Consider the following 72089-nt stretch of genomic DNA (forward strand, 5'->3'; position numbering starts at 1 on the left):
TAATATTAGAATTCTCTCTCTTCTATTTTTACTAACTAGAAATTATATATATATAAAGCTAGAAGTAAGAAGTACCTAAACTTATATATAGAAAATAAAGCTCGGAATAGATAAAGCTAGAAATAGACTTTATGTATAAGGCACGTAATAGCAGGGTAATGCACAAGTAGTTAAGGTAAGTAAGCTACGGAGTGACGCTTGCAAGTGTAACTGATTCCAAGAATTGATTCTAATAAGAGACTAATTAATGCCCCTTCCAAAGCTAGGAGCGTCTCCCTATATATTCCCTAGTGCTTAGCCAGGTATGCGAAGCCCTTTACTTAATTAGGAAATCCTATACGATCTATACGATTCCGATTATAAGCTATACCCAAAATAGGAAACTAGATCTACGATATCTAATACCTGTCTATATACCATTACGTATACCTATTACATTAATCCCCCCTCTGGGCCCTTGTCCCCAAGAGGCCTGGGAAAACTGCGAATAGCTTTACAAATGTTTCCCTAAAACTTTCCTGGCCGCTAGCTTTCCCCAAAGACTCCCTATAATTACCCTATTATTATGCCAGGTAATGGAGTTAAGGATATAGTTTACTAACCCTTCCCAGCTAGTTCGCAAATCGCCTCTGGCGATTTTCCCTTATAAAGATAATATGAATATAGTATATACTATTAGATATAAAGCTTATCTGATCTCCTAATTAGTTCATAAATCCCAACTTAGCCTCTATTCGCAAATAAATTATTACTCTATAGGCCCAAGAGCTTGGAAAAGTTAATCCGATCTTCTGATTCGTTCGTAAATCCCTTTTTTGGAATTTTCTGGATATTTCTAATATAGAGCCGGTTCCGAATTCGTAATTACTATTCGGGAAGAGGATATTATAAAAAGGCCTCCCTTTTCCTACTAACTAACCTTCCTTTTCCTTAACTATAATACCGTACCCAGCTCCTTCTTATCTCTTGCCTTCCTTCTTTAAGCCTTCTTTAAGCTCCTTTAAGCTCCTTTAAGCCTTATTCAAGCTTTATTCAAGTCTCCTTCTAATTCCCTCTTCTATTTCTTTATCTATTAAGATAAATACTTCTCTTAGTACTTATTAGCCTATTGCTACCTGTTTAGCTAATGCTCCTATATTCTTAATTTACTCTTACTATCTTTAATATTCCAAGAATATTACCAAGTTTCCCGATCTTACTTATATTAAAAATAATAATTACTTGGTATATAATTACTATTACTTTAAGAATAAGAAGTATAATCCTATAAGTTATAAATTTCTTCTTTTATTTCTTATTCTAATACTATTCAAGGTTCCTTAAATATATATAATATAATTAAACCGCCTTTTTTAAGCTATTAATATATATAAGCATCTTTCCTATTCTTTACCCGAAAAAAAGAAGGCTATTACTATTCTTTTTCTATACTAAACTATATATACTTCTTATATTAAAGCTATTATTTGAGGCTAACGGATTTCCCTAATAATCTAAGGAATAGGTTAAGTAATTCTTACTAGTTTAGTATAAGTATAAAGTACTCTTAATAATATAGTTAATATTCTTTAGTATTAAGTAAGCTTATTTCTTTCTTATTTCTTACTAATAGCTAATAGCTTTATAGGCTAATTTACTATTTATTTCTCGAGAGAATCCTAATAAGAATAATAATAAGGATAATAGAAAGTAGTTATAAGAATAGGATATTTATAAGATATAGAAATTAGAGTTTTTAATAATTTTCGTATAGTTTTTCTAAGAATAAATATATAGTTTTTTAATAGTTTCCTAATAAAAGTATTTATTTTTTATATCTTTATTTAGCTAATAATATTATAATATTACTTTTTTCCAAGTATTCTTATAATTTTTAAGCTATATTCTCTAGATTACTTAGTAATTCTTATATATTATTTACTAGTAAGTAGCTCTTTTAATAAATAAGATATTTCTTTTCTTTTCTATTCTCTCTATAGGCTATAATAGATTTTACTTCGAATTCCTTTTTGCCCTTAATCTCGACCGGCTCTAGTTCTATTATAGTATTAGCTTGCGGGTACTATAGTTCTAAGAGAGAAATATAGAAAATATTATAAATCTAATATAATAGTAATAATTTCAAGTAATATACCTATTTATATATTCCTATAATTTCCAGAACTTTAAAGAAGCCAAGATATCTATTTACTAGCTTTATATTAGGTTATAGCTATTAAATATTCTTTATATAAAATATAACTTTATTATATATTTTAAACTTCTTATTAATATATTTCTTATTATAGTACTTTTTTTATATATTTACTATTTCTTACTATTATTTCTCTAGTACCTCTTGTTTTATTTAAATTCTTTATATTCTTTCCTATATTACTAGTATTTTTTTTTCTGGAATATTATTCTTAATATATAGTTTAATACTAGAATAGAATTCATATAAGATATAAAATAGAAATATTCCTATTATTAAATATATAAAGTTATTATATATGAATTCTATAAGAATAAGCTTTACTATTTAGTTATTTTACTAATAGCTAGTATAATACCTTAAGTATTATTCTAGAGTTTGATTTAGATTCTCTATTTATCTATTAGTTTATAAATAGAATACTATATTTAGCTATTATTAAACCTTTAAATAGAAGTATAAACTTAACTAAAACTTACTTATAAAAACAGATCCTTTATTAGAGGTTATACCCGCAGATATACTAAAGTCTTTAATAATATAGTATATAAATAGCTCTACTAGCTCAGGAGCCAAGACTTCCTTAGTAATTGGAATATATTATACTATTTTCATATACTTATTAATAATAATAAGTATAAAATTATATATTTTATTATAAAACCTAGAAGAAGGCAGTCCCGTAATAAAGTCTATAGTAATTTCTTGCTATAGCTTAAAAGAGAGAGGAAATGAACTAAGTATATTATATAATAGATATTTCTTTACCTTAGTTTATTAATATATAGGATAAGTTCTAATATAGTCTTTTATATTTTTTCTTATACTTTACTAGAAGTACTTTCTCTAGAAAATTTCTAGTATTTTACTAGTATTAAAATACCTATTTATAGAATTATTATAATTAGCTTATAATAATTCTTTTTTAAAAGCCGGCTTATTTAGTATATAAATAGTACCCTAATATCTTAATAATTCAGATATATTAAGTTCTCAAGTTTTAATAGCTCTAGTAAAGATTTCCTTTAAGAACTATTTATACTACCGGTATTATATTAATAAATTAAGCCTTTAGTACTATAATAATAGTTTAAGTAATATCTCTCTGCTTTCCTTATATACTATTTCGGACCCAGCTACTCATATAACTAGAATCCGTAGTATATACTATTTATAACTAGCTATACTAGTAATAAGTTCAAGTAGTAATATCTTTAGTATTATTCTATTACTAAAATAGATTTCCTTTTCGGAATTCCTTAGTATTTTACTAATTAAGGAATACCTATTTCCTTTCTCCTAGGCCTTATATTATAGTATTATAGGAATAGTATAGTATTCTATTATTACTACTTATAGGATTCTCTATTCTATATTCTATAGCTTATTATAAAGTATAGGTAGTAAAGTATCTTTATTTATATTTACTATAAAGTTTGGCCTCCTTAATAGCCTATTAGCGGAATTACTATATCCCGGCTAGTATTCTAAAACGAAATTAAAGGCAGCTAGCTTCTTTACCTATCTTATCTATTAACTATTTAGTTTTCTCTTAGTTATAAAGTATTTTAAGTTATTATAATCTGTCTTAATAATAATAGTATACTAGATATATACTAGGTAATATTACTAAGTACGGAATACTAGAATAATAGCTAAGAGTTTAGAGTTATATATCTTATACTTATTCTTAATTATAATTATCTTTTTTAAATAGAAAGTAATAGGATATTACCTGGCTTCTGCTCCCTTACTAAAAAGCTAGGAAATTATATCTATAATTACAAATCCTAAAATATTCGTTTTTATATAAATCTTTAAGGCTAGATTAAAATAATAAAGAATTAGTACTATTATAAATATAATTTATAGCTCCCTAAAAGCCTTATTTGCTTTATTTATCTAGCTAAACTAATATAGTAGTTTTCTACTAGTTTTTAGTAAATTAGTTAATCCTTTTACTATTCTGGAATATCTATAGATAAACCTCTAGTAAAAGTTAGTAAAACCCAGAAATACTTGAATTTCTTAGATATTATTCTTTAGGGCTAGCTATTTCCTAATAGCTATAACCTGGCTAGCCTCTATTTCTATATTATTTAGGCTAATTATAAATCCCAGAAATTCTACTTTCTCTATATTAAACTCGTATTTTACTAAGTTTATAAAAAGCTAGTATTATTATAATTACTCAAATATATATTAGATTACTATTATATATTATTCTAGGTTCTCTAAATAAATTAAAATATTATCTAGATAAACTATATAAATAATATCTATAAGGCCTACTAGTATATAGTTAATATATATCTGAAATATTACTAAAATATTAAATAATTCAAAAGATATAATATAATACTTAAAATATTTATAATATATTCGGAATATTATCTTTTATTTATTACTCTTTCATATTTATAACTAATAATAAATATCCTTTAAGTCTAGCTTTATATATATATTTATTTTATAAAGCTTATCTATTATCTTACTAATAAGTAATAATAGTATTTAGTTCTTAATAGTAATCCTATTTAGATTCCGGTAATTAATATATAAATATAGGCTACTTTCTTTCTTTAGAACAAATATAATTAAAATACTAGTAGGGCTAGTAGAATAACGGATTTATTTCTTCTCTAAGCTAGTATTAAGATATTCTCAAAGAACTTCAAGCTCTCTTTCTAATAAAGTATATATAGAACTATATAATAGTTAGAATTCTGGTTCCAGATCTATATAATACTCTATTATATAATAGTTAGGTAATATACCTATAGCTTTTATAGAGAATACTCGAAAAAGGTCCTAATACTTTCTGGGAAATATAGTTATTCTATTTATAGTAATAGTAGTAATTCTTTAGTTATTTATTATAGAATAGGCAATTAATAGAAAAACATATACCTTATACTTTACTACTTTAGTAAACTTCCTAGTATTTAGAACTTTAATTTTCTATAATTAAATCTAATATCTCTATATTACCTTCCTAAAGGAAATTAGAGAATTAACCTAGTAAAGCTATAGGAATTCAAGTATTATATTAATATAATTTAGATTAAAATTATATAATATAAAGTATATATTAGCCTTCTTTTAGTTTCCTAATATATCCTTAATAGTAATTCTAAGAATATAATTTCTATATAAATAAATTCTTCTTTCCTCTAGTAAGAATAAGGGAATTGCCTTTAATATTAATAAAATACCTATATCTAAGGCTAATCTTTTTTTTTATATAATTAGCCTTTATACCCGAGTTAACTAATACTCTAATTCTTTACTTATTTTTCCTTATCTTAATAATAACCTTAATTACTATTCTCGTTTTAGGAGCCTTATTCTCTATAATATAAATAAGTATAACTATTATGGGATATATCTATTTTCCGGCTTCTTTAGTTCTAGGTATTTATATATCTTATAGCTAGACTTATTATAATTATAGCAAGTCGGTTTTCCCTGATTTAGGTAAGTAATAATATAGTAACTCTCTTTCTAGTAAGTAAAGCAAGTTATATCCGGTCTTATAAATTCTAATATAAGTATTATATTAGACCCTATTATTATACTTTTACTATTCCGGTTATATAAATCTTATAACGGGAATATACTTCTCTTCCGTTTCCCTTTATTATTTCCTTTTTCCTTTTTCTAATTTCCTTTCTTTTATTAACTTATTAGCTTATTATTATATTCCTATTAAGTAAACTAGTTTAAGTTATTTTTAATTCTTATAGCTATAGAAATAAACTTCTCTTTTTCTTGTAAAATATTTCCTTAGTAATTAATCTTATCCCAAATCTCCTGCCTTAAGCTACTAAATAAGTTATTCCGCTTTTATAATAAACCCGTATATCCCAAGTTATTTAATAGGCTATCCAAGTAAGATATAAAGCTTTAGATACTCTAACCTGGCTACTATTTTATATCCTTAAACTTGGCAAGAATATTATTACTATAATTCTCCGGATTCAAGATAGAATTCTTTATAAACTTAATAAAGATCTCCTAATTTGTAATATTAATACCTACTAATTACTTCCTATATTTCCAGATATTCCTGGCTATATTTTTAAAATAGGAAGTATAATATATAACCTTTACTATATCTATAGCCTAGGTAATCCCGCCGTCTTTATACTATTTTAGCTCTACCTAGTAAAAGAAGTCCTGGGCTTCCTTAATACTCTTCCCCTTATAGGTTAGTAATTCTCGGGTTTTTAGAGCCCTATAAACTAAATATATTACTGGTAATATAATAGGTTCTATAATAGGTATCCGAATATTCTTAAGATAGCAAATCTGAGCTTCCAAATTCTCTAGATCCTCCCTTTATTATATCTCTGCTTCTAACTCAGTAATATAATAACAAGCCGCTACTAGCTTCTCTATTATTATTATCCTGCTAGCTAGTTCTAAAGATATCTGAGTTCTACTTCCTTCTCCTAATTAGGTAGTAGCTAGAGTAACTAACTAGGTACTTCCCTAAATACCCGACTGAATTACCCTAGTAATAGTAGAGGTGCTTTTTCTAGTTAATACTCTAGTTATTAGTAGTTTTGTCTATTAATGGCTTAACTATCTCGTAATGAACTGCTTTCTAAAGATTAGATTAATTAGAATATAAGATATATAATAGCAGGGTAATATATAAGTAGTTAAGGTAAGTAAGCTATAGAATAATGCTTATAAGTATAACTAATTCCAAGAATTAATTCTAATAAGAAACTAATTAATACTCTTTCTAAAGCTAGAAGTATCTTCCTATATATTCCCTAGTACTTAGCCAGGTATGCGAAGCCCTTTACTTAATTAGGAAATCCCATATAATCTATATAATTCCGATCGCAAGCTGTACCCAAAATAGGAAACTAGATCCACGATATCTAATACCTGTCTATATACTATTATATATACCTATTATATTATATTACGAATATAAGATCTAGGGCCTGGAAGGCATAGTTAGACTGTTTCTATTTTGATAATTCAAAGCTAAAGAGAGAAGAGGATCTCGAAGAAGCCTCGGATCTAAATAATTACAAGCTATATACGGGCCCACGTGCTAGCTTAAGCTCGGGGTCACGTGTAATTATCAGGTGACTATAGATACCACACTCAGATATCAGATGCCTTGCTAGCTCTAGTCTAACCCCTACTAGTACCATATATCGTAATAACTATAACACTTTATTTAAAACTACTTATAAAGCTAATACCTTAATAAGACTTTAGAATATATAAAAGCTAGTAGTAAGAAATATCCGAAATTATATATAGAAGCCAGAATATTAATTTAACTAGTTAATACTAGAAATTATTTAGGTTTTCCTAAGTCTAGCTTAAAAAAAGAAAACTATTAGATTCTGCTATTATATAAAAATTTAGAAGTAAGACTTCTAATAATTAGTTAAATAAATAAATAGCTATATAAAGCCAAGATAGTAAATAAAGTTCCCTAATAGTTATAGGAAGTCTTTATAACCTAGTTCTAATAGCTATTAGAGTTAGTAATATAATAGGTAAAGTTAATAGTAAATCTAGCTATATAGATTAATTTAATTAATAAATATATAATAATCCCGAATTTTTTATAAATATAAATACCTTTTCTATTTTATATATTTCCTTAATTTCTTTTTATAAAATAATTAAAAGCCTGCTTTTGAATTCTAATAAGTTTAATAAAAATAACTTGGTTCTATATTTCTAGTTTAAAGAACTCTTATAAGCAAAACTAGAAATTAATAAAAAGGCAATTAGTAAAAAGAAAAAGAGAATTTAATATAAGTTCAAATATTTATTTAAAGAAGTAATAAGCCAAATATATATATAGCTAGAATATATTTAGAAAAAAGAAAAGTTTATAATTAAAGAATTATTTAAATAAATAGATCTAGCCTTTTATAACCTATAAAAGTAATAGAAAGCTCTAGGGGAATTAAATCGAATTTAGTAAAGATTAATTTCCCTAGATAAATTCTTGAATAATTTTAATTATTTAATTTTAAAAGTATAAAAATAAAAATAATAAAATAAGATTAAGAAAAAATATCTTAAAGCTATTATTATAATTAAGCTTATAAAAAGAATAATAGAAATAAAAAATAAAAAGTTATATAAGAAATACTATTTCTAATTATAAATAATTAATAATTAGCTAGCTAAAATAAAAAATATAAAAGCCTATTACTCGAATTAGTTAAATAAAAGGCTTAAAAGCCCTTTTTTACTTAAAACTGCTTTGCCTATTTAGCTAATAGAATAAAAGCCTATTATAAATAATATAAGATAATAATTAAAGAATATTTCTAATTAAGCTTTTTAGAACGAAATTAATTAATAAAAAAAAAAACTTTATTTTTAATATAATTAAAATAATTATTTTATATATAACTATTAAATAAAGCCATATTTGAATTTCTTTTCTTAAGCTAATAAATAAAGAAAAGAAAAAGAGAAAAAATAACTAAAAGTAAAAGTAAAAAATATAAAGATATTAAAAATAGTTCTAAAAAAAACAAAAATAGCTCGGAAAAAGAATATTAATATTTCAAATAAAAATAAAAATAAAAATAAAAATAAAAATAAAAATAAAAATAAAAATAAAAATAAAAATAAAAATAAAAATAAAAATAAAAATAAAAATAAAATAAAAATAAAAATAAAAATAAAAATAAAAATAAAAATAAAAATAAAAATAAAAATAAAAATAAAAATAAAAATAAAAATAAAAATAAAAATAAAAAGAACTTAAATTTATTTAATTCGAGAAAAAACTAGCTTTTAATAAAAGTTATTATTAGAAATATATAAAAATAGAATTAAATTAGTAAACTTAGAAGTAATTTTAGAAAAATATAATTAGATTCTTTTTTCTTATATTAATATTAGATATATATTATATAAAATAATTAATTCTTATTTTATTAATTAATATAACTTCTAATATATATTAATTATTCCCAAATAAATAAAGGCTTTTAATAAAATAGTATTAGATATAATTAGAGAAATAATAGTATTAGTTTACTAGTAATATATAATACTATTATATAATTATAGAAGTACTATTTATATAAGGTTAGTAAAGTTATTTTTTAGAAATAGGAATTATAGTATTATAGTATTAATATGTAATCCCTAAATCTGCTAAGCCTAAAGGGATCTAGTCTACTAGTCGAGTTACTAATAAAATATAAGATTATATAACTATATCCCGTATCTTATATCTCATTACCTATTACCTATATCCCGTATTCCGTATCCCGTAATTATATATATAACTCCTAGAGAAATAGCTATACTAATACTAGAAACTCTCTAAAAAAGCGAAAAATAATATCTCTCTCTAATTATATATAAATTCCCTAATCCGGTCTAGTACCAGATTTCCCAAATACTCTATATATCTATATTACTTCTAAGGTTTTAGTTATATATTAAAGGCTATAGCCTTTTATATATAACTTTCCCTTTTATAATATTCTTCTATCTCATATATTTATTTTCTGTCCTATTTATACTTGATTTATTTCTTTATATCTAATTATATAGTATTTGTATTAATTAAGTATTTGAGGGTATTTATTAGCTTTAATTTTATTATGAAATTAGCAGGATTTGATTCTCCCTTAATTTACTTAACTTCTGTAATTTCTCATTATTTATATACCTGGCAGAAATATATTATATTAATTATTAGGCATTTCTCTCGAGTAGTATCTAATTTAATAAGACATTTATATAACGACTTCGAATTCGTATAAATAACTAGTAGTAGTTCTATTTCTAGTACTTTATTAATTATAGATTTAACTAAAGCACTTATATTAAAACTATAAGCCATAATATAGAATTCCGAAGCTAGAATACTTCTAGTAACTTTCTTGTATTTAGTAGAGAACTAGTAAATAATATTAGTATATCTAGTTCTATTTACTAGAACTAGAATATATCCGATTTGGGAAAAGAGATCTCTATTATTTATAAATAAAGTATTCGTAAAAACAATTAAATATAAGAACTTTTTACTAGCTTTATAAATCTCAATTCTCTAGTAGTATTCTCAATTTGCTATTAAATATATTTATTAAATACCTTTATATTAGTTTCCGAGGATTTAATAGCTTAAGTAATAATTAATAGGTTATATAAAGCTTCTGGTTAATAGACTAATATAATATATGCTTCTCTTATATATTAGGTAATATATTAGTCCTTAATAGAGAGATTTTAACGAATAGTACTCCTACTACTTATAGTAGTAGTATTCTTTATAGAAATAATTCGGAGGTTCTTATACTAGTATTCTTATATAAAGGTAATTCTAATAGTATCCGTATAGATAATATCTCTATTAAATTTGAGATTATAGTTAAAAGTAAGAGATTTATACTTCTTAGCTAAGAACTTAGCCTTATAGAGCTTTAGTTACTCTACCTTTATAAAATTATTAGTTCTAATAAATAGGGTATTATTAGTTTAAAGGCTAATAATTCCGAAGGGTTACTTACTATAAAGTAAGCAAGGGTTATAAGTCGACTATTCTATAAAGAGCTCATTAATATAGTAGAAATAGTAAATCTTAAACTAGTAGTTCCTAGCTTCTGGTATACTATATAGTAGTTTTATAACTTTTAGAACAGAATTATCCTTTAAATTTAGCTCTCTAGCAAGCTTATAGGATAGATTAATATAGAAATTATAATTAAGTAAGATTATTAATTAAATATAAGCTTATAAGATATTATATAAATATAATTCCGTAGTATCTATTATTATAGTAGTAATACTAAGGATAATTCTCTGGCTAATATATTAGATAATAGGTAATTATATTAATATTATATATTTCTTACTATTATTATAAGCTTAAATAACTAATCTCGACTTCTTAAGCTCTTTCTCTATATCCTTATTCTTAATCTTATTAATAAACCGGGAATTAAAGATATATATCTCCTTTAGTATCTGAGATCTAGAAATAATCTTAAATATACCCTTTTTTAGGAGGCTAGTAACTTTAACTTAATAGGAATCCTTATATAGTTTATTATCCTATAGGAATACCATAATATCCGGAGTTTTATAAGGGCGTCCTCTATTATGCTTTAGTAGAATAGCAGGAGGAATTATATCCGTATTATCTTTAGCCTTACTATTAGATTCAGGAACAGGTTTAGGTTCAGGGCCATTAGTAATAATCTCAATATCCCCTATATAAAAGGGCTTTATAGAAGTCGAACGGAAGGTAGTATTACTATATAGTAGAGCTAGTATATAGTCCTCCCTATTAATAGCTACTAGCTTATATAGTTTATCCCAATTACTAGATTAACCGGTATTCTCTTTATACTAAATGAGAATATTCGAATTCAGGAGTAGTTTATAGATATTAGTAGTACTAGGACTATTTCGGGTATTTAAAGTATTTATAATTTAATATCTAGCTTAAAGCTTCTGAATTTCTACTATTACTTTCTTAAATACCGCTAATTACTATAATATAGTAGATAATAGGGTATTATATTTAGTTATTTAAAGTAAAGTACTATAAGCCAAAAGAATTAGAATAATACTATTAGGTCCTATAGAATTATTAATAGCCTTGAAAGCTATTTGGAATATAGTATCCTTATTAATTCCATTAACTTTAGCTATAATAATAAGATAGGTATATTAGATCGGGCTATAATAATATTCTATAATTCTGACGGAATTATAAGCTTTTATAGAAATGATCTTAACCTTGATTCCTATAGTATTCGCAAGCTAAGTAAACTTCTTACTAGTAAACTACTTTCCGGTATCTGCTATAATCTAATTAGGAGGGCTTAAATAGTTATTAATCTAGTATTATTTAAATACATTTCAGATATATATTATATTAATATTCTAGAGCTATTAGCCGGCTTAATATTAAGTATCTTTATTAATAATATAGAATATAGGCTTACCGGAAATATAGAAAATATTAATAATAATAGAATAGTTAAAGCTAATATTATTTTTTAGATTAAACTTAAATTATCCGGGTAATTAGCTATATTTCTGGTATTACTTATAATACTTTATAAGATATTCAAGGGCTTTTATATTAATATTATAGCCTGCTTATTCTAATATATTTTAGAGCTTACTAATAGATAAATAACTAAAATAATAGTATAGATATTATAATTCGATCTTTATAAGAAAGCAGAAGTTATAAATAAAGGATTCGGAAATAAAGCCTTATAGTATAGTATTCCAAAGCAGGAAAGAGTATTCGAAACATTATACTATAGGTATATATTTTCTAATAAAAGTAATAAAATAATTAGTAAGATTATTAAAGTAGACCCCTAGCTTGTCTATATTAGCTAAGCTAAGCAAAAATAAAGTCTTTAAAGGTATAATATAGAATTATACTTACCTAATTAGTATATTTACTATTATAGATCTAATAGAAGATATAGATCCAATACTAAACTAGATATTAACTTGATCTTTAGTAGTTTCATTAAGTTTAATACTATTATTAGTTTACTAAAGAGCTTAGAATTAGTTAGAACTAGCGGTTAAATATCTGGAGGCTCCGGTATTAATTATAATTCCGTAAAAGCGGTAAGTATTATATCTTAATATATTATTAATTATAAAAGTCTAGGCGTTTTCTATTAAGGATTTAATAGGCTTTAAGGTATGGTTTTCGCCTATTATCTAGTATATAAGGGAAAGGAAAGTAAGGTTATTTATAAGAGTATTAGCTATAGTTATTAGTAGAGCAGGAATAGCAGGAGCGGCTAAAAAGCTCTTAACTAAAGTAAAATAGGAATCTGGATAGTATTTCTCTTTTTTATCCATTTCTACTAATAAAGCCTTAAAAGCATTATTTACTAGTTTGTTCTTACTACTCTTATTACCCTCTTTACCTTTAGCTTTAGTAATATACTATATATAAGTACTACTAAAGTATTTATTAAAATTGCAAGTATTTCGGGATCTAAACTAATAGATATTTCTATTTCTAAATCGAGCCTTCTTAGCCTCTTATTTCTCTAGTATATATTTCTATAAGTAGTATTTGGGTTTCTTATATATAAAATATAACTTTGGGATATAATTATTATAATTACGGGGCTTGAAGTAGTTATTACAGGTTCCGAAGTTATAGCTGGATCCGTATTAATAATTTCCGGAGGGATAATAGCTTAGAGAATTCTGAAAGTAGTATTATTAATTAGTAAAAAAAGTTTCGGGATTAGCTTATTATTTGCTTTTATATATAGTAATAAATAACTAGAGCTTATTAATAAGCTAGCCGAGATTTATAGAAGGATTTGAGATTATATATCTATATATCCGGGAGCTTTAGTAAGAAGTAATAATCTTATTATAGAGGAATTCGGTATTTTATAAGTTGGATATAAGACCGTACTATAATTAATATAGTTCGTTAATTAGTAATTAAATAGTCTCAAATATTGTCTTTTCCGGAAATTTAGCTATTATAGAAGCTAATATAGTAGTATTTTACTTGTCTAAATTTTAATATTCGAATCCAGGGCCTTTAAAAAAGCTATAGATATTAATATAAGCCTTTTTATATATATATTAAGAGAGCTAGTTATTATAGAAATAGTCTTAAGCTAGTCCCTTTAGTATAATAGGAAAAGCTCGTATTAGTGCCTCTTATAGAAGCTTTATATATTAGTAAATATTAAGGAAAATAGTAAGTTTATAATTAAAATTATTATTAGATCTATTATACTTTTACTTTTTAATATAGATCTTAGTAACTTCTCCGATAAGTTTTATAGTTAAAAGGAATTGGGGGTTATTCGGATATAGTTATAGTAGTAGTAATAGTAGAAGTATATTATTTGCTCCTGGAACTTCCGTATTAATATATAAATCTAGTAGAGATATAGGATATAGTAGTAAAGGAAGTAATAGTAGTATAGAAATATTAAAAATAATAGGTTCTAGATACTTGTTTTTTATAAGAGTAATAAAGCCTAATAAAATCAATCCCTTAATAAGGTCTGGTCTAGCTACTAATATATTCTTATTTAATTATATATACTATTTATCCTTCTTTATAATAGTATATAGGGTATTTATAATAGTATTAGTACTATTATTCTATTATATAAATATACTATTATACTAAAGGGTCTTATATAAATATAGTATCTCCGGGAGTTCGAATTTATTAAAGTTCCCTTAATAGGTAAAGTTCTTAAAGTTATATCTAAATAGCTTCTAAAGGTTATTATTAACTATTTTATAGAGAATATATTAAAATAGCTTAGTATCTAAGAACTCAGTTATCTTATTTGCCTTAGTAGAGTTCAGGTTAATTCTATATTTCTACTTTCTTACTAATTCCTTGAAATTATTATTATTTATAGAGTAATTAGATTAGATAAATCTAATAAAGGAATTATTTACTATAGTATATTCTATTATTATATATTTTATAGGCTTATATCTAGTTCGAGGTATAGTAGTTTATAAGGAGAATAGATTTGTAAGAAGGAAAGTAGTTCGTAAAATAGGTAATTTGTAATAGGTATTATATTTAAGGTAAAAATTTCATTTATAATAAGAAATTTAGGAAGTGAAATTTAAGAAGTAAAATATCGAGATTCCGGAAGAACTTAATAGTTCTAAAGCTTAAGAGCCCTAGGGGTTTAAAAGAAGGTGGTTTTTGAGAGGGTTTTATAGGAGTTAAATAGAAATGAAATGAAATAGTTAAATAGCTAATTGTTTTGGTACTTGGTAAGATTAAGTACTTTTCCTACCTATATAACCGAATTACAGGTAATAGGACTAATAGATATTCCCCTCTTTAATATAGTATAATCGGGCCTTAGTAAGATCAAGTGTCTTTCCTGTCTATATAACCGAATTATAGGTAATAGGATTAATAGTTATTTCCTCTTTAACTGGAATAATGGCTTTGCCCCTAAGTAACCGAATCTTAGGTAAGTATAGCTTAATTCTTTCTAATCTATAAGTACTAATAGACCTTATTCTAATCTAAATACAAACTAATTAGTATTAGTTTACTAGTAATATATGGCACTATTATATAGTTATAGAAGTACTATTTATATAAGGTTAGTAAAGTTATTTTTTAGAAGTAGGGATTATAGTATTATAATATTAATATACGTTCCCTAAATCTGCTAAGCCTAAAGAAGTCTAGTCTACTAGTCGAGTTACTAATAGAATACGAGATTACATAACTATATCCTATATCTCATATCCTATTACCTATTACCCATATCCCGTATCCCGTATCCCGTAATTATATATATAACTTCTAGAGAAATAGCTATACTAATAAATAGTATTTAGTATAAATATTAATAGCTATTATAAATCTTATATTTTTCTTTATATAATTCCTAAAATCTCTAGCTTAAATATAATCTTAAATATATAATAATTCTATTTATAAAATCTATAAATCTATAATTCGAGGTTAGAGCTATTTGTTTTATTATTAGAGACTTTAATATAAAATAGAATAAATAAGTTACTAATTCTTAACTTATAAATAATAAATTATATATAAGTTTTAATAGCTTTATTCTTTTATTTAGTAAAGAAAAAAAAGAAATATAAAAGTTTTTTTTAATTAGTCTAATAAATACTTAAAAAGCCCTAATTTAGAAAAATAGAACTAACTCTTATATAAAGCTCTCGGAATAATATAAGAACTTCTAAAAAATATTTTATCTAGTTAAAATAAAGAAGTTATTACTTATTTGAGATTAGGGAATTAATTATTAGATCGAGTTAGAAAAAGTTATCTATTATATTATAAAGTCTATTATATAATATATCTTGAAATAAGCTTTTAATACTATAGAAAATACTTATAAAATTACTAAATAAGAGATTTATTTAAATAAATTACTTTTTTATTACTATTTTTATTCTTTTTATATAAAAACCTAATAAAAAATTATAGTTTTATATAAATTACTAGAGCCTAAATAAGCTTATAAAAAAGAACTAGTATTTACTTTTATTAATTTATAAGATCTTTTAAAATATTAGGAAAATAAAATAGTTTATAAAGTTTAATATTATAATAGCTTTTTATAAGATTTATATTATTAAAGAAAATAAAAAAAATAGCCTTTTATATAAAATATAAATTCTATAAATAATTAGTAATTTTCTTTAATCTAATAAATACCCCAAATATATTTCAGAAACATATTAATTAGATTTTTAAAGATTTCCTAAATAAGTTCTATTTTACTTATATAAATAATATTCTAGTTTATTTAACGGAATTAAAAAAAGCAGGTTTATAATTAGATATTAATAAATATAAATTTGAGATTAAATTAATAAAATACTTGAAGTTTATTATAAAAGCCAGAAAGAGCATTTATATAAATCTAATAAAAATTAAAGCTATTATAAGTTAGGAAATCCCGAAATAGTAAAAGTTATATAAAGTTTTCTAAAATTTATTAATTTCTATTAATATTTTATTTGGGAATTCTCAGAAATTATTTAATTACTATTTAATCTTATATATAAAAACCAAGTATTCTTATAAATAAATGAAATAAAGACTACTTTTTAGAAGTTTAAAAAAATATTTATTTTAATTCTAATACTAATATAATTTAATTATAACCGGGAAATAATTCTCGAAATAGATTTCTCTAAATAAAATATAAATAGTATTTTTATATAAATTAATAAAAAGAGTATTTTATAACTTTATATATTCTTTTTAAAAAAGAATAATTTTATAGAATATAATTATAAAATCTATAATAAGGAAATACTTATAATTATTTATTATTTAAAAAAAAATAGAATATAGAATTAAGAAATATTTACTAGTTCGAGATTTAAATAAATTATAAAAACCTGAAATATTTTATAATAATATAGAAATTCATTAAATAGTAAATAAAACAGTTTCTAATTATTTTATAATATAATTTTAAGATTTTATATATTTTAGAAAAGAATAATAAATAAATAAATAAATTCTTAAAATAAAAATAGAACTTTCTTAATAAAAAAAGAAATAACTATTAGTAATTTAGGATATTATAATTATTAAAGCCAGAAATTCTTAGTAATTTTTTTAAAAACTTAATTCTTATAATATTAGTATAAATAAAAAAAAGTTTATTCGATTTCCTAAATCTAGTCTAGATAATTAAAACTAGAAAAGAAATATTTAACTAAAAAATTAGTAAAATATAGAGGCCTAATTTATAAATATAAATTAGTAAAAAAGTAGGGAAAATAAAACGGGACTTCTTTTAAAATAAAAAAATCTTTTTAAACTAGATTCAAGAAACCAAAAATAGAATAAAAGCTATATTAATAATAAATAAATAAAATAAGAAATAAGAAATAATATCTAAAATATATTAAAAAAGCTTTAATATAATATAATATATATAAAGATTACAGAGTAGGAAGTTATATTTAGTAATAAAAGAGTTTATTAAACTAGCTAAAAAAGAGCTTGAGTAAAGTATAAAGCTTTAGGAAATGAGTATATAGATCCTGACTAAGTAAAGCAATTATACTAGCCCTAATTCAGTAATTCTCACTGCAATATACTTCCCAGAAAGGCATAATACCGTATTCTACCTATTCTATCTAATTAGAGAGCTTTGAAATAGCGAAATTCGTCTAATATATAGAATTTATAAAGCCATATTAATATTCCGATCCAAATAGGCTTAGTATATATCATTTCCCCAGATTACTGAATTCTAGGGGAATCCTATATAAATCCTCCCTTTTTACTAACTTCAGAGCCTCTAATTAAATATACTTCTTTAATACTCTTCTAGAGATCCCTTCCCAAGCTTTTGATTATTATAAATATGGCTTCTACCTCTTCTCGTACTACTATTAAGTTAATTCCGGCTCGCAAATCCAAGGTATTTTCAACCCAAAACACGTTCTTGCTTTACCTTTTATTAACTTTAAATAGTATTAAGTAGCTCGCAAGTCTGCTATAAGTATAGCTCTTGACTATTAATATAAAGCTTACTTTTAATAGAATATTAAGGTTTAGATCCCTATAATATCTTCTAATACTCCCAGTATCTCTCTACTAAAGGTAAAGAAGTCTATATTAAAGCCTTATACTTCTTGTCCTATTTATACTAGTCTTAGAGAGATCCCTTATATAGGTTATTATAAGTTCTCTATACTATTTCAAAGCTCGTTTTAACTTAATATAGTCTTATTTGCTCTAAAGGATAAGAGTAATAGTTCTTACTATAATATTATTAGCCGAGGTTCTTATTACTAAAAATGTACTTCTAGTTATTCTTATTTAGCTATTCCGATCTCTTATATTCCTATTATATAGCTCTTTCTTATAGAACTTCTAACTACTAAAGATACTATAAGCTTTCTTTTCTTAATTCTCTTTTATAGATTCTAACTATTTTAAAGCATTTATTTACTTTTAGGTATTCTATTTATACTATATTTGAGATTACTAAATCTAATAAAGAAAATAGTAATAAGAGCTCTTTTATTAAGATTTAAGAGGCTATTAATAGGAATAAAAAGTAATCTAATTAGGTAAAGGGCCTTTTATATAAGCTTATTAATACTATAATAAAGCGCTTTTAGATCTCTTACTATTAGCTCTCAAGCTCTATTATTTTAATAGATTTTATAAATAAAAGATATAAATAAAAGCCTCTTTTTATATTATTTAATTATTTTAATCTTTGCCCTAATATCCTAAAAATTTAATAAAGCTCTAAAGTTCTCGAATTTAAATTAGAATAGATTTTTCATAAGTCTATTAGTAGGTATATTATTTATTTAAAGATATATAACTTGAAATACGCCTTTACTATATTCTTAATATAGCTATATGTTCTAGATATTAATATAATAAAGCTTTATAGTAATCCTTTTATTCTCTCTAATAATTAGTTAAATAGTTTACTTATTATTATAGAATATAGTCCAGAGCTCTCTAAGATCTAAATATAAATCCCTAAATAGCTTCTAGAAAGCTATAGTTTTCTTTACTATATAAGTAACTCTATATATTTCTAATTCGGTTAAAGAAATAGTTATAGAGCTTTATTAAATAGCTTTCTATAATATTAAATCTCTAAATAAGGAAATTATATACCTATAATTCAATTATTATATATCCAGGTTATTTATATATAAAGTATTAGATATAATCTATAGCTATATTTCTCTATATTTCCCATTATACTAAATTACTAGAAACCGGGTTCTAAATAAGTATTAGAGAGCCTAATCTATAGCTATAAAATGCTCTAGAGTAGGGTTTATTAAGAACTAAAAGAGTACTAAAGCGGCAAATACTATATCCGGTCTAATTATAATTATAATATAAAGTAATAATCCAACTTTTTCTTAATATACCTTAATTTAATATAAATAAGCTTGACTATTATATCTTTAAAGATTAATTTCAAGTAATAGAATACTAGAGCACTTCTTATCTACTATTCTAAACTTTTTAGTAATCTTCTTAATATAGATATTATAAACTAGCCAGAGCTTTTTAGCCTTCTAATCTCTAATTATATAAACCTCTAGGAACTATTTTATATCCCGTATATTATAAAGCTTATAAACTATCTTAATCTAAGTAATAATTAATTAAGTATATACTTTATTATTCTTATAATAAAATACTTAAAAGTCATTTATATAGAAAATAATAAAGATCTTATAATCTATATTTATATAAATACAAGGCTTTTTATTAAGTCCCGAGAATCTAATTCTCTTAAAAATATTTATCTAGTACTTATATTATAGAATAAGAAAGTCTCATAGCCTATATAGAGCTCAATTTACCTCTACTATATAGCCTGGTATCTTGAAACCGTCCGGTAGCTTATATACTACTATAGGCCTATTAGAATCTCTCTCTATATTAATAAATATATTTATAATATTAAATTACTTTATTTTCAGATTAAAATAAGCCGCAATTATACTAGCTACTTAAAAAGACCTTATTATAAATATAGCAGTATATATAAACAGGAGTAATACCTTCTCTTAGAGATCTCTATAAACTACTAGCCTTGAGTAGTACTAAGTAATATATCTATTAGAATTAATTTTATATATAAATACCTATTTTAAAAAGATTAAAAATATACTTGCTTTATTACTAGAAATAATTCTTTAGTAATTTCGAGCTTTAAAGTTATTAATTTCTAGTTTAGTATCCGATTTAAAATACTTTCTAATCAGATATTTCTCTAGATTATTTTATATCTTTAGAGCCTTTAGAAGATTATTAATATGAATTTTTCTTATTATTATACTACCCGGAGTACTCTGCTCTAAGTATACTCTTAATTAAACTACTATTATAATTATAATATATATAGTCTTATAATTAAATCCCTTCTTATAATTCTCTAGCTAATTAGGCCAGAGAGATCCTAAAAGAAACTCTAAGTAATTAATCTAATTCGATTCACCTATTATTTATAATAGTATACTTACTATAGTAATTATACTACTACTAGCTTTACCTGGATCTCTGTCCTAATTATTTCCCTTATATAAGTGCATTTAGATTAGCTTATCTCTGGTTTTAATAATCGGCTTCTTTATTTATTTTCTTTTTAGTTTTACTATTTAATCTTCTATTTACTCTAATAAGCTATTATACTATAATTTCTTATTCTTAAAGATTAATTTAGTATCCTAAATCTTATTCTCTAGAAATAGTTCTATTATATTCTTTATAATCTCTATATAATAGCTATCTATACTTTTATAATTCTTTTTATAGAGAATATTCTTATTAAATATAATATTATATATAATAATTACTTAATTAAGTACGAGAACCTAGATTTTATAAATATTAGATATAATATATCTAACTAAATATCTAATATACCCGTATAGTATAACCTTAAATACTTTCTTATTCCGTCCTACTTCATAGTTCTTAATTATTAGATATGCCCTAGAACTATATATATAAATCCCATTCTAATTAGGCCTAAAATCGACTATTATTCATACTATAAGTTCTAGGTTATACTAATAGAAATAATTATAAAACCACGAATCGAGTACTTTATTTAGTATTCTCTAGTTATATATATATAAGGGGCTCTAATTATATAGGTAGATTGCGGCTATAGAGCTTTCTAGCTATAGCTTTTCAGGCAAATTAGCTATTAAGTATATTATAATAGCCTTATTTATAATCTCCTGCCCTATTTACTTGGTATTACTATTCGGCTCATATATATATAAAAGAGAAAGCTCGATTTTAATACCTTATTTCTTTATCTAGATCTAATAGGCCAATATTTCTTGAATTAGAATAATTACCTTCTCCTAATTATATTTAATATAAGTAATTAAAAGATTATATTACCTATATATTTATTACTCAAAATTCCTAATTATATTAAATACTAGTAAACCCTCTTTATTTAGTAAAAGATATTTAAAGAGCTTTTTACTAAATTCGTCTTTAATTATTAGAATCTAGCTCAAACTATTATAGCCATTTGGATAATTAAATAAGTCTTATAAGATCCTCTAAAATAGTTAAGTAAACTTTCTCTTAGTTAGCCTATATGAGATTATTTGTCTAGTATATATCTAAGTATAAAATTCATATATAATTCTTATTAGTCTATTAATTTTCATATTATATATATAATTAACGAGCTTTTATAGAGCTTTATAGGCTAAATACTTCACTCTTATATACTATTTTTTTCTGAATTACTTCTTGGCTTGAAATATTTCCTTAATTTCTTATACCGAGCTCTAATTAAATATTCGAGTATTAGAAATATAAGTATATCTCTAGTACTAATAGGAATTTCGAACTGAATATTAGAGTAAGTAAAGAGCGGCTTATATTTAAGGAAAACTAAATTAAACTTATACTCTAATTATATTAATACTATATTCTCTTTATAATCTCTTAGTCTAACTATAAGATTATATTTATAATACTAAGCTTTCTTTTCTGCTAGGCAAGTTTCGGAAATAATATTTATATAGAACCCTTTAATAACTATAATATTATAGAGGATTAGGTCTTTAGTATATAGTCCCGCAGGTCTATTAACTATATTTTTAATTATACGAATATTATATCTAATAATTAGAAGACTAGTTATTTCTGCTTCTATATAATTATTAATTTTTGCCTTAATAAAAGTACCAGAATTAATTAGATCCTTATTATTAACCAGGTATATAGTACCATAATTATCTAATAAGGTATTCTAAAAGAGCGGGTATCTTAAGAAATCGAGTATTATATAGATCTCCTGATCTGGGCTCTGGATTATAAGTATAGGATCTACTAGAGTAGTATTAAAGTTCCTAGAAAATTAGGTTCCGAATACTTTAGGTTCCTTTTTAGAACTAGTACCGGGCATTAGCTTCTCTATAGCTTGTCTACTAGTGATTTTCATACTGTATTTCTCTTCTAGCTAAGGTTTTAGATTCTTCTAATATTCGGTCAAGATCCTTTCCCGGATTTTTCTGATCTATTTCTTATTAGACTTAAATTTTGTCCAAGTTTTACTTAATCCGGTAATTATAATTTCTATAATAATATAGCTAAATAGGTCCCACTTATACTTATAGATTTTGGAACCCTTATAAGGGCACTTATAGTACTTATACTTATCCGAATTAGGCTTACTATCTAATTCTTTACTAGTTTAATTCCCGAATATAGTAAAGATTATAGGAGCTCCTAAGTACTTAGTATTTTAGTTCTCTAAAATAATCTAATTAAATACCTAGCCATATTATTCGAGTATAAGAATTAGAAGCCCTAGCTTGTCTTTACTATATAGATTACTAAGTTATTCTATTACCTAAGTTAGTACGAGTTTCCGCTAGAGGGCTATTAAGAACTCAATTATTACTAGAGTACCTTTAATTTTAGTGATTTTAAGAGCTCTAGCCCTATTAAGTACCTTCTTCTAATTAGTAAACTAGTACTTTAGGCTCACTTCTCCTTTACTTACTTATAATAAGACCGAGCTATATATTCTCTAAATAGTAATAATTTATACTATATCCGTAAAACCGTATTTTATTAATAATACCTTAAGAATCTCGCAAATAGAGCTTTACTTACTTTTCTCGAGGCCTAAAGTAAAGTTTATAAGAATCTCTATATTAACTATTTAATAGAGCTACTATCTAATTATATAGTAGTATACTAGCTTATTTATCTAGTCTAGTTTCTTGATCTCATAGTCCTATAAGAGTACCGAATAGTAATCTCTAATATCCCCGAATATTATAAGCTATAAAAATACTAGTTTTAATTCTTTCTTAACTATAGGTCAAGTATCTTTATCCTAATTTTCTGTATTAACTCGGTATCTAGTATAGCAATCTTCTATTTCCTTTAGTATGAGTTTATTAATTATAGGAAAAGGCCTAGAAGAAGCCGCTATATTCATTTTAATTACTTTATTATTAAATAGGTTAATCTTATCCCAGATATTCTTATTACTAGCTACTTTATAGAGAGCATTAAACCAGTCCGCCCAGAAACTGCAGTTCTTTAGGATAATAATCTTTACTATGGCTTCTAATATAATCGCAATTGAGCTTTAGAAACTATAGAAACTATAGGAATAGTTTCTATTAATTAGTTAATACCGGAAATACGAATAAAAATGTGATTTTTCAAAGAACTAAATTAAATAAGCTCTTAAATACTCTCTGCGGCATACTAATTGGGAAGCTTATTAGTATAAGGCCGGGCTCATAACTAATACACGTAAAGATTATAGAGTAAGGAGTTATATTTAGTAATAAAAGAGTTTATTAAACTAGCTAGAAAAGAGCTTGAGTAAAGTATAAAGCTTTAGGAAATAAGTATATAGATCCTGACTAAGCAGAGTAATTACACTAGCCCTAATTCAGTAATTCTCACTATAATATAATACTTAAGAAAAAACAAGTTATATTAGGCTATAATTAAAGTAATATAAAAAAAAACAAATATTCTTATTTAATTCAAAAATTAAAATATTAATAAAAGAATATTTATTATTCTAATTAAAATAATTTCTTTTCTAGAAATAATAATAGATTTCTAATTTAAAATAGCTTTATATAAAGCTAATTTAATAAATCTATAACTCGATTTAATATAATTATTTAAAATAAAATATTATAAATTTTTTTTTATATAATAGTTCTTTTAGTCAAATATATTAAAGTAAATATATTAGTTTATATAAAATTATAATATTTATAAAAAGAATAAAATATAAAAGAATTACTATTAGAAGTTTCTAAAGCTTTTTTTTATTTCGAGTTAAATCTAATAAAAAATCTCAATTAATTTTATAATAAAACTTCTATTAAATAAAGAATATATTAATATAATAATTATTATAAATTACCTAGAAAAAGAAGTAATACTTAAGGCTATAATAAATATTATAATAAAGATAATAATAAAATAATTTATAAGAATTTATTATTACTAGTATAGGCTTCTAAAAGTAATAATCTCTAATTAAAAAAGGTAATTTATAAAAGTACTATAAACTAGAATATATAAGCTATTAAATATTACTTATTAACTATTTATAATATATTATTCTAAAATAAACGAGTTTATAAAAAGAATAAATTAAATAATTAAAACTTTTTTTATACTTTTATAAACTATAATTAAGTAAACTAGATAACTATTTTATTATATATTAAAATAGTAATTAATGTCCGAGATATTTTATTTACGAGAATTAGTTTATTTTTTTTATTTTATAAATATTATATTAAGCTAGTATAGTTCTAAAACAAAATTAGTAAAAAAAACAAAGAACTATTATTTATTTAAATAGTAAATAATATTATATATAGGCTCTATAATATATAAAAGTATATATAAGCTATAATAGTAATAGTCTAGTAATTCTAAAAGAAAATAGTAAACCGGAAGAAAAACTAGATCCCGGAATTTAAAATTAGAAATAAAATCTGGCTTAATTTCTAGAATATCTAAATAAACAGGCTAATTAAAAAGCTTAATATAAAGTATATTAAGTATATTAAGTATATTAAGTATATTAAGTATATTAAGTAAATTAAGTATATTAAGTATATTAAGTATATTAAGTATATTAAGTATATTAAGTATATTAAGTATATAATAGTTAAGGTAATAGAAAGCTATAGTTTTTGGCTTAATATTCTTCTAGAAATCTATAATATATTTTATAATAAGCTCTTTTAGCTAGCTATAATAGATTTATTATTAAATTAATTCTAAAACAATTTATAGCTATAATTATAGCTTATAGGAAATAAAGACAAATACGAAATTAAATAGATTCTTAATAAGAAATATATAAGATATAATTAGAAATTCTTAAAAAAGCTATTTATAAAATAGAAGAATTATATATATTTTTTCTAAGAACTATATTTCATATTTAAAGAAATAATAATATTAGAAACTTAAAAGAAAATTATTTAATAAAAAGAAGTTTTGCCTATATATTTATAAGATTAGTATTTATAAATAAAAAAGGAAATAATATAACGGGTTAAGACCCAATTTATATACTTAACTAGAAGCCTATATTAAATTATATAATATATTTCCTTGAGTTAATAGAATAATTATATATTATTTAGAGAGTTCAGATACTTTAAAAAATATAGTTCTATTTCTTTTATTTTTCTTCTTCTTTTCTTCTTAGAGAATTTTATTTAATTAATTAAACTACTAGTTTTCTTTATATAAAGGCCTGGCCCATAATACCTATATTAAGATATATTAGAATATAAAGATTCTATAGATTAGAATTAGTATATACTAAATATATAGAATTATATATACTAAGTATATATTAGAAGTAATAATAATAATAAAACTAGATATATCTAATTTACTTATATATTTCCTAATAGTAAAAATTAAACATATATTAGAGGCATATCTAGCAGGCTATAAAAAGGAAATCGGAAATAGATTAGAGGTAATAAAAGAAAGAAATAATATATCTTTAGTTAAATAAGTATTATTATATTTTAAGGTTAAGTATAAGTAAAAAGCTAATCTTTATTATAGAAAAATACAAGGGTATTTATACTAATTATTAATAGGAAATAGCTTAAATAATAGTAAGACTTACTTACTAGCTTCGTGGATTTTTACTATAAACTAAAAAGTATTAGAAACAGGCTTAGTAAAAATACTTTTAATATTAATAAAGTATTAATACTAGATAGTATTAGTTAGATATTACAAGAATTAATATATATTAATACCGAATTAATACTTAGCCTTAAATTATTTCTTTTATTTATTATTTAATTTATATAATAATATATTTATATATAATTTCTTTATTTTCTAGTTTTTCTATTAAAGGAATTACTTAATATTATTAATAAAAGCTATTAATATCTTAATTTTAAAATAGCTCTTATATTTAGAGAATTTAGTATTATATTTATATCTCTTATTAGAATGCTTATTATAAGCAAGTCTTATAAAAATCTCAAAAGCTATTTTTTGCTTAAAATAGCCGTATTGAGATGAGTTTTAGTCTAAACTATAAGATAAGTAGCTAAATAAAAAGCCTAAATTAAGTAGAATATTTGCGCTACCAAAAGTTTTCTTATAAGGGAAGTGGTTCTAAAGTTAATTACAATTAAAGGGGGGAATTGAGTTCCGGGAATCGATACTTTATTGATAGTATTGATACCTTACGATTCTGGCATCGATACGTATCGATACCAGAAATTAGGTATTTCTGCCAAGCCTGATTGAGGACGTTGGTTCCTTGCCAAGGAGGAGTCCAGAAAACGTGCCCGAGATAGAGTCTCAGTAACCCAAATGTTATCCCGATTGGAATGAAGTGAAAGAGGAATAATTATTTCCAGTTAATTCTCTTCTTTTGACTATAAACAAACTTTGGGTCTTCAATGTCTCGCTTGGTAGAATTTTGTCAACAACGGTCATATTGATTTATCATTTGCTCAACAAATTTTGGTAGCAACTTCTTCCAAAGCTGTTTCCTCTTGGTATTTTCTGAGATTGAGGAGTCCAAAGTCTCCAGGATCCTTACACCACAATTCACATTAGATGAGGCCAAGTACAAGGCATGCCTTATCCCACACTTCCGTTTGTGATAATTTTCTGACGGAACATAAGCCTACTCGCCACTATTTCTATCAACAACATTTGCTATATTCTACGGCCTCGCTTTTGCCTCGATTGCTGCTGTTTTTATTTATGTCCTCCTCTCTCAAGGTGAGGAGATCTAGATTCGCTCCAAAGCGGCCAAGGGTTCGTTGGATGACAACCATATGAAAATGATGCGAAAATACAAAGCCGTCCCCGATTGGTGGTACGGTGTCCTTCTCATTGTTATGAATGCATTCAGTTTCGCTACTTGTCTTGCCTGGCCAACAAATCTCTCATGGTGGGCGCTTATCATCGCTCTCCTCATTTCGTTCGTGTGGACCATTCCCATCGGAATCGTCTATGCGACAATCAATATTCATCTCGGATTGAATGTGTTCACGGAATATATCATTGGATATATGCAACCCGGCCGGCCGCTCGCCATGATGTTGTTCAAAACTTATGGCTACATCACCATCGCCAGCCATGAACCAGGCCCATTTCTTCCTGCAAGACCTGAAGCTTGGCCTCTATCTCAAGGTACCGCAACGCGTAACCTTCTTCGCACAAGTAGTTGGTACGCTCTGGAGCTGCGTTGTCCAGCTCGGAACCATGGAATGGGCCCTTGACCACATAAAAGGGATCTGCAAGTCCGGCCAAGCAAACAACTTCACCTGTCCCGGCCTCGCGTCTTCTTCAACGCCTCAGTGATATTCGGCCTCATCCGCAGCGAATTTTCTCGACCGGCTCCCTCTACGGCAGTCTGCAATATTTCTGGCTCGCCGGCGCTCTAGTGCCCATCATCATCTACCTTATCGCCGGCACTTTTCCGCGCTCCAAAGCCCGCTTCGTCAGCGCGCCCATCTTCTTCAGCGGTATGGGCCAGCTCCTTCCCGCAATACCACTCTCCTATCTTTCCTGGTCCCTCGTAGAATTTGCATTCCAGAAATTCATCCGGAATCGGTATAGGGGCTAGTGGATGCGGTTTAATTATATCACGAGTGCCGGGTTGGATGTCGGGTTGGCAATTGCAACGATTGTTATTATTGCTGCGCTGAATCTGACAGGCACGGGGTTCCGGGACTAGTGGGGAAATAGCGCACCTGCCGGAACGTTGGATTATTTGCAGATTGCAGTGCAGAAGAAGGTGACGAGGGGGCAAACTTTTGGGCCGAAGGTGTGGTGAGGTGTGGTTGAAGCTCGTATGCAGAGACCGAGAATGTTGGTCGATAGTTGCGCACATTGATCATCCTCATATCCATCCGTGTCGGGACAATTCATAGGAGTCCGCATAACGTCACAACTCCACCACTTCCCCCTTGACTCTCCACACCCAGCCCCTCTCACTAGCCCCGTGAATAGCCCCCTCGAACTCCACCCAAACAGGATGTAGCCTCCTTTCTCTCCTCCTTCGCTCCTCGCCTATTACCCTACACAAGAAACACATCTTCCGCACACTGAACGGCGTCGCTCTACTGGCCAAAATCAACTTCTCCTTAAACATCTCAAAGTGGCTAGATATTTGACCTTCCAGGTACTCCTGGAACATTGGGAGAGTGTTATTCTGATCTTGGAAAGGAAATGTTGCAATGATCAGCGGGAATCCAGTTTCTGGCAGGTCCGAGGAATCCAGGAGCTTCAGAAGTGTCGTATCAATCAAAAGGAGATAATTACTATCCTTGCAGCATATTATAGGGGTATAAATCTCCTCTTTCCCCTTCAAACTCCGCGCCAGTCGAAGTTTGACATTCTGCCTTAACGTACATAATTTGAGTACTATCTGTGAGGCTGCAGGTGAGGAGAGTGAAGAGAGGTTATCCAGTTCGTTGATGAGTGTGGAGAGGCGGGCAAGTGTAGCGTTTACGGGGCCGACGGCTGAGGAGCGAGCGGCGGAGAGCTCGGTGGGTTTATCGACTATGCTGCGCCAGGGTGGGGTATCCAGGAAACAGGGGTGGTGTTTGAGGAAGGAGTCGATGGTCATTGAACCTTCTTCTGCTTTTAAGAGGGCGTGGTCGAACCCGGATATATGACGAGATGGTCCGCGGAGTTGCACGAGGGTTGCGCAACCACCGATGTGGGTTATCCAGGAATTGTCTAGATTGTCGGCCAATATCTGTACTGACTTAGAATTTTGTTGTTGGTATGGGTTGAGCAAGACTTACCTCGTACCAGGAGAGTAGGACAGCTGCACATAAAACATTAGATGAGAACACTTCATTCTTGTCCTGGCATGCTAACCGAAGACTCCTTAAGGCCTGGTAGTACTCCCGACGATCTTGGCTAATGACTGATCCGTTGGAACAAATTAATGCTGAATACGCGGTGCAGATACACTGCACGGCATCATCGAGAGCTCTGCTGTGACCGAGCCTTTGGGGAATAAAGGGGAAGAAGCTTCCAAGGTTATTAATTGTCATCCATTGAGGCTTCTTATCGCCAAGGTGGTCAACGAGGCGGACCAAGAGTGAAGAATTTGAAGGCGTTGCGGATAGGGAGAAGAGATCTATTGGCGTTGGAAAGGTTGATTGGGCCTGGGACTTGCGCCTAATGGCAACCTTCACACCCTTGGGTCGAGATTCCACGGGTTCCTTTTTCGGTTCCTGGCCTGGTAGCCATTCTTGATCATCTGTGAAACATTGGTTAGAGACTAAATACACTAGAAACTTGAGGATTTCATATCAAGAGCAGGGGTTAACAAACAACGTGGACGAGTTTTCCGGCTTTTGATCTCCCGTTTCTTCCATGTTTTCACATAGCCCGGGCATTGCCAACCACTTTGGATGCATTGTGAGCAGGCTGGGCGAGCCCTGTCACACTGATACAAGTTAGTAACAGCGCCTACACGGAAGATTGGGTGGAAGAGAGATTGGAAATGCCCACCTTTGCTTTCCTCGTGATACAGGTCGCACATGCTTTTGACCTTGACTGGGCAAGTATTTCTGCAGTCTCTATCATTACGAGTTTCGTAGGGCTTCACTGAATTCAAAGCTCGATAGGGTTGTAACTGCTTGTGGTTGCCCTTCGTGGAACATGCGTGGAATGTAGTTGAACACTAAGCCACAGTGGGTTCCACCCCGCTGAGCCGCCGTATTTGTGAACCAATTAGAAGGATCCAGCCCCCAACCGCTCATACCCCCACCCGTCCACCCCATCTCACCACAACGAAATTTTGAGTAGATATTCGTGATTTACGACCTTAGTATAGTATTTCTAGAAGTTTTTAGCATTTTCTTAGTACTGTAAAAAAATATCTCAAAATTTTGGTGTTCTAACAACGTACAAGAAGCAAATGCCTCTCTAGTAAGGGGTTTTGATTGCGGGGCAAAGGTAATAAAAGCACTACTTTATGGATAATAGCCGCACTATTAGTTTTAAACGGGCATGTAGCTGTCAGGTTATCGAAAATACTATAAAGTGGTAATGTGTAATAGGGTTTGCAATTATAATAAAGATATAATAGAAAAATTATATTTTTGGGCTGGGCGGTTGGCGGGTTTGGGCGGTTGGCTAGTGGATCCTCTACGGAAAGCCGTAAGAACGTGATGTCCAAGTGATAAACGCGAAAAACGCGAAACCGGATTTCATGATTCACCCAACCAAAAATCGCCCTCGCTTTCCTTTTCCCCCTCTCTAAGCCTCTACTTATAGGCTTTTGATTACTGAATTATAGGGCCATAGCCGCTAAATTGTATTGAATATTAGTGATTAATTTTCCGTGGGGTACAGCACAGCATTTTTGGGAGGGTTAATCGTGAAATCCGGTTTCGCAAACTTGGACTGGTGATCCTTATGGCTTTCCGTAACCAATCATATCGTGGTCCTCGTGTAAATCTTGCTTGCGAGGTTACCCTTGAATGGTTATGTAAGCTGGAACTGGAATCTATGCTCTCCTTATTCAAATCCGAAGAACCCTCTACTTTATGTCCGTACCATTTTCAAAATCCACACTCAATCTCACACCACCCGGCGAATAAGTCACCAGCGCATATGAGACAGCCATCTTAGCTTCCGATACGGGGGAATGGCAGAGCATTGGAGTGGTGATACGACGAAAGAAAAGCAAAACTCCGAAAGAACAATAGAAGGCGTCAAATCACACGATCACACATTTTGACCCCTCCAACTTCCCAAGATTGTCGACAATTGAAACAGATATCAAGAGAGCGGGACTTCAAAGATGTCGAATAAGAATCGAAGGAGAGAAATCAATCCGATTCAGCCTATTGAGGTTAAGAACTGAGACAAATTCGCAAACTGTACTTCCGACATGACGACGCCTTGCTCGCTCTCAAACCTCTTCTTAAGAAAGTGGAGGTGTATAAAGGCTCTTTCATATGTCCTTTCGTAGATACTCATCAGAATCCATCTTCAAGCACAAGAAACATTACAACTTAGAACGACTAAGTCAGACATTACCTCCGTGCCAGCCTCTTTAAACCTACCCGGGTCCCCCAGACCACAAGTCGGATCGGCGCATAACTGATCTCACAACGTCTCTCGGCCCCGAAAGGTCAAGAATGGTGGGATGTGAGTCTCGGATCCCCTCTCCTTCATGTCATTCCTTACTGAACATTCCTCTCGGATCGGAGCGGAAGAGTTTCGTCGTCTGCAAGATGAAGGGAAAACTTCCAGGCCAGCACCAACGCTCCGTCCCCCCCAAGCCAGCTATATCCAAATCCCCTCTCAAGAAAGCGGGCGCGGGATTAAATGTCCAGTCGTGCTTCCTCCTTCCTTCATGCCCGATGGTGTATTCCTCTACATTCATTCACCTCCTAGAAACAAGGCCCGCATTCTCATTTCGGGGTGCAGTGTTTGTATATGGATTATTCGATTGGTCTCTCTCACCCAGCTGCAACAACTGGGAGACACCTCTCACCATGAAGATGGAGAACGTCAAGCGTTTCGGGGAAGCGTATCTCGGGGATCGAACCATGGAAGAACGTCGAGATCCTGCCATACTCCCCCTATCTATTACCGGATTTTCCGGTATCCGGGCTCGCAGCTCGCTACTCTGGAGGATTTGAAGGCAGAAGCGGAGAAGCAAAAGCCGAAGTTGCTACCTGCTTTGTTTCCTTGCGGGACTTTGGATCCGTTCATTGATGATACGGTCATGATGAGTTTAAGTGGCAGGTTGCTGGTGGTGAAGCGCTGGTGAAGTTGATTCCGGGAGGCCCGCACGGCTTCCCATTGTTTCTACTTGAGCGGTTTGAACCCGCACAGATTGGTCGGAAGGCGTTCTTGGATTTATTGAAGGGAAGGCTAAGATCTGTTGACAGTGGGTTCAATCTGAGTTGTAGAAAGCCATGCATATTCTCTCTATATAAAAGCAACATGAAAAAACAGCGAACATGGTCCGTCGCCCATTGAAGATGTTTAGAGACTTAGAAAATCAAAACCTTTACCTTGGTCCACCCTTATTCGCCGCAGCCCCTTCCCCTCTTTGCAACCTACACTTTACCCCTCAGAACAAGAAATACCCGAGCCTCTTCCACGCTGGATAGCTCGCAATCTCTGCCCTCGTCGCATTAATCAACTGCCAATTGACCTCTCTCCTGCCGGTATCAACATCAATCTGACTCGTCCTCAACCAGCCTGTGCGCTTCCAGAAATACCCACAAATCCAGAACACGATCACAACTGGTAGCGCAAGATACTGTTTGAAGAAATCTTCAGCGGTACCAATTTTGCCCATTTTCCCGAGTGGGTAGAGTGCGATGTAGAACTGGGTGATATGAGTTTTGAGTGACGTGTAAAGGGAAGGAATGTGATTACCTGTGCTACAAGAACAAGGAAGATGAGAATCAAGCCTGCGTAAGAACCGTATACACCAAACACGGCTTTGAATGGGATCTCATCCAGGGTGTGCCCTTGATGTGCCCATGCTTTGCGGAAGCGGATGTGTGCCAAGCAGATAGAACCCCATGTGAACAGAGCCGCAAGCCCAGAGAGAGCGAGTAGCCAGTCGAAGACTACAGGACCAGATGCGCTCAGGGTAACGTAGCCTAGACATCCAAAGAGTAGGATGGCGATTGTTGAGAAGAGAGGACGGCCGGATCGATCGATGTAGGCGAAGAATTTGGGGGCGTAGCCCTGCTCTGCGAGGGCGGTCAAGGTTCGAGAGCCACCGTAGACTCCTGAGTTGCCGATAGAGATGACGGAAACGAGGATGATGAAGTTCATGAAACTATCATAGCCGATGAGACCAGCATCTTTGGCGGCAATAACAAATGGACTTGCGGCGACGTTGATGAATGGGTTGGCACCCAGGAGGCGGTCATCTGTAGAGCTGACTTTGTTAGATTTATTAGTCTTGGAAGTGGAAGATAGTCTCACCTGACAAGCAACCCGACGAACAGGAGACCAATGATGTAGAACCTGGGGGTGTTAGCTGCTAAGAAGACTTGAAGAAAAAGTGCCCTACAAGGTGATACGCCAGAACACTTGCTTGATGGCACCAGGAAGAGCTTTGGCGGGGTTTTCGGCTTCGGCAGCAGCGAGACCGACGAGCTCTGTGCCCGAGAACGCAAAAGCGGCCGTGACGAACACAGCACAGACTCCCTTGAATCCATTTTTGAATGCACCTGGATCATACCAGAGTCTCGCCCCCCAGTATTTGCTATAAATGCCTCTGCTGGGGCCACCACCACATACTAAGTGACTGGTCAGCAAGTCTTTTAAATCTCAGATGATATGGCTCACCTAGGATCAGCCCAACGATCATGAAGATGACAACTGCTGCCAGTTTCAAGATGCTAGACCAGAACTCTTCCTCGGCAAAGCCAAGAACGCCAAAAACGTTGATGATGACGATTGCGATGAGGAAGACCGTAATCCAAACTCCGACGTTGATGTCTGGATTCCAGTATCCCACAGTGAAGCCAGCGACGACGAGTTCGAGAGGAAGGACGATGGCCCATTGGAACACATAATCTGCAGGGCCAATTAGAGGCGAAAGAATATTCCCCAAGCCGATCACTTACTCCAACCCATAGCAAATCCCCATGAGGGGTCGATGAACCGAGTAGAATAAGTGTAGAAACCGCCTGAGACAGGATACATGACAGCGAGCTCTCCAAGAGCATAGACTGTAACATACTGGTCAGCTTTAGTTTTCCACTTAATCAAAAAATGCACTTACCAACGTTGAAAATCATGACACCCATAATGGCGAAATCAATGAGTAGTGTGGCGGGACCCTTGCAATGTCAGCTTGGGCGCTCAATAATAAACATTGGGGACGTGGCTTACACCTTTATCGAGTGCACTTCCAGATCCAACGAAGAAGCCAGCACCAATTGACCCACCAATCGCAATCATGTGCAGATGGCGGGGCTTGAGGGTATGGTTGAGTAGATTGTCATCGTTTGATGATGTTCGTTGCTTGAACGACTCTGGTGTACATCCCATGCGCGTCCAGAAACCCAGCTTCTCATGGGTGACGTCTATGTTGTCAGACTCATATTCTGGGGTGGAGCTGTTGGCAGGGCTGATGATGCCAATGTCTTTCTCTTGGGGATCTTTCCCGTCCATGGTGGGCAACGGCGGTGGGTTTGCGAATTTGAAAAGGAGTCACGCAGCTGCGTAAGAACGTACAAACGGATTTGATAAATTCAAGTAGAGAAATGAGGATGCTTCTTGATTTATACTTGTTTGGTCGCATGAGATCAACAGTCATGACCCTAGTCACTATATCTTGATCGACAGACCCAGTCGAGCCCTCGCACCCAAATGAAATGGCGGTTTCTGAATGGACATGACGCAAGCAAGTCTTCTAGAAAGGCCAAAGAAGCCGTCTTGCAGCGGCTCGTTATCAAAGCCAAGGTCTCTTTCCCCTCTTTTACGTCGCAAAAATGAGGTAGCAGTTGGGGAAACTGTGCTCCGAGATCACAGCACGTTTGGTATCGCAAAACCGAGCTGGATGCGTGAATTAGACTGGATGAATCCTTGAAGTCGACCTACTTAGCGGCGGGCAAGATAATTGAATATGGAAGGAGACAAGGCGATGAAGACATTGGCAGCTTGGTAATTCTTGGGATGCATGGAGTTTGTCTCGGCAAAGATTACCAACATCCTCCTGGGTCGGTACCTTGGTGGAAAAAGGAATACATTTGCACAAGTGGCACTAACCTCCGAACAATTGGCTGGAACCTTGAAAGAGTATCAATCTTGACAGATAATTCCGGGGAAAGAAGAAATATTTAAGAGAATGGTAGAAATTGATGCAGAGACGGCGGGGAGGAAATGCCAAGAAGCCAAGGCGAAAGGCGGTAACATCAAGACCACACTGCCTCCCTTGGCAAGCTGAACGTGATTCGATACGCTTGCCATCAATCACACAAGATTTTTCGTAATAACTTCTCAATTGAAACCCTTATGATAGAAAGAAGATTACTGCGTGCCTCTGCAGGATAGCTGCTGACGGGCTAAGAAGCTTGTATAACCAAGCCAACAACACGAATATAAGCGGAAATTTGCGGAGAGTGTGACTTTGACTTCCCTTTGATGAAGATCCGAGACTATCGAGTATTAGGAAGTTCCCTAAATATTCATTCCAGGCAAACCTGCGCCTAGCCTTTATGTATTATATGCTGGTGCGCCAAAGACGAACTTGTCATCAAAATCCAAACACCATCGCTATGCAATTACTCCAGGCATATGATGCTCAGACAGTTATGCCTTCTGTGCTTCTGTGCTTCTTGCCTCTGCCACCCCAATGACCTTTTGGGTGATGTCCCCAAAGAACCGGGACAGCGAGCACTCTCTATACTTATTAGCAAGCGTCTCGGGGTCCTTAGTGCTTGCGGAGGTGGAGGCATCGCCGCTCTCTCGAGGTCCAAAGTTCTCGCCATTAATCACTGTCCCAACAGGATAAACTGGCGTCCTCCCTGCCTCCAACAACATCACGAACTGCGGGTCAATCGGTATCCTTCCCAAGAACCCGACCTCAAACTCTATGGCCATGGCTTCACCACCGCCTCTGCTAAATATGTCTGTGCATTCTGAGCAGTTTGGACAGACAAAGCCGCTCATGTTCTCTACCACCCCGATAACATATATGCCAGTCTTTTTGCAGAAATTCAACTCCTTCTTCACATCGGCTGTGGCAACCGCCTGTGGTGTTGTGACTACCACGGCTCCAGCGACTTGCCCTGGATATGCGGTCTTAAGGAGCGTTTCTGCGAGGGATATGTGTTCGTCTGATGTTCCTGGCGGGGTATCAATGAGGAGGTAATCGATTTCTCCCCAAAGCACGTCTGAGAGGAATTGGCGCACCATAGCAGTCTTTTTCGGACCGCGCCATACCACAGCATCACCTCTCTCTCGCAAAAGAAATCCCAAGCTCATGCATGACAGTGCGCCTATGCCAGCTTCTGGGCTCGCAGAATGTACTGGCACTGGCACCCATCCTCCTGGAGCTTGTTGAACTCTCGAGGACTCGATGCCAAAAAGACGTGGTATTGACGGTCCAGTGAGGTCTATATCGAGTATTCCGACCGAATGACCAGCTAGGGAGAGGGATAGAGCCAGTTGAGTTGTGACGGAGGATTTCCCTACGCCACCTTTGCCAGAGAGGACCTATGGCGTGTTAGTTGGACTGCGGAGAGTTTCCGAGAAGGCTTACAAGAACAATGTGTTTGACTTTATCTAGAGACATCTTGACTCTTCGTCAAACACTCAATCTTCTGTGTCGTGTAGTTGTCGCATTGTAAAGTCGATGTAATGAAGAAGAAATCCTTATCGATTAGCAATCCGCGGAACAAATCCGGACAAACAGGCCAAACACTGACGCGCTTTGTTCCCGACATCCGCCAAGGTGCCCAGACCTGCTCATCAGACAACTGTGAATATTGACATTGTGTCTCTTGAAAATAAGCACGCCAGTTTACTCGCATATCATATCAATATGAGAGCCCCTGCTCATTTTTATGGCAATGGACGACCCTTGGGGCTCGCCGTGGGCAGACGAAACACAAACTCCACACCCTATTAAGCTGAAGGAGAACGGCTTCGCATTCAAGCCGACAACCCCAGTCAAGGCAGCAAGCTTGGCTTTGGAGCAGAAGACGAGTTCTCCTTGGGACGATCCAGACGATGATGGGTTTGGAGACTGGGCTGTCGGAACGCCGGAGAAGAAGGAAAAGGGCCTGGGACTCGACGGGGCAGATGATGGGTGGACGAGTAATGTTGGGGATGGGCCCGGATATCGCTTTACAATCGAGGGCTCGCACGCGCTGTCAGGCTCGTTGAACAATGATGCTGCAATATCTGATGATCGCACGCCGAATCTGGGGCTGAGTCTACTTCCGAAGCCTTTAGGCATCCTGCGGCAGCCCTCACCAGATCCTTGGGCCATGGACACAAACCAGGAAGACGAGCTCGCAGAGACCCTTCCTGTAACAGCCGATAGACATGATAAGGGGGCCATCGCTGTGGAACCTATGCTGGATTTGAGCCATGATGAGGAGATAACCCAGGTTGTGTCTCCCGTGGTTGTGGAGGATGGAATGCTGGCTGGGACGATTGGAATTGAAGATAGCCTAACTACGACTAATGGTGCAAATGTCATTGCGGAGGAGTCGAGTAGAAGCAACGGGGGGAGTGTCGAAACTCTGACGCCCATTGAGGTTCACGAGCAGGATGGAGACATTCAAGTGGCCCAACATGTACCCTCAAGACCGTCATCCTCTCCGTCAGAGCACAGTCGCCATGATGACACGACACAAGACTCGCCGCGCACATCTCTTGACGAGGAACCAAAACGTCCTTCTGTGGCAAGGAAAGTGTCCACGAAAATTCAGGAACTGGTGGAGCACTTTGATGGTCTTGCTAAACAAGAGGAGGTCGCCGTGCCAATCGTGGGTAGAATTGGCAGTCCGGCCCGGCAGACGGAAGATGTGAGAGATGTTGAAGAAGACGAAGAGGAGATGGATGAATTTGGGGATTTTGAGAATGTGCAATCCGAGACCGTTGAACCGATGGACGAAAGGAGAGCAGATCCTCCACCGAAGTCGCCTATTCAGGAAGACTCTAAGGTTAATGCTCGTGAACCAGAGGCTACCCATGAAGTGTCCCAAGCTCGGGTCGTACCAAAGGATCTTGGGCCCGTCGAATTTACCGTCGACGCAACTGCCCTTGATCGAATATACTCTCACACGGAAGCAAAGCCTCCCCCAGAGAAAGTCTTCATTCCAGACGTTGCCTCTCATGATTCATTCTCTTCTACTGAGGAACGGAAAACTTGGTACAGAATCTCAAGATATGGGACGATGCGGAAATACAACACCGGAGACGATGAGAACTACGTACGGGTGAACTGGACGCAATCTCAAGTTCGTGCAGAGACATTGAAAACTGTGGCCCGATGGATAGAAGAAGACCGAATCAGTGGCCGGGTGGTCCTAGGTGGTGCCAGCAAAGGGAGCTCTATCTTTGGCTGGAATGACTCCAAAGCTGCACCTGTACCACTCGCTGCAGCATTTGCTATCAATAATGGCAAGCAAAAAGCTGTGCCAGCAGCAATTGAGCCGGTTGTGGAGATCCCCAGAGAGTGGCCTAAAGGCCTTGTTCGAACTCGGTCAACGTCCAGAAGTCCCTCGCTATCAAAAGCAAGGAGAAAGAGCTCGACTAAATCCATCACGACTGAAGATGCAAAGCCACAATTGTCCGTTGCAAATTTTGGGTGGAATGCCGCCCCTCCGAGCATGCAAGATTCAAAACCACAATCGCCAGTGCACAAGAAGAATCCCTCCTGTTCGAGTTCCGGCGCTCCACTGGCAGCAGGCAAGATAGCCCCAGCTCCAATACCAACTGCTAGTCGAGTTTCTTCTCCACTCGCAGAACCTACGAAAAGAGATATAGCAATGAATGGAACACCTCCCCGCTCGCATTCCATTGCTAATACTAGCATATCGATCCCACCATTTCTCAATACTTCAAATATTACCAACGACGATGGTGATTGGGGTGAATTGGTTTCTTCGCCGTCAACCAGCGTTACACCAGCTATTCCATCACCATCACCATCAAAATCACTTCACAAAACAACAGGAAACCTGGGCTCGGCATTCCCACGAACAGCTCCAACACTAGAGCCAACGAGCGTACACTTTCAACCGCTCAAACTAGAGCAAACAGTTGATAGGGCCAGCAATTTTAACGAAAGTTTATCACTCCCAACTACGAATTCTATGACCATTAACACCACAAACACATTTGGTCAAAATGGCTTCACAACATCCAGCAACCATTACATGGGAACTGCCTTCAGTCCAAATGCACAAACAGTTCGTCAACCTGCGACAGCTGTAAGTGTTGATCCATGGGCATCCGCAGATTTCTCTTTCTTCGAGAGTAGCACGGCCGGTGTCTCGAAGGCACCTAATGCTCCGATACCGAAGTCCATGCCGAAGTCTGTTACTTTTAGCACTCCTGCTGTGACGTCGATCCCTCCGCAGAACCCGAAGTCAAGAGAGGAGATCGAGCAAGATCGAATAGTGCAAAGTGTCGTTAAGGGGCTACCGGACTTGTCATATATGCTGAGGAAATAGCCCTAGGAGGGAGGTTGCTAGGTACGGGGAGTTTCAAAGGAGCATATACATGAGGTTGGGTTGTCCACATGCATTTCTAGCGCGGGAGTATATTTTAATGGGACAGACCCAAATATTGTAGACAAGCGGCATTGGTAATCGGCGTTGGTTCGGATGGTATGTACTCTATTGATCTACTTCTTCATGACAGTCATTTACTTTCTGAATCTATCTACACGTTACCATGCACGAATTGCCTGTTTATTACGCCCGTACAAGTGCAAGTGCTTGGATCTCCGCACACTTCGAAATGTTGGGGGTTCAAAACTATCTTCTCTCCTCTACCTCTAGTTCAGACCCCTCCATCACTTGGTTCTCACTGCGCCTTGACCCCTCCATCCTGCTCGAAGGCTAGGACAGAAAGATCCATTTTATCATCTTCACCATCCAGCTGTATAGAAATATCGCCAACGAGCTTGCGGCCAAGCTTCAAGTAAAGCTTCGTTCCCGAGGAACTTCCAATCACAACACCAACCTTCTCATTTCGCTTGCCATTTCTATCCCGCATCTCACAAGATTGCTCGCGGCCCCGCGATGTTGATATTCCGGATGTGTACCAAGCAAGAGCAGCTCGATATTTCTTCCCCCGTAAACTTCGTCAAAGAACTCTTTCCTGGCCTTCGCCAATGCTTCTCGCTGGGCTGTGGTGTGTGTTGAATGTCCAATGCCTGCCTGGTTCTGGCCTCTGCTCATAATCTGAGGCTGACTACATTTGTGCTGGGGGCTTGGGAATTTGTCAATATATTTTCTCAGATTAAGATCTCAGGCAGCTCACCAGAATCAATGCCCCGAGCAGCATAAGCTACCGGCGCCACAATTGTGTGGTCTTCGTTTGTCTTCGAACATGCCACCATTATCGAATATATTTCTGGCTCTACAAAATAAACTCAAACCTCTCTTTCGTCGAGGTGCTTCAGACTTCAGGAAATTCCCTTCGGTTTGGGAAAGGGTAACCCATATTCGGATCGTCATGGAACGTAGAATAATCTCCGTAATAGCCTCCAAGTCATCGAGAGTTACTTTGACGGATATTCATCTTGTTTTTGTCCGGGTTTAGAATTGACACACTTTTGAGAGGGTTCATGAGTTGAGGGCTCAATACACAAAAGTATATCTCAGCAATCTGACCTTCCCTTTTTGGCGTAGCACGTCAGCAAAGGAGTCATAGGGCGCGGCTCTAATCCATTGAGCCTCGGAGACATTATGTGGACCCGTCTTGATAGAATGCCCGTTGGCTAGAAGTGAAATTGCTTTCTCGAGGCTAGATCAAAGCCTCAGTCTTGTTGATTATTTCAGGGGTACTCTCGTTAGCGTTGCGCTGTGTGCAGTGTGCGTTCGGGCTGTGCCGAGCCTGAGCCCCCTTTTCTAGTTGTCAGCTTTGAGTAATGCATCCTTGACCATTGATTCGCTACACCGGGACATCAGAGCGCCAAGTACGAGAAAACACGTGCTAATTCATTGACATTCCGAGTTTCGAAATTGGGGCTGGAACTCCAAATATATTTTCGCAGGGGATTTTGTTCCGCGGGGTCCATTCAGAGCATCGAACTCTGGAAATTAATATGTTAGTCAGGTACCATTTTTACGATGGGCCTATCATAAAGAGGAATTCTTGGCGTGATGTGCATCTCGCGGTGTCAGGTGAAAGTTTTTGTTCAGGCAGTGCTCGTCTCAAGTGGATTTCCTTACAAGCCCGTCGTCTTTCTTCACTCTATATAATGTTGCCTACCAGTGCGAACATATATTCTTCACTTCAAGTCCATCACCAAGCAAATAGTCGGAAAATCGCCCCCCTCTCGATCAATTCAAACTTTCACAGCTAGCTTTTCTCAAAGTCCCGTTCCTAATTTTATAATTACTACCCACTGCATTTACCTCGTTTTGCTGAGGGCTCATAGCAACAATGTTGCTAATACGCTTCACTCTCCTAGCTGCGGTCCTCGAGACAGGAGCCTTTGCCCTCGCAATCAGCACGGCCTTCTCGGCGCCAACTCCCACTCTCGCTCCAAGAGATACAGCCACTGGTACCACCACATCAGCAATCGAGTTCATGACAACAAATTACATAACCATTCCTGGCATAACGAACGACCACGTCACACTCTCACCTCAAACAATCAGCATCGCAGTCCCAACGTGCATCCAAACAATCACACCTGACAAGAATGGCTACGTACCACCTGGGACCTGTCACGCGCTGTACAACTACTATCCAAGTTTCACAGCTGCGTTGGCATTTTCAATTATCTTTGGGATGTTGACGATTGCTCACATCGCTCAAGCTGCGCTCTTCAAGACGGTAGCTTCTTCATTACACGTATTGAACATCGAATCAAGCTAACGCCGAGAGAAGAAATTCTGCTGGGTTATAATCATGGCTAGTATTTGGGAGACGATATCATTTACTGCACGGGCAATATCAACTCGCAATCAACAGAATGAATGGATCGAGCTTATTTCCGAGCTTTTCGTCCTGCTTGCCCCTCTCTGTAATTCCCTCTTCCTACGTATCGCCGTCGAACAGCAAGCTGACTGATGATAGGGGTCAACGCCTTTGCATACATGCTTCTCGCCCGAATGATCCACTTCTACCTTCCCATCCATTCAATTTTCTCGATCCCCGCCTCCGTCCTCGCAATCGCGTTCGTGACACTCGACTTCATCTCCTTCGTCATCCAACTCATCGGCGGCAGCTACGCCGGTCCCACAGCGCCTATGACTCAACAGCTCAAAGGAGTACATATCTATATGGGAGGTATCGGCCTCCAGCAATTGTTCATCTTCCTTTTTTTGGCGCTGGGAGTGAAGTTTCATCGCGAGATGTTCTGGTTAGAGAGGGTGGGGAGCGCGAAGGAGGGGTGGAAGGGTCTGCTTTTTACGCTTTATGGGAGTTTGGGATTCATAACCGTGAGTTTTCCTCCCCTCCCTCTCCAAAGCTATCACAAGATATTGATTGGATGCAGATCCGTATCTTCTTCCGTCTCATCGAGTTCTCCGGCGGCAAGACATCTTCCAACCCTCTTCCATACCACGAAGTATATTTCTACGTCTTAGAAGCAGTACCGATGTGCCTTGCAATCCTGTGCTACAATGTTACGCATCCGGGAACCGTTCTTCAAGGTCCAGAAGCTAGGTTGCCGACTATTAGGTCGTTGGTTTTCAAGAAGAGGAGGGGGAGGAAACAGCAAATAGGTTCTGGGGATAAAGGTGGAGTGGAGATGGGAAGTAATTATGTTGAGCTTGGGGAGGAGTCGATTAGTATACATGTGGAGCTTGAGGGAAAGGATCCGAGAGAGGGAAAGGATCCGAGAGAGGGAAAGGATCCGAGAGAGGGAAAGGATCCGAGAGAGGGAAGGAACTCTTTTAGAGAGAGGTTCGGATTGTGGTAATTCGAGGCTTTAGCGTTAGGGAAAGGCTTAATAACATCGTCTATGGATTGGGACTTACCTAGTAGAGTGTTCTCTTCTCTTCTCGAAAAAAATTGGTTGTATTTTGAGTTGAATTACTATTAGCTAACTTCCCAGACATGCGATTCAAGCCAACCCTATTTCCTTTTAACTTTATATCGAACAGGCTCGGCAATAATCCAGTTTTAATAATATTAATACGGTATTAATAAGGTATTACTGGTATTAATACCTAAGTAATTTTCGAACTTCAAATACTCTTTATTATTAATAAAACTAATTTAAAGGCTTAAATATTAAAAAGAAAAATATATTATTTTATTATTTAAAGTATTTTTTATAAAACGTTTTATAATTTATAATTTTTAATATTTTTAAGCTTATTAAAATTTAAGTAATATATTATAATATATATATTTTTTTTAAATAAGTTTATTTTCGAGCTTTATAAAAGCTAATAATTTATTTTATTTTTTATTATATTTCTCGGATTTCTAATATTTTATATATAAATATTATATATTAAAAATAAAAGCTTTTTAAAATATAATTTAAAAGAGTTTATTATTATTATTTATATAATTTCAAGCAAGTATTATTTTTTATATAATTTATTTAATATTAAAGCTAAATATTATTCTAGATCTTTATTTTAACTAATTTATTAAATTTTAAATTTTAGTTTATTTTTTATTAGCTTAATTATTATAACTCGTTTAATATTATATTATATTTAATATTTTTTAATATTACTAGAAGTAATTTTAAGTTTATTTAATTTAATAAAGAGTTTTAAGAATTCTTTTATAATTTCTTTATATAAAAAACTAAATATATTTTTATAATTTCCAATAGCTTTAAAAGAAATAAGTAATTATATATTTTTAGAATCTCGAAAGAGTTTTTTATTTAATTTCTTAGCTTTTGGCTTAAATAATTAAATTTCTAGTATTTTATAATAATTTATTATTAGTATAACTATTACTTTAGAAGTTATATACTTAATTACAAGATTTAAAAATAATAAAATATAAGATATAAAATATAATTATATAATTTTATATTTTATTATTAGTTTACTAATAATATATAATACTATTATATAATATATATAAAATACTAGTATATTAAATTAATAAAATAGTTAATATTTAGAAATAAGAACTATAATATTATAATATTAATATGCGATTCCTAAATCTATTAAACCTAATAGAAACTAGCTACTAATTAAATTATTTATAAGATATAAAGTTATATAATTATATCTTATATTTTATATCCTATATCTTATATTCTATATCTTATGTCCTATATCTTATATCCTATATCTTATATTCTATATCTTATATTTTATTATTTATATATTATTATATTTATATTAATTAAATATTTAAAAGTATTTAATAACTTTAATTTTATTATAGAATTAATAGAATTCGATTTTTCTTTAATTTCTTTAATTTCTATAATTTCTTATTATTTATATATTTAGTAAAAGTATATTATATTAATTATTAGATATTTCTTTTAAGTAATATCTAATTTAATAAAATATTTATATAATAACTTCGAATTCATATAAATAACTAATAATAGTTCTATTTCTATTATTTTATTAATTATAAATTTAATTAAAGTATTTATATTAAAACTAGAATACTTCTAATAATTTTCTTATATTTAATAAAGAACTAGTAAATAATAATAGTATATCTAGTTTTATTTATTAAATTTAAAATATATTAAATTTAAAAACAGAAATCTTTATTATTTATAAAAATAATTAAATATAAAAATACTTTTATTAATTTCACGAATTTTAGTTCTTTAATAATATTCTCAATTTACTATTAAATATATTTATTAAATACCTTTATATTAGTTTCCGAGAATTTAATAACTTAAATAATAATTAATAAATTATATAAAGCTTTTAATTAATAAATTAATATAATATATACTTTTCTAATATATTAGATAATATATTAGTTCTTAATAGAAAGATCTTAATAAATAGTACTTTTATTATTTATAATAATAATAATAATATTCTTTATAAAAATAATTTAGAGGTTTTAATACTAGTATTTTTATATAAAAGTAATTCTAGTAGTATTTATATAAATAATATCTTTATTAAACTTGAGATTATAATTAAAAGTAAAGTATTTATATTTCTTAACTAAGAATTTAGTTTTTAAAGTTTTAATTATTATACTTTTATAAAATTATTAGTTTTAATAAATAGAATATTATTAGTTTAAAAGCTAATAATTTTAAAAAATTACTTATTATAAAAAAAGTAAGAGTTATAAATTAATTATTTTATAAAAAGCTTATTAATATAATAGAAATAATAAGTTTTAAACTAGTAGTTCCTAGCTTTTAATATATTATATAATAGTTTTATAATTTTTAAAATAGAATTATTTTTTTAGATTTAGCTCTTTAATAAGCTTATAAAATAAATTAATATAGAAATTATAATTAAATAAAGTTATTAATTAGATATAAGCTTATAAAATATTATATAAATATAATTTTATAATATTTATTATTATAATAATAATAATATTAAAAATAATTTTCTAACTAATTTATTAAATAATAAATAATTATATTAATATTATATATTTTTTACTATTATTATAAACTTAAATAACTAGTTTTAACTTTTTAAGCTCTTTTTCTATATTCTTATTCTTGATTTTATTAATAAACCGAGAATTGAATTTTTTTTTAATATTTGAGATCTAGAAATAATCTTAAAAATAGTCTTTTTTAAAAGACTAGTAATTTTAATTTAATAAAAATTCTTATATAAATTATTATCTTATATAAATTATTATCTTATATAAATTATTATCTTATATAAATTATTATCTTATATAAATTATTATTTTATATAAATTATTATCTTATAAATATATTATAATATTCGGGTTCTTATAAAAGTATTCTTTATTATACTTTAATAAATAGTAGAAATAATAAAAGAAATTATAAAAGAAATTATATTTATATTACTTTTAGCTTTATTATAAAATTTGAAATTATATTTAGATTTAGATATATTAACTTTAATATTTCTTATAAAAAAGGGCTTTATAGAAATTAAATAAAAAGTAATATAACTATATAATAAAGCTAATATATAATTCTTTTTATTAATAGCTACTAGCTTATATAGCTTATTCTAATTACTAGATTAATTAGTATTTTTTATATTATATAAGAATATTCGAATTTAAAAAAAGTTTATAAATATTAGTAATATTAGAACTATTTCAGGTATTTAAAATATTTGTAATTTAATATTTAGTTTAAAGCTTTTAAATTTCTATTATTACTTTTTTAAATACTATTAATTACTATAATATAATTAATAATAGAATATTATATTTAGTTATTTAAAATAAAGTATTATAAATTAAAAAAATTAAAAAAAAATTATTAGATTTTATAAAATTATTAATAGCCTTAAAAGCTATTTAAAATATAATATTTTTATTAATTCTATTAATTTTAGCTATAATAATAAAATAAATATATTAAATCGAACTATAATAGTATTTTATAATTTTAATAAAATTATTAATTTTTATAAAAATAAAAATAATTTTAGTATTTATAATATTTATAAATTAAATAAATTTTTATTAATAAACTACTTTCTAGTATTTATTATAATCTAATTAAAAGAATCTAAATAAATATTAATCTAATATTATTTTAAAGTATTTTGAATATATAAAATATTAATAATAATAAAGTAATTAAAGCTAATATTATTTTTTAAATTAAACTTGAATTATTTTAATAATTATTCGAATTTCTAGTATTATTTATAATATTTTATAAAATATTTCAGGGTTTTTATATTAATATTATAATCTATTTATTCTAATATATTTCGAAGCTTACTAACTAATAAATAACTATAATAATATAAATAATATAATTTAATATTTATAAGAAAATAGAAGTTATAAATAAAGAATTTAAAAATATAACTTTATAATATAATATTTTGAAATTAAAAAGAATATTTAAAATATTATATTATAAATATATAATATTTAATAAAAATAATAAAATAATTAGTAAAATTATTAAAATAGATTTCTAGCTTATTTATATTAACTAAACTAAATAAAAATAGAATTTTTATAAATATAATATAAAATATAAATCCGATATTAAACTAAATATTAATTTAATTTTTTAGTAATTTTATTAAATTTAATATTATTATTAGTTTATTATAAAGCTTGGAATTAATTATAACTAATAATTAAGAATTTAGAGGCTTTAATATTAATTATAATAAAGATTTAAATACTTTCTATTACTAATTTTATTAATAATTTATTAGATTTTAAAATATAGATTTTATTTATTAATTAATATCGGTTTACTAGTAATATATAGTACTATTATATAGGTATAGAAATACTAGTTGCATTAGTTAGTAAAGTTATTATTATTCCGAAATAGGGATTACAGTATTATAGTATTAATATATGATTCCTAAATCTGCTAAGCCTAAAGGGATCTAGTCTACTAGTCGAGTTACTAATAGAATACAAGGTCACATAACCATATCCCGTATCCCATATCTCATTACCCATATCCTATTACCTATATCCTATTACCCATATCCTATAACTATATATATAACTCCTAAAGGAATAGCTATACTAATACTAGAAACTTTCTAAAAACACGAAAAACAGTATCTCTCTCCGATTATATATAAATTCCCTAATCCCGCCTAGTACCAGATTTCCCAAATACTTTATATATCTATATCGCTTCCGAGGTTTTAGTTATATACCAAAGGCCATAGCCTTTTATATATAACTTCCCCTCCTATAATATCCTTCTATTTCATATATTCATTTCCTGTCCTATCCGTACTCGACCTATTCTTCTATATTCAATTATATAATATTTATATTAATTAGGTACTTAAAGGCATTTATTGGCTTTAATTTCATTATAGAATTAGCAGGATTCGATTCTCCCTTAATCTATTTAACTTCTATAATCTCTTATTATTTATATACCTAGTAAAAACATATTATATTAATTATTAAATACTTTTCTTAAATAGTTCCTAATTTAATAAGGTATTTATATAATAATTTCGAATTCGTATAAACTACTAGTAGTAGTTTCATTTCTAGTACTCTATTAATTATAGATTTGACTAAAGTACCTATATTAAAGCTATAAGCCATACTATAAAGTTCCGAAACTAGAATACTTCTAGTAACTCTCTTATATTTAATAGAGAACTAGTAAATAATATTAGTATATCTAGTTCCGTTTACTAGAACTAGAATATATCCGATTTAAAAAGAGAAATCTCTATTATTTATAAATAAAATATCCGTAAAAATAATTAAATATAAAGACTCTTTTACTAGCTTTACGAATCTCAGTCCTCTAGTAGTATTCTTAATTTGCTATTAAATATACTTATTAAATACCTTTATATTAGTTTCCAAAAATTCAATAGCTTAAATAGTAATTAATAGGTTATATAAAGCTTCTGGTTAATAGACTAATATAATATATACTTCTCTAATATATTAGATAATATATTAGTCCTTAATAAAGAGATCTTAATAAATAGTACCCTACTACTTATAATAGTAGTATTCTTTATAGAAATAATTCGGAGGTTTTTATACTAGTATTCCTATATAAGAGTAATTCCAGTAGTATTTATATAGATAATACCTCCGTTAAACTTGAGATTATAGTTAATAGTAAGGCATTTATACTCTTTGGCCAAGAACTTAGCCTCTTAGAGCTTTAGTTACTCTGTTTTTACAAAATTATTATTTCTAATAAATAAAGTATTATTAGTTTAAAGACTAATAATTCTAAAGGATTACTTGCTATAAAAAAGGCAAGGGTTATAAGTTAACTATTCTATAGAAAACTCATTAATATAATAAAAATAATAAGTCTTAAACTAGTAGTTTCTAGCTTCTAGTATACTATATAATAGTTTTATAATTTTTAGAACCGAATTATTATTTAGATTTAGCTCTCTAGTAAGCTTATAAGGTGAGTTAATATAAAAATTACAGTTAAGCAAAATTATTAATTAGATATAAACTTATAAGATATTATATAAATATAGCTCTATAGTATCTATTATTATAATAGTAATACTAAGAATAATTCTCTAGCTAATATATTAAATAATAGGTAATTATATTAATACTATATATTTTTTACTATTATTATAAGCCTAGATAACTAGTCTCGACTTTTTAAACTCTCTCTTTATACTCTTATTCTTAATCTTATTAATGAACCGGGAGTTAAAAATATATATATTTCCTTTAGTATCTGAGATCTGGAAATAATTTCAAATATATCTTTTTCTAGAAGGCTAGTAACTTTAACTTAACGGGAATTCTTATATAGGTTATTATCTTATAGAAATATTATAATATCCGGATTCTTATAAGAGTATTCTCTATTATACTTTAGTAAAATAGCAGAAATAACAGGAGAAATTATACCTGTATTACCTTTAGCCTTACTATAGAATTTAGGAACAGGTTCAGGTTCGGAGCCATTAGTAATAACCTTAATATCCCCTATATAAAAGGGCTTTATAAAGGTTAAGTAGAAAGTAGTATTACTATATAGTAAAGCTAGTATATAGTTCTCCCTATTAATAGCTACTAGCTTATATAACTTATCCTAACTATTAGATTAACCGGTATTTCCTTTATATTATATAAAAATATCCGAATTTAAGAGAAGTTTATAGATATTAGTAATACTAGAACTATTTCGGGTATTTAGGATATTTATAATCTGGTATCTAGCTTAAAGCTTCTAAATTTCTATTATTACTTTCTTAAATACTACTAATTACTATAATATAGTTAGTAATAGGGTATTATATTTGGTTATTTGAAGTAAAGTACTATAAACCAAGAGGGTTAGGATAATATTATTAAATCTAGTAGAATTATTAATAGCCTTAAAAACTATTTGAAATATAGTATCTTTATTAATTCTATTAATTTTAGTTATAATAATAAAGTAAATATATTAAATCGGGCTATAATAGTATTCTATAATTCTAATAGAACTATAAGCTTCTATAGGAACGATTTTAACCTTAGTTTCTATAGTATTTGCAAGCTAAGTAAACTCCTTACTAGTAAACTACTTTCCGGTATTTACTATAATCTAATTAGGAGAGCCTAAATAAGTATTAATTTAATACTACTTTAGAATATCCCAAGTATATAATATACTAATATTTTAAAACTATTAGCCGGCTTAATATCTAGTACCTTTATTAATAATATAGAATATAGGCTTATTAGAAATATAGAAAATATTAATAATAATAAAATAGTTAAAGCTAATATTATCTCTTAGGTTAAACTTAAATTATTCTAATAATTATTCGAATTTCTAATATAGTATTTTATAAGATACTCAAAAGCTTTTATATTAATATTATAGCCTATTTATTCTAGTATATTTCGAAGCTTATTAATAAATAAATAACTAAAACAGTAATATAAATATTATAATTTAACCTTTATAAGAAAGTAAAGATTATAAATAAAGAATTCGGAAATAAAGCTTTATAGAATAATATTCCAAAACAGGAAAAAATATTTAAAATATTATACTATAAATATAAAGCATTTATTAGAAGTAATAAGATAATTAGTAAAATTATTAAAATAAACTCCTAGCTTATTTATATTAGTTAAGCTAAATAGAAATAGAATTTTTATAGATATAATATAGAATTATACTTACCTAATTAGTATTCTTATTATTATAGATCTAATAAAAGATATAGATCTAATACTAAACTAGATATTAATTTAACCTTTAGTAATTTTATTAAGTTTAATACTATTATTAGTCTATTATAAAGCTTGGAATTAGTTAGAACTAGTAGTTAAGAATCTAGAGGCTCTAGTATTAATTATAACTCTATAAAAGTAGTAAATATTATATTTTAATATATTATTAATTATAAATATCTAAATATCTTTTATTTATTTAATAGATTCTAAGGTATGGTTTTTACCTATTATCTAATATATAAGGGAAAGAGAAATAAGGTTATTTATAAGAATATTAGTTATAGAAATAGTAGAAGCAGGGTATGAGATATATAATAGCAGGATAATATATAAATAGTTAAGGTAATAAGCTATAGAGTAATACTTATAAGTATAACTAATTCCAAGAATTAATTCTAATAAAAGACTAATTAATACTCCTTTCTAAAGCTAGAAGTATCTTCCTATATATTCCCTAGTACTTAGCTAAGCCTATAAAGTACTTTATTTAACTAGGAAATATAATCCTATATAATTCATATAATTCCGATTACTCGTATAATTCCAATTATAAGCTTTACCTAAAATAGGAAACTAGATCTATAATATCTAATACCTATCTATATACTATTATATATATCTATTATATTAACTCTCTCTCTAGGCTCTTATCCTCAAGAGACCTGAGAGAACTACAAATAGCTTTATAAATAATTCCCTAAAACTTTTCCGGCTATTAGTTCTTTCTAAAGACTTCCTATAATTACCCTATTATTATACTAGGTAATAGATTTAAGGATATAGTTTACTAATTCTGCCTAGCTAATCTGCAAATTACCTCTAGTAATTCCCCCTTATAAAGGTAATATGGATATAGTATATACTATTAGATAGGAAGCTCTTCCGGTCTTCTAATTAGTTTATAAATCCTAACTCAGCCTCTATTTACGAATAAATTATTACTCTATAGGCCCAAGAGCTTAGAAAAGTTAATCCGATCTTCTGGTTTATTTATAAATCCCTTCTTTAGAATTTTCTAGATATTCCTGATATAGAGCCGGTTCTAAATTTATAATTACTATTCGGGAAAAAGATATTATAAAAAGGCCTCTTTTTTCCTACTAACTAACCTTTCTTTCCTTAATTATAATACCATATCCAGCTTCTCCTCGTCTTTTACCTTTCTTCTTTAAGCCTTCTTTAAGCTCCTTTAAGCTCCTTTAAGCTTTATTAAAGCTTTATTCAAGCTTTATTTAAGTTCCCTTCTAATTCCCTCTTCTACTTCTTTATTTATTAAGATAAATACTTCTCTTAGTACTTATTAGCCTATTACTATCTATTTAGCTAATACTCTTATATCCTTAATTTGCCTTTACTATTTTTAATATTCCAAGAATATTACTAAGTTTCCCGATCTTACTTATATTAAGAGTAATAATTACTCGGTATATAATTACTATTATTCCAAGAATAAGAAGTATAATCCTATAAATTATAATTTCCTTTATTTATTCTCTATTCTAATATTATCTAAGGTTCCTTAAGTATATATAATATAATTAAACCGCCTTCTTTAAGCTATTAATATATATAAGTATCTTCCTTATTCTTTACCTAAAAGGGAAAAGGCTATTACTACTCTTTTTCTATACTAAATAGTATATACTTCTTATATTAAAGCTATTATTTAAGGCTAACGAATTCCCCTAATAATTCAAGGAATAGATTAAGCAATTCTTACTAGCTTAGTATAAGTATAAAGTACTCTTAATAATATAGTTAATATTTTTCGGTATTAAGTAAGCTTATTTCTTCCTCGTTTCTTACTAATAGCTAATAGCTTTATAGGCTAATTTATTACCTGTTTCTCGAAAGAATCCTAATAAGAATAATAATAAAGATAATAAAGAATAATTATAAGAGTAGGATATTTATAGGATATAAAAATTAGAATTTTTGGAATTCTTAATAATTTTCGTATAGTTTTTCCAAGAATAAATATATGGTTTTTAATAGTTTCCTAATAAAAGTATTTATCTTTTATATTTCTATTTAGCTAATAGTATTATAATATTACTCTTTTCTAAGTATTCTTATAATTCTTGAGCTATATTCTCTAAATTACTTAGTAGTTCCTATATATTATTTACTAATAAATAGCCCTTCTAATAAATAAGATACTTCTTTTCTTTTCTGCCTTTCCTATAGGCTATAATAAATTCTATCTCGAATTCTTCTTTACTCTCGATTTCGACCGGTTCTAGTTCTATTATAGTACTAGCTTATAGATACTATGGTTCTAAAAGAAAAATATAGAAAATATTATAAATCTAATATAATAATAATAATTCCAAATAATATACCTATTTATATATTTCTATAACTTCTAGAACTTTAAAAAGGCCAAGATATCTATTTACTAGCTTTATACTAGGTTATAGCTATTAAATATTCTTTATATAAAGTATAACTTTATTATATATATTAAATTTCTTATTAATATATTTCTTATTATAATACTTTTTCTATATATTTATTACTTCTTGCTATTACTTCTCTAGTACTTCCCGTTTTACTTAAATCCTCTATATTTTTTCTTATACTACTAGTATTCCTTCTTCTAAAATATTGTTTTTAATATATAATTTAATATTAGGATAGAATTCATATAATATATAAAATAGAGAAATTCCTATTATTAAATATATAAAGTTATTATATGTGAATTCTATAAGAATAAGCTTTACTATCTAGTTATCTTACTAATAGCTAGTATAATACCTTAAATACTATTCTAGAATTTAATTTAGATTCTCTATTTATCTATTAGTTTACAAGTAAAATACTATATTTAGCTATTATTAAATCTTTAAATAGAAGTATAGACTTAACTAGAACTTATTTATAAAAACAGATCCTTTATTAGAGATTATACCCGCAAGTATATTAAAGTCTTTAATAATATAATATATAAATAGCTCTACTAACTCAGGAGCCGAGATTTCCTTAGTAATTAGAATATATTATATTATTTTTATATATCTATTAATAATAATAAGTATAGAATTATATACTTTACTATAAAATCTAGAAGAAGGCAGCCCTATAATAAAGTCTATAGTAATTTCTTACTATAGCTTAAAAGAAAGAGGGAATAAACTAAATATACTATATAGCAGATATTTCTTTATTTTGGTCTATTAATATATAGGGCAAGTTTTAATATAGTCTTTTATATCCTTTTTTATATTCTATTAGAAGTACTTCCTTTAGAGGATCTCTAGTATCTTACTAGTACCAAAATGCCTATCTATAGGATTATTATAGTTAGTTTATAGTAATTTTTCTTTAAGAGCCGGCTTATTTAGTATATAGATAGTATTCTAATATCTTAATAACCCAGATATATTAAGTTCTCAAGTCTTAATAGCTCTAGTAAAGATCTTCTTTAAGAACTATTTATACTACTAGTATTATACTAATAAATCAAGCCTTTAGTACTATAATAGTAGTTTAAGTAATATCTCTTTGCCTTTCTTATATACTATTTCGGACCTAGCTACTCATATAGCTAGAATCCGTAGTATATACTATTTATAACTAGCTATACTAGTAATAGGCTCAAGTAATAATATTTCCGGTACTATTCTATTACTAAAATAGACTTCCTTTTCGGAATTTCTTAGTATCTTACTAATTAAAAAGTGCCTACCTCCTTTCTTCTAGGCCTTGAATTATAGTATTACAGGAATAGTATAGTATTCTATTACTACTACCTATAGGGCTCTTTATTCTATATTCTATAGCTTATTATAAAATATAAATAGTAAAGTGTTTTTATCTATATCTATTATAAAGTCTGGCCTTCTTAATAGCCTATTAGCAGGATTACTATATCCCGGCCAGTATTCTAAGACGAAGTTAAAGATAGCTAGCTCCTCTGCCTATCTTATCTATTAACTATTTAGTTTTTTCTTAGTTATAAAGTATTTCAAGTTATTATAATCTATTTTAATAATAATAGTATACCGGATATATATTAGGTAATATTACCAGGTATAGAATACTAGAATAATAGCCAAGAGCTTAGAATTATATATCTTATATCTGCTTTTAATTATAGTTATCTTCTTTAAATAGAAGGTAATAGAGTACTATCTGGCTTCTGCTCCCTTACTAAAGAGCTAGGAAATTATATTTATAACTACAAATCCTAAAGTATCCGTTTCTATATAAATCTTTAAGGCTAGATTAAAATAATAAAGGATTAGTACTATTATAAATATAATTTATAGTTCCTTAAAAGCCTTATCTGCCCTATTTATCTAGCTAAAATAATATTATGAGTTTCTACTAGTTTTTAATAAATTAGTTAACTCTTTTATTATCCTAAAGTATTTATAAATAAACCTCTAATAGAAGTTAGTAAAATCCAGGAATATTTAAACTTCTCGAATATTATTTTTTGGGGCCGGCTATTCCCTAATAACTATAACCCTACTAGCTTCTATTTCTATATTATCTGGGCTAATTATAAACCCCAGGAACTCTATTCTTTCTATATTAAACTCGTATTTTGCCAAGTTTATAAAGAGCTAGTATTATTATAATTATTTAAATATATATCGGACTACTATTATATACTATTCTGGATTCTCTAAATAAATAAAAATATTATCTAGATAGACTATATAGATAATATCTATAAGGCCTATTAGTATATAATTAATATATACCTGGAATATTACCGGAGTATTAGATAATCTAAAAGATATAATATAGTACTTAAAATATCTATAATATATTTGGAATACTATCTTTTACTTATTACTTTCCCGTATTTATAACTAATAGTAAGTATTCTTTAAGTCTAGCTTTATATATATCTTTATTTTATAAAGCCTGTCTATAATCTTACTAATAAATAGTAATAGTATTTGGTTCTTAATAGTAATTCTATTTAGATTCCGGTAATTAATATATAGATATAGGCCGCCTCTTTTTTTTAGAATAAATATAATTAAGGTACTAGCTAGGCTAGTAAAATAACGGATCTATTCTTTCTCTAGACTAGTATTAAGATATTCCCAAAGAACTTTAAGTTCTCTTTCTAATAAAGTATATATAGAACCATATAGTAGTTAGGACCCTAGTTCCAGATCTATATAATACTTTATTATATAATAATTAAGTAATATACCTATAGCCTCTATAGAAAATACTTGGAAAAAGTTCTAATATTTCTTGAGAAATATAACTATTCTATTAGTAGTAATAGTAGTAATCCTTTGGCTATCCATTATAGAATAGGCGGTTAATAGAAAAATATATACCTTATACTTTACTATTTTAGTAAACTTCCTGGTATTTAGAACTTTAATTTTCTATAATCAAATCTAGTATTTCTATATTACCTCCCTAAAGGAAATCAGGGAATTAACCTAGTAAAACTATAGGAATCCAAGTATTATATTAATATGGTTTAGATCGAAATTATATAATATAAAGTATATATTAGCCTTTCTTTAGTTCTATAATATATCCTTAGTAATAACTCCAAGAATATAATCTCTATATAAATAGATTCTCCTTTCCTCTAGTAAGAATAAGGAAGTTGCCCTTAATATTAACAGAATACCTATATCTAAAGCTAATCTTCTCTTTATATAATTAGCCTCTATACCCGAGTCTACTAATACTCTAATCCTTTACCTATCTTTTATTATCTTAATAGTAACCTTAATTATTATTCTTATTTTAGGGGCCTTATTCTCTATAGTATAAACGAGTATAACTACTATAGGATATACCCATTTCCTGGCTTCTTTAGTTCTAGGTATTTATATATTTTATAGCCAGACTTATTATAATTATAGTAAGTCGGTTTCCCTTAATTAGGGTAAGTAGTAATATAATAACCCTTTTTCTAGCAAGTAAAGCAAATTATACCCGGTTTTATAGATCCCGATACGGATATTATATTAGATTCTATTACTATATCTTTACTATCCCGGTTTTATAAACCTCGTAATAGGGATATACTTCTCTTCCGTTTCCCTTTATTATTTCCCTTCTCTTTTCTCCTATTCTTTTCCTTTTACTATCCCGTCGGTTTATTATTATATTCCCGTTAAGCAGACAAGTTCAAATTATTCTTAACTCTTATAGCTATAGAAATAAGCTTCTCTCTTTCTTATAAAGTATTCCCTTAATAATTAATCTCGTTCCGAATCTCCTGCCTTAAATTACTAAATAAGTCGTCCTATTCTTATAGTAAATCCGTATATCCCAAGTTATCTAATAGGCTATCTAAATAAAATATAAAGCTTTAGATACTCTGGCCTGGCTATTATTTGATATCCTTAAACTTAATAAAAGTATTATTACTACGGTTTTCCGGATCCAAGATAGAATTCTTTATAAATTCAATAAAGGTCTCCTAATCCGTAGTATTAATACTTACTAATTACTTCCTATACTTCCAGATATCCCTGGCTATATCCTCAAAACAGGAAGCATAATACGTAATCTTTACTATATTAGTAGCCCAGATAATCCCGCTATCTTTATACTACTTTAACTCTGCCTAATAGAAGAAGTCCTGGGCTTCTTTAATACTCTTTTCCCGGTAAGTAGGCAGTTCTCGGGTTTTTGGAACCCTCTAAACCAAGGGTACTACCAGGGATATAACGGATTCTATACCGGGTATCCGAATATCTTTAAGATAACGGATCTGAGCTTCTAGCTTCTCTAGATCTTCTCTCTATTATATCTCTATTTCTAACTCAGTAATATAATAGCGAGCCGCTACTAATTTCTCCGTTATTATTATCCTATCCGCTAGTTCTAGAGGTATCTGAGTTCCACTTCCTTCTCCTAATTAGGTAGTATAAAGAGTACTTAACTAGGCGCTCCCCTGGATACCCGGTTAGGTTATTCTAGTAGTAGCAGAGGCGCTTCTCCTAATTAATACTCTAGCCATTAATATTTTGTCTATTAATAGCTTAACTACCTCGTAATAAACTGCTTCCCGAAGGTTGAATTAATTAGAATATAAGGTACGTAATAGCAGGGTAATATATAAATAGTTAAGGTAATAAGCTATAGAGTAACGCTTACAAGTATAACTAATTCCAAGAATTAATTCTAATAAAAGACTAATTAATGCCCCTTTTCAAAGCTAGGAGCATCTCCCTATATATTCCCTAGTATTTAGCCAAGCCTGCAAAGCACTTTACTTAACTAGGAAACACGATCCTATATAATCCGTATAATTCCGATTACCTATATAATTCCGATTATAAGCTTTACCTAAAATAGGAAACTAGATCTATAATATCTAATACCTGTCTATATACTATTATATATACCCATTATACAGGAGCTATAGAAGTAGCTAGAAAGCTCTTAATAAAAGTAAAATAGGAATTAGAGTAATATTTCTTTCCTTTATTTGTTTCTACTAGTAAGGCTTTAAAAGTATTACTTACTAGTTTATCCTTACTATTCTTATTATCCTCTTTTCTTTTGAATTTGGTAATATACTATATATAAATACTACTAAAGCATTTATTAAAGTTATAGGTATTTCGGGATCTAAATTAGTAAATGTTTCTATTCTTAAATTAAGCCTTCTCGGCCTCTTATTCTTCTGGTATATACTTCTATAAGCGGTATTCGGGTCTCTTATATATAAAATATAACTTTAAAATATACTTATTATAATTATAAGGCTTAGAATAGTTATTATAGGTTCCGAAGTTATAGCTAGGTTTATATTAATAATTTCCGAACAAATAGTAGTTTAAAGGATTTTAAGAATAGTATTATTAATTAGTAAAATAGGTTTTAGTAATAATTTATTACTTCTTCTTATAAGTAGTAATAGATAATTAGAGCTTATTAATAAGCTAGCCGAGATTATTAGGAAAGTCCGAAACTATATATTAGTATACTAGTAAGCCTTAATAAGAGGTAATAATCTTATTATATAGGAATTCGGTATTTTATAAAACAGGAATAAGGCCATACTATAATTTATATAAGTTATTAATTAGTATTTAGATAAGCTCAAATATTATCTTTTTAGATTTCTTTACTATTATAGTTACTAAAGTAATAATATTTCATTTATCTAAATTTTAATAATAGAAACCAGGGCCTTAAAAAAGCTATAAATATTTATATAGGCCTTTTTATATATATGGCTCGAGAACTAGTTATTATAGAAGTAGTTTTATACTAGTCTCTTTAATATAATAGGAAAAGCTCTTACTAGTGTTTCTTTTAGAAGCTCTATATATTAGTAGATATTAAGGAAGATAATAAGTTTATAATTGAAACTACTATTAGTTCTATTATATTTTTATATTTTAGAATATATCTTTACTATTTTCCTAATAAGCTTCCTAGTAGAAATAGTAGATACTAATTAATAGTAGTTCGGATTCGGTAATAATACTAGTAGTAATAAAAATAGAAGTAGTAAATAGCCTTAATTTAGAAAAGGTAAATAAATAGTTTGATTTCTTAACTGAGATTATCTGGTTTTTTTATATCTAGTTTTATCTAAAATAAGATAAACTAATATAATAGGTTCTTAAAGAAGATCTATTCTAATTAGATTATTATTAATAATATTAGCTTTATTTTATATACTCTTTATCTCTTTTTAGGTAAGGTTAATAAAGAATTATATAATAGTAAGGTTTCTATAATTCTATTTAATATAGATACTACTATACCGAAATTAGACTTAAAGATTTTATATAAGTATATAGTTAATTAGATTATATATTATAGTATTAAAGTTTTTAAAGTTATTCTGGAATAGATCCTATAGATTATTATTATTCTTCCTATATAAAATATACTAATATATCTTAGTAGTTATATATTCCTAAAATTTAGCCTTTATTATAGTTACCGGATTAATACTATTCTCCTATTTCTTAATTAGTTCCTTTCTCTTATTAGTATTATACTAAACCGAGTTCAGGTTCTCTTTAGTATATATATATAGTTTATAGCAAGAGGGATTTAAAGATAAGGTAGTTTATAGTAAGTTTATAAAAAGGATTTAGTAATAAAGGTATCCAGATACCTGGTTTAGATACCTAATTTAGATACCAGATACCTAGTTTAGATATCTGGTTAAGATACTAAATACCTGGTTATTAAGATACCAGATACCTGGTTTAGATACCAGATACCCAAATACCTAGTAGGATATTAAAATAAATATTTTGCTCTTAAATATTTTCGTCTATAACGAGAAATTTAGGAAGTAAAATATTATAATTCCGGGAGGGTCTAAAGCTTAAAGAACTCGATTTAATAGTAAAATTAAAGTAGTAGTTAAAGAACTTTAAGGGTATATATAGGATATATATTCCAGAGAGATATTCCTATAAATACGGGTATTATATAAATTAAAGAAATAGTTTCCAAAAAGGTAATCTTAGAGCCAAAAGAAGTTAGTTTTAAAGAATAGTAGAAATTAAATAGATAGATAATTAAATAGCTAACCGTTTATTAATTAGTAAGAGCTAGGTATTTTCTTTATAGGCTACTAAATGCTTTTGTAAAATTAATAAGTAATTTCCCTTTTTAATATAGAATAGACTAGATTTGTCTTAGGCTACTAAATACTTTTAGGACTAATCTAAAATCTTCTCTAATCTATATATATAAACTAATTAGTATTAGTTTACTAGTAATATATAATACTATTATATAGGTATGAAAATACTAGTTATATTAATTAGTAAAGTTATTATTATTCCGAAGTAGGGATTATAGTATTATAATATTAATATATAATCCCTAAATCTACTAAGCCTAAAGGGGTCTAGTCTACTAGTCGAGTTACTAATAGGATATAAGGTTATATAATTATATCCCGTATTCTATATCTTATTACCTATATCTCATTACTTATATCCTATTACTTATATCCCGTAACTATATATATAACTCCCAAAGAAATAGCTATATTAATAATTAATATAAAAGAAAATTAAGATTATTTATAAAAGTATTAATTATAGTTATTAATATAATAGAAATAACTAAAAGGCTTTTAATTAAAATAAAATAGAAATCTAAATATTAATTCTTTATTTTATTTATTAATATTAGAAAAGCTTTAATAATATTATTTAAATAATAATAATAATTATTATTTTTATAATTTTTATAATTTTTCTTTCTTTTAATTTCGGCTATTAGCTATAAATAGCTATTATTAAACTCTTTATTAAATTAATAAAGATTTCGGGATTTAAATCGAGTTTTCTTAGCTTTTTATTTTTCTAATATATATTTTCAGAAATAGTATTCGGGTTTTTTATATATAAAATATAACTTATTTAAATAATTATTATAATTACAGGATTTATAACTATTTAAATAGCTATTTTAAAAACTATAATTATAATTATAATTATATTAATAATTTTTAAATAAATAATTACTTAACTATTTTTTTTAAATAATATTATTAATTAGTAAAAAGAATTTTAATATTAATTTATTACTTTTTTTATAGATAATAATAAATAATTAAAGCTTATTAATAAGCTAGCCAAAACTAGAAAAAGAATTCGAGACTATATATTAGTATATTAGTATATCTTAATAGAAAATATTAATTTTATTATATAAGAATTCGATATTTTATAAAATAAATACTAATTTATATTATAATTTATATAAGTTATTAATTAATAACTAAATAAATTCAAATATTATCTTTTCGAAATATTAAGCTATTATAATTATTATAATAATAGTATTTTACTTATTTAAGTTTTAATATTAGAAATTAGAGCCTTTAAAAAGCTATAAATATTTATATAAGTCTTTTTATATATATATATATTAAAAAAGCTAGTTATTATAAAAGTAATTATATAATAGTTTCTTTAATATAATAAAGAAAGCTTTTATTAATATTTTTTTTATAAAAGTTCTATATACTAGTAAATATTTAAAAATATATCTTTATTACTTTTCTAATAAGCTTTCTAATAATAATAATAGATATTAATTAAGGGTTTTTCGAATTTAATAAATCTAATAATAATAGTAAAAATAAAAGTAATAAATAGCTTTAATTTAGAAAAAGTAAATAAATACTTTAATTTAATTAATTAGTTAACTAAAAATACCTGATTTTCTTTTATTTAGTTTCTTTTAAAATAAAATAAACTAATATAATAGATTTCTTTAAGAAATTTATTTTAATTAGGCTATTTTTAATAATATTAGCTTTATATTAAATATATATATATTTTTTTCTAAATAATATTAAATAAAAACTATATTATAATAAGATATATATAGTTTTATTTAATATAAATACTATTATACTAAAGGTATTTTTAAAAGACTTATAATTTAGTATAATTATATTAATTAAAAATTATATTATTAAAGTTCTTGAAATTATTCTTAAATAGATTCTATAAGTTCTTATTAGAAGTTCTATATAAGATATATTAATATAACTTAATATTTAGATATTCCCGAAAATCTATTTTTATAATATTAATAATATTAATTCTATTTTTTTATTTCTTAATTAGCTTTTTTTTATTATTTATATTAAATTAAATTTAGTTTCTTTCTAGTATATATATATAATTTATAATAAGTTTATAAAAAGAGTTTAATAATAAAAATATTAAGAATATTAAAATAAATATTTTATTTATAATAAGAAATTTTAGAAATAAAATATTATAATTTCGAGAGAATTTAAAGCTTAAAAGACTTAATTTAATAGTAAAATCGAAGTTATAATTAAAGAGCTTTAAGAATATATAGATATATATATTTCAGAAAATGAGTTTTATAAATTCGAGTATTATATAAATAGAAAAAATAGTTTTTAAGAAAGTAGTTTTAGAACTAAAAGAAGTTAGTTTTAAAAAATAATAAAAGTTAAATAAATAAATAAATAGTTAAATAACTAACTGCTTATTAATAGAAGCTAATATCTTTTTCTTAGGCTATTAAATACTTTTCCGGAATTAATAATAATTTCTTTTTTTTAACTAGAAATAAATTATTTATTTTAGGCTACTAAATACTTTTCTAATTAGCTAGGTTTTCTTCTAATTTATAAATATTAACTAATTAATATTAGTTTACTAGTAATATATATAAAATACTAGTATATTAAAATTAATAAAGTAATTAATATTTAAAAATAAGAATTATAATATTTAAAAATAAGAATTATAATATTTAAAAGTAAGAATTATAATATTATAGTATTAATATATAATTCCTAAATCTACTAAGCCTAATAAAAACTAGTTATTAGTTAAGTTATTTATAAAATACGAGATTATATAACTATATCTCGTATTTTATATTCTATTATTTATATCTTATTACTTATATTTTATATTTCGAATCCTATAATTATATATATAACTCTTAAAGAAATAGCTATACTAATACTTATAAATAGAAATTTAATTAATAATATTTTCTTTTTTTTAATTATATAATTAAATATTATAAAAATAAAATAACTAAATCTAATATTTGCTTTTTATTAAGGATTTATTTTTGTTTTTTTTAGCTTTTATTTAAGTATTATATTTTAATTAAGCTATAAAAGCTTCTTTTTTATAATATTATATAGTTCTTTTTAATTAATTTAAAAGAAGAAAAACTATTTAAAACTACTAAATTTTTAGAAATAGCTTATAATAGTATTTTATTAATTAATATCTTTTTAATACTTTTTATTAGATTATTTCTCTAGTTATTATTAAAAAATACTAATAATATAATTAATTTATATAGATTTGGGTTTATTATTTAATTATATAAACTTATATTTTCTATAATTTATTTTTTACTAAAAATAATATTATAATTTTTAAGATTTAAAATAATTATAAGTATTTTAATATTTTATTTATTAATTAAAAGTAAGAATTCTAAATACTTTTTAGTAAATTCAGCTAAGTTTTTATTAAAATTATATATAATATAAAATAAAGAAAAGAATTATAGTTCTATTTCTAAAAATTACTTTATTAATTAAATGAACTTTATATTAATAAAAGTATAATTATTTACTTTAATATTAATAAAAAAAGAAAACTTAATTTCTAATTTATTTATATTAATAATATAAAATATTATAAAATTATTTTCTTTTATTAAATAAATTAAATTTATATTATAAGTTTTTAAAATAGATTTTTTTTTTTAGAAATATTTATTTTCCGGTTTTATATTAGAATTAGAGTCTGAATTCTTTAAATACTTTACTAAAATAGAAATTAGATATTTTAATAAAATAGAAACTAAGTCTAGTTTAATTTTAAAAAAAGCTATTTTAATTTTCTTATTATATCTAATTAAAAAATAAAAAATATAATAATTAAACTTATTATAATTATAATATTTAATAGCTAAAAGATTTCTAGTTTTTATAAGAAATATATATTTAATAAAAATAATAAATATAAGCTTTTTAGGCTTTTTCTTAAAAATATAAAAGAATATAATACTAGAAATAAACTTAATTAGACTAGTTTTTATTTTTTTAATACTTTTGATCTTTTTATATATAGCTTTAATTTATTAATTATTAGTAATATAATATTAATAAAAGAATTATTATAATATATATATTAATTTCTAAAGTTTTAATAAAAGCCTTTTATTTAGTTTATATCTAATATCTTAAAGACTAATATTATCTTTTATAAATAATTATAAAAAGAAAATATAGAAATCCTAAAATACTTAACTAGAATATATTTAAAGCTTACTAAAGTTATAATAAGTATTTTTTATCTTATTAGAATTAAAATATAGCTTCTTTAAATAAGAATATAATTCTGAAAGCTAATAATACTAATTTGAATTATTTTTATTTATATAAAAATTAATTAAGGCAAGAGTATTATTTATAAGTTTATTAAAAATATAAATAATTTTAAGGTTTTTTAAGAAATATAAATTAATATTTCTTTATAATATAATAGAAATATAAAATATAAAGTAATATAAAAAGTAGAATAGGCTTTTATAGTATGGAATTATAATATATAAAAGTAAAAAGTGAAATTAGAAAGTAAAGATTAGTTAATTTCTAAGAACTAAAAAGAAAAAAGAAGTAATATAAGTAAACTATAAACTATATAATATCTGGAGGTTATATAATAGAATTATATAATCCAGGAAATAAATTCCCTACTATAATAGCTTATTTTTAATCTAAACTAGCTAGTTATTAAAAATAATATAATCTCTAATAAAAAGAATTAGATTAAAAAGCTTAATAATTCTAGTATTTCTAAAAGAAATATAAAAAGTAAGGGATTTTAAATAGAAATAAATAAGAAATAATTTGAAATTCTTTAAAAAAGGAATTGAAATAAAGAAATAATAAAAGTAAATAAAATAAAAATAAATAAAATAGAAATAGCTAAAGCTATTATAAATCGATTTATTAAGGCTATATAGTATTTAATATTCTTTTCGAGTTTAGTATTTAGAACTTAATATTTTCGAAAATAGCCTTATTATAATTATAAATATTTTTCTAATAATTCTTTATAATAATATTAATATTTAAAAATAAGGTATTAGGCTTCTTAGTTCATTTATATAACTCTTTAATAATAATATAATTATTAGTTTTTAAAAGCTTTATAATAAAAATAAAGAATTTTATTTTTATAAATTTATTTATAAATTCTCTAGAAATATTAATATAATATTTATTTCGGAAAAAGCTACTAATAAAATAACTTGAATTAGTAAAAGCTTTAGAAGCCCTAATAAAAGTTAATATAATTCCGAGTTATATAATATTTTATTTTAAGAAATTAATTTATTATATTTTTCTTTTATTATATTTTTCTTTTATTATATTTTTCTTTTATTATATTTTTCTTTTATTATATTTTTCTTTTATTATATTTTTCTTTTATTATATTTTTCTTTTATTATATTTTTCTTTTATTATATTTTTCTTTTATTATATTTTTCTTTTATTATATTTTTCTTTTATTATATTTTTCTTTTATTATATTTTTCTTTTATTATATTTTTCTTTTATTATATTTTTCTTTTATTATATTTTTCTTTTATTATATTTTTTCTAATAGTTTTATTATTAGTATATATATAAGACCTATAAGATTATAAAATAGAACTTAAAAGTAATAGTTAAATTACTAGCCTATAGGTATTTATTACTTTAAGACTTAATTAATAAATAGCCTTTATATAAGGTTTTTCGATTTTCGGGGTTTCTAAAAAAGTTTCTAATATATTATTAATATATATTTATAAAAATATAAATATCTGATTTCTTTAAGAATTCTAAAGCTTTTTACTTTTATTATTTTAGAATTTATTACTTGTATTTCTAAGGTTTTATTATTTTAATAATATTTATATTTCTAATAATTCTAAATTAGATTATTTGAAATCCTTTATAAAATTAAATTAAATAAGCTTTAAATATTATTATAGATATAATATTTAGGGCTCGAAAAGCAAGATAAAAGATTTCTTATAAAAATAATTTAAAGCTAAAAAAGGAAAAACTAAAATATAAGAAGTTATAAGAAAATATATATATCTTATAATATACTAGTTTATAAGAAGCTTAGCTTTTTAAATATATCTAGTATATTTCAAATATATTTCTCTAATAAAGTAATTATATTATATATATTTAAAAGATAACGAAATATAAGTAATATAATAATATATAAAAGTTATTAATTTCTTTAATTAATACTCGAGATTTATTATATATAATTTAATTACTTATATTCTAATATATATTGTATTTATTTAAATTAAAAGAATTAGAGAGTAAAGAAAGCTCTTATTAGCTATTTAATAAATTAGAGAAGTTAAATAAACTACTAAAGTAGCTAAAATTACTAGCTTTAAATGAGAAGTGAGAGTAAAGAAGAGAGTTTCAGGAAGTCTTGGGGGGGGGGGTTAAAAAGGGGAGTAATACTCTCTTTACCCCGGTACCAATTACGGACGCACGCCTAAAAATACAGGGGCTAAGGGCCTATAAGATCCTGTGACTTAATGCAACCTCCTAATCGAGCTGCATGAGATTATAGTGGGCCTTTGGGGGCCTTACGCGTCTGTTTTAGTATAGTTATAAGGCTTACAAGGCTCACTGAGATAATACAGGGCCTATTAGTGGCCCTAAAATTATGCATGCACCTATAATCCCGTCACTTTATGTCGTGATCTTCAGGCTTGGCAACGATTACTGAGCAATCGATTAGTAATCAATTCTGCGCGTAATTGAATACTATCGAATCGCATTAATTAGTAATCGATTACTAAACGATTTTTGCCCCGTACCAAGTACTAATTTCTTAGTACCTCTAGCCTATAATTTAGCGACCGTGGCCCTAAAATTTAGCAATAAATAGCCTATAATTATAGGGCTTCCTTTTCCTCGCAACTTACAAGTACTAAAGCACTTACCCACTAAGGGGCTATCCCCTAAAGAGCTTGCTTCCAGGAAGCTCTTTGCGCTTACAGTGAGCTGTTCACAGCAAGATAGCTTTCTGCGGGACAGCTTACTGCGAGATAGTTTCCTGCAATACGTAAAGAGCTTCCTGGGACACAGCTCACTGCAATGCGCAAAGAGCTCCCTAGGGAAGAGCTTCTTGGGGAACAACTCATCGCAAGATAGCTTACTGCGAGATAGCTCATTGCAAGACAGTTCCCTGCAATACGTAAAGAGCTCCTTGGGGGAGAGTTCCTTAGGAAATAGCTTACTGCAATACGCAAAGAGCTCCCTAGGAAATAGTACACTGCAATACGCAAAGAGCTCCTTGGGGAATAGCTTACTGCAAGACAGCTTTTTATAATATATAAAGAGCCCCCTAGGGGGGAGTTCCCTTTTAAGTAATAATAAAGCGTTAAAGAGAAGGGAGAGAGGCAATAATATATAAGTATAGCCATTTTTATTAAGGTAAATTAAATAACTTTGGGGGAAATTGGGGCCTTGAGTATTAAAAGAGGAGTGGAATTCTAAATATTTTCTTTAAATATATAAATAAAAGAGAGCTTTACCTTTATTATATATAGTATAATACTTTACTAAACTCCTTAACTGTCCAGAATTAGGAAAGGGAGTACGTGGGCAGGGATTTGATCGCTTATAATCGATACCTTACCTTACGATTATGGCATCGATTGTAATCGATTACTTAAAACGCCAATCGTTGCCAAGCCTGGTAATCTTTGTATTACAAGAAACCTACAAACAGGCTTGGCAAAAATTCCTTAATTTCCGGTATCGATGGGTATCGATGCCAGAATCGATTCCCCGAACCCAATTCCCCCCTTTGATTGTAATTAACTTTAGAACCACTTTTCTTATAAGAAAACTTTTAGTAGCGCAAATACTCTACTTAATTTAGGCTTTCTATTTAGCTACTTATCTTATATTTTAGACTAAAACTCATCTCAATGCGGCTATTTTAAGTAAAAATGAGCTTTTGAGCTTTCGAGATTTTCGTGAGGCTCGCTTATATATTTAGCGTCTTGATAAGAAATACAAATACGGGGCTTAATTCTCCGAATACGAGGGCTATTTTAAATTTAAGATATTATTGACTTTTATTAATAATAGTAAGTATTTCTTTTAATAGAAAGACTAGAAATTAAAGGAATTATATAATAATATATTATTATATAATTTAAATAATAAAAGAAAGAGTTAATTTTTGGGGTAAGAATCGATTCTGGTATCGATACTATCGATTCCTTGCGATACCTGAAAAATACCTCTACTATCAATACCGGTATCGATGCCTCAGGAATTTTTGCCAAGCCCTACAAATAGACCAAACCTAACTTAAGTTTGTTTTACCTTGGACATCACCCGAGGTTCTCGGCCTCATTATAGTATCATCAAATTATTGAGATAGGGGAATAACAAAGCGTTGTATTGCATAAAATAGCATGGCAAGATCGAGCAAAGCCCCCAGAATTTTGTAGCTCATAAGTTCCACCCAAATTCTGTAGCGATATGAACGTAAACCAACGAAGGAAAAGAGATGTCCGCTCGCAGCTCATGTACCAAGCGACTTTTGTTTGGTAGCAGTTGATTCCATTCTTTTCGACATGCTATGATTTATTAACACCAAGCATGTTAAAAAATAACCAGAGAAACGAATGAGAGACTTACAAGTCGAAGAACGCGTATTGACTTGGACTACATCCGAACTCGTACACAAATCTGGAGGCAAGGTAGCTGCCGAAGATAGCTCTGAGGTAGTTTTCCGGAACCTGTAGAGTGTATTAAGAAACCGATCTTGTCAGCGAAACAAAAGACATACCCTCTCAGAAATCAGATCGAGCCCAATCTTCTTTAACAGCAACTTTGGCAACGCATCCGAAAGCACTGACCGCCTAAACTGCTGGTTGTGCCACAGCTGCGACTTCTGAAGCTCCTCATTTAGTTTCGTGATCGCCGCACTCAACATATCGCTTATTGTAGACCTCGGAATACCCGTATATTCATGTTCGCGCCAAATTGCTTCGAATTCTAGTGTGGCATTTTGCTTGATCACGTCCTGGACATATTTAACGTATGCCTTGTAGAACTCTGGTACATTGCCGTCATGGCCGACGCACATGTTCTCAACAAAGCCTTGATCATCGAAGGACAATGACGCAAGGACTTCAAGGGAGGAAGAAGTCACGCCGCCTTTGTTTGTAGAAGCGTCTTTGAAGAGGATACAGCCTGATTTCTCGAGACAAAGTTTTGCGTCTTGCGTAATGAAGAGATTAGCGCCTTCAACAATATAGGGTATAGTGCTTTTGCCGTCTTTGATGAGCTGGTTGACACTTATAAGGTCAACTGACTCAGGTCGGCCACCACAAGGCACGAAAGAGTCTACCAAACCGGTATTCCGAAGATGAAAGGTGTTGCGGAAGGTCATGCCATTATGAACGAGCTCGCCGTTTGGAAGCTTAACGTTAATCTCGTCGATAAGAACACGATAGCCGCCTGTAGAGAGCTTCGAAGTATCAAATTCTGAGATCGTAACACGTTTTTTGGCGAGACGAATAAGTTCTTCGTAGTTGATGCCATTTGGGTCGACAAGAACGCCAGATCCATCAATAATAGATATGTACTTCTCTTTGCTTAGAAGAATCTCATTTGAACCAAGATCTCCATCAGGTCCACCAGTTTGCATCTTCCTCACCTTCGATGGGTCCAAATTAAGTTTCCGATAGATGCCCGTTACATACTCCCGAATGGATAACGTTGTCATACCGTAAGTGTCATGGGGAATGCCACCAAGTTTAGGGCTCTTCCCAGTAAAGAACGACTTCCACCACGCGGCTCCTCGCTTGTAGGCATGCTCAGTTGCCCAATCCACAAGATCAGCAGTGTTCTCATCCGGGCCCATAAAGAGCATCTCTGGCTTGCCGTAAAGATCAACAATAGGATCTTTAATACCTGGGCTTGTAGGGGGAATTAGAAGGTCCATAATACTATCGATATACTTTTCGAAAGCCAACCTGCCCTTGTCCTGATGTTGAGCGTCGAGGAGAATGACACCTTTCGAGCCCCCTTCTGGGATATCTTTGTTTTTGAATTGCTGGGTATGGGCAAGACCATAGCTCTCATCGAACATAGAGCGTGCGTTTATTGAATATGCCTCGCGATTTCGAGATTTGATGATCCTAATACCACCTCGCGCAATATCTCGAAAACGAAGATGAAAGCCCCGAGATTCAGAGGTAATTACCAAGAACATCCCATATAACGGCTCGGGGTATTCGATTACCGGAAGAAATGTTGGGTCTAGACGGAAGCTCAAAGCTACCTTCGTTGGGGTGTAGAAATTCGTCTTCAGAACGGCAGAATTGAATAATCGAAATGCTCCCCAAATCATCGCATCGTGCTCGTTGCTAACGACCCTTAACACCTGCTCCTTGAGTTGGGCATCTGGAAGCACTTCGGCTAATGGTGAAGAGCCGACGTAGTTATCTTCGTGCTCGGAAATTGGTGGGACATGAATGTCTGCGAAATTCGAGTAAAATGATCGAACAAGTTCAGGGTATTGACTAATAATGTCACGAATGTACTCCGCTGTGAATGTTTCGGTGCGTAGGCGGCGTTTAATGTTTGATAGAATCTCAGCATGCAGGCTAATCTTCGCATCTAATGCAGAGACCAGTGAAGCATACTCGGTCCCTGTAAAGTCTTAGTAATAGTTACTTGTTTTAGCTAGTTGGGCAATACCTAGCCTATTGAGGAAATGCTGAACGAATACCCAGACGCAATGTCCATAGATAGTCTCCTGTAGACTCAGGCGGCCGCTTGCAAACAGGAATTGGAATTGGTTCTGGGGAATGCAATAGAGCAGAGAGATCTCCTTGGCAATCTGGTGAATCGACTGCTCAATTGGAGGGAATTTGGTGTTGAGTGTTTGACTAGAGATAGGCTTTAGGTATATCGATATGATCGTGATCCCGTTGGAGAATTGCTCGACATATTTTCTTGAACTTGTAAGTCCATAATAATGATAAAGATCACTGAGTGCACCAAATATACCCAAGGCAGTACGTTGACGGAATGCTACCACAACTCTCTTCTCGTGTGAGCCCCCAATGTCAAAGACCTCAATGACGGGCCCTGTTCTGGTAACTGCCAATTCAAGGATTTCCTGATAGATTTGTATTGTATTCCTAGTGGCTTTTGCGAGAAACATCCTGTCGCCAATTACCTGCAGTCTGGTCTCGTGAGGACTAGGATTCGGTTCGACAAATTGGCATTGATATACGAAATTGCAACGCATAGTTGATTTGGAATTCGGAGTGCCA

The 72089-nt window shown here is 28.9% G+C and overlaps 8 protein-coding genes across 8 annotated transcripts in view; 4 read left to right on the forward strand and 4 right to left on the reverse strand.

Moving 5' to 3' along the window:
* Nucleotides 1–27622: 27622 nt before the first annotated feature.
* Nucleotides 27623–28563, forward strand: K444DRAFT_647036 (OPT-domain-containing protein; the record flags this gene model as incomplete). Its single annotated transcript, XM_024885281.1, has 4 exons — nucleotides 27623–27917; nucleotides 27949–28084; nucleotides 28140–28352; nucleotides 28476–28563. 4 exons carry the CDS (start codon nucleotides 27623–27625, stop codon nucleotides 28561–28563), a joined length of 732 nt encoding a protein of 243 aa, XP_024729835.1.
* Nucleotides 28341–30401, reverse strand: K444DRAFT_194484 (uncharacterized protein). The gene is made up of 4 exons (XM_024870956.1): nucleotides 30258–30401; nucleotides 30078–30192; nucleotides 29540–30003; nucleotides 28341–29490 (listed from the first exon to the last, which is right to left on the reverse strand). The coding sequence occupies exons 1-4, from the start codon at nucleotides 30330–30332 to the stop codon at nucleotides 28675–28677; spliced, it is 1470 nt and encodes a 489-aa protein (XP_024729836.1). The 5' UTR covers nucleotides 30333–30401; the 3' UTR covers nucleotides 28341–28674.
* A 1417-nt stretch (nucleotides 30402–31818) lies between these two features.
* K444DRAFT_619621 (uncharacterized protein) lies at nucleotides 31819–32709 on the forward strand. The gene has a single exon (XM_024881549.1). It carries the CDS (start codon nucleotides 31930–31932, stop codon nucleotides 32530–32532), a length of 603 nt encoding a protein of 200 aa, XP_024729837.1. The 5' UTR covers nucleotides 31819–31929; the 3' UTR covers nucleotides 32533–32709.
* K444DRAFT_572464 (amino-acid permease inda1) lies at nucleotides 32671–34784 on the reverse strand (the record flags this gene model as incomplete). The annotated part of the gene is made up of 8 exons (XM_024877355.1): nucleotides 32671–33099; nucleotides 33150–33663; nucleotides 33711–33752; nucleotides 33799–34027; nucleotides 34077–34307; nucleotides 34358–34462; nucleotides 34516–34573; nucleotides 34626–34784. 8 exons carry the CDS (start codon nucleotides 34782–34784, stop codon nucleotides 32839–32841), a joined length of 1599 nt encoding a protein of 532 aa, XP_024729838.1. The 3' UTR covers nucleotides 32671–32838.
* Nucleotides 34785–35850: 1066 nt separating this feature from the next.
* K444DRAFT_572467 (P-loop containing nucleoside triphosphate hydrolase protein) lies at nucleotides 35851–37131 on the reverse strand. Its single transcript, XM_024877356.1, has 2 exons — nucleotides 37000–37131; nucleotides 35851–36953 (listed from the first exon to the last, which is right to left on the reverse strand). The coding sequence occupies exons 1-2, from the start codon at nucleotides 37030–37032 to the stop codon at nucleotides 36048–36050; spliced, it is 939 nt and encodes a 312-aa protein (XP_024729839.1). The 5' UTR covers nucleotides 37033–37131; the 3' UTR covers nucleotides 35851–36047.
* K444DRAFT_194561 (uncharacterized protein) lies at nucleotides 36958–40037 on the forward strand. The gene has a single exon (XM_024870957.1). It carries the CDS (start codon nucleotides 37304–37306, stop codon nucleotides 39923–39925), a length of 2622 nt encoding a protein of 873 aa, XP_024729840.1. The 5' UTR covers nucleotides 36958–37303; the 3' UTR covers nucleotides 39926–40037.
* Nucleotides 40038–42014: 1977 nt separating this feature from the next.
* K444DRAFT_542602 (uncharacterized protein) lies at nucleotides 42015–43353 on the forward strand (the record flags this gene model as incomplete). The annotated part of the gene is made up of 4 exons (XM_024875888.1): nucleotides 42015–42263; nucleotides 42318–42453; nucleotides 42507–42871; nucleotides 42928–43353. The coding sequence occupies 4 exons, from the start codon at nucleotides 42015–42017 to the stop codon at nucleotides 43351–43353; spliced, it is 1176 nt and encodes a 391-aa protein (XP_024729841.1).
* A 25969-nt stretch (nucleotides 43354–69322) lies between these two features.
* K444DRAFT_542153 (NAD-specific glutamate dehydrogenase) overlaps nucleotides 69323–72089 on the reverse strand; it is a gene marked incomplete at both ends in the record, with an annotated part of 3533 nt that continues 766 nt past the window's right edge. Inside the window, 4 exons of the mRNA XM_024875852.1 lie at nucleotides 69323–69377; nucleotides 69439–69539; nucleotides 69590–71460; nucleotides 71509–72089. The exon at nucleotides 71509–72089 is cut by the window's right edge and continues 370 nt beyond it. Of these exons, the coding sequence (XP_024729842.1) occupies nucleotides 69323–69377; nucleotides 69439–69539; nucleotides 69590–71460; nucleotides 71509–72089 (2608 nt within the window). The remainder of the gene's footprint in view (nucleotides 69378–69438; nucleotides 69540–69589; nucleotides 71461–71508) is intronic.

The sequence above is a fragment of the Hyaloscypha bicolor genome (genome assembly GCF_002865645.1).
Source record: "Hyaloscypha bicolor E unplaced genomic scaffold K444scaffold_165, whole genome shotgun sequence".
Lineage (NCBI taxonomy): Eukaryota > Fungi > Ascomycota > Leotiomycetes > Helotiales > Hyaloscyphaceae > Hyaloscypha > Hyaloscypha bicolor.

Coding starts and splice junctions, on each gene's coding strand:
- K444DRAFT_194484 (XM_024870956.1), bottom strand. CDS start 30,332: ATGATAGAGACTGCAGAAATACTTGCCCAGTCAAGGTCAAAAGCATGT. Junction 30,193..30,257: donor GTATCACGAGGAAAGCAAAG/GTGGGCATTTCC, acceptor AACTTGTATCAG/TGTGACAGGGCTCGCCCAGC. Junction 29,491..29,539: donor TCCTACTCTCCTGGTACGAG/GTAAGTCTTGCT, acceptor AAGTCAGTACAG/ATATTGGCCGACAATCTAGA.
- K444DRAFT_619621 (XM_024881549.1), top strand. CDS start 31,930: ATGTCATTCCTTACTGAACATTCCTCTCGGATCGGAGCGGAAGAGTTT.
- K444DRAFT_572467 (XM_024877356.1), bottom strand. CDS start 37,032: ATGTCTCTAGATAAAGTCAAACACATTGTTCTT. Junction 36,954..36,999: donor AAGTCAAACACATTGTTCTT/GTAAGCCTTCTC, acceptor AACACGCCATAG/GTCCTCTCTGGCAAAGGTGG.
- K444DRAFT_194561 (XM_024870957.1), top strand. CDS start 37,304: ATGGCAATGGACGACCCTTGGGGCTCGCCGTGGGCAGACGAAACACAA.